This window comes from Erpetoichthys calabaricus, chromosome 3, assembly GCF_900747795.2.
Source record: "Erpetoichthys calabaricus chromosome 3, fErpCal1.3, whole genome shotgun sequence".
Taxonomy (NCBI): Eukaryota; Metazoa; Chordata; class Cladistia; order Polypteriformes; family Polypteridae; genus Erpetoichthys; species Erpetoichthys calabaricus.
The window spans coordinates 185,138,861-185,210,949 of NC_041396.2; the positions used below are offsets into that span (position 1 = coordinate 185,138,861).

A 72,089-nucleotide genomic window follows, 5' to 3' on the forward strand; every position below is an offset into this window, starting at 1 on the left:
GTATTTTGATAAAAGAATCTGAATAACATATAAGAAGCGTATAAATTATTAAACAGTAAAACATTAACATTTAAGAAGTAAAGATACATTGAGTACTACTGTAGTGCTTTCGGGTATAGTACATTTTTTGTTTGCCCATTACATGCATAAATGTATACATTTTTTGGTGTACCTACCCAAGAACACGCGACATGACCCGGCAGTTAAAAATTTATCGTTCTAGCAATTTTAACTCTGTTACAAAGTCATCTAATATGGTATTGCAAACGGCAGCGGGAGCGTTTCTATAAACTCAATTTAAACTTACTGTTTACACCGTGCTTTGAAGATGCATAGTATGCGACACGTGTTTCGCCGTAATTGTGGGCTCATTAGGAGTACACAGTCACTGCACTCCCTTACGGGAATCGATCCTCGGACGTAGAGGCGAAGCCCCTAACGTTGTGCCACGGCGTGAGGTTCGTTCATTTGACAGCATGTAGATCGGGGTAATTACATTGCAGGCATTCGTAGTCTGATTCACAATCTGATTGTATGGGTGGTTACCTACCAGGTAACGCTTGTGGTTGGTGAGCAAGTCGGCTAACTTCTGCCACGGTGCCCTCTTTCAGTTGGGAGAAGCAGATCATACAATGGTTGAAATAGTTTTATATATATAGCAAAATCACCGTGCTTCGCAGGGGCGAATATGGTATTGCAAACGGCAGCGTTTGTATAAAGTTAAAGTTACGGTTTATACCGTGCCTTGTTTCATATTGTTTTCCTACCTTATCAATTGTGTAATGTGTTTTTTGAACAGGTTTGATTTATGGAAGTGATCACTCCTGCTGCGTTCAGTCACTTCACGTGAGCCACTCTCTTGTGTGATGTTGCGATGTCCACGGGTTTATTTAATGTTAGCTAAGACCCGGCAGTTAAAAGTTTCTCGCTACAGCAATTTTAACTCTGTTACAAAGTGATGCAAACTCTCGTTTATACCTCGTGTCTTCTCATTAAACTTGTATCTCGCGAATATGGCATTGCAAACGGCAGCGGGAGCGTTTCTATAAAGTTAAGGTTACGGTTTACACCGTGCTTTTTTATACCTCGTGTCTTCTCATTAAAGTTGTATCTCGCGAATATGGTATTGCAAACGGCAGCGGGAGCGTTTGTATAAAGTTAATTTAGACTTACGGTTTACACCGTGCTTTTTTATACCTCGTGTCTTATGAAGATGCTTGTATGCGGCACTCACTCGCTTCTTATTGTTTCGCTGCCTTGTCAATTGTGTAATGAATGTTTTCTTCTGCGCTCTTTGGGGCTCCTCCTTCTTTTCTACGTACTGAGTTCACAGTCAGTTCACGTGATTACGTGGGAGGCGTGATGACGCGACACGCAACTCAGTCTCCTACGGCCATCTTGCTGCCTACCATTACAGTATATGGACAAAAAAGAGGTTCCAGTTATGACCATTACGCGTATAATTTTGAAATGAAAACTGCCTAACTTTTGTAAGTAAGCTGTAAGGAATGAGCCTGCCAAATTTCAGCCTTCCACCTACACGGGAAGTTGGAGAATTAGTGATGAGTGAGTCAGTCAGTCAGTGAGTGAGTGAGTCAGTCAGTCAGTGAGGGCTTTGCCTTTTATTATTATAGATTAGATTTGATTTGGGGACAAGAAAACATTTCGCATTAAAAATGTATAATAGAGTAAAGCAGGAAGGAGGTATCAGTGTGGTGCAGTGGTTAAAGGCTTGGACCTCAGCCCCTGAGGTTTTGTGTTCAACTACTACTACTCACACTATGTGACCCTGAGCAAGTCACTTCACCTGCCTTAGATCCAAACGAAAAAAAAAATAATAATGTAACTAATTGTATCTCAAATGTTGTAAGTTGCCTTGGACAAATGGTTGAAAAAATTTTATTTTTTATTTTTTATTGAGGATTTGTTCTGTTCTGTGTATTGTATTGTATTGACCCCCTTCTTTTGACACCCACTGCACGCCCAACCTACCTGGAAAGGGGTCTCTCTTTGAACTGCCTTTCCCAAGGTTTCTTCCATTTTCCCTACTAGGTTTTTTTGGGAGTTTTTCCTTGTCTTCTTAGAGAGTAAAGGCTGGGGGGTTGTCAAGAGGCAGGGCCTGTTAAAGCCCATTGCGGCACTTCCTGTGTGATTTTGGGCTATACAAAAATAAACTGTATAAATGGCATCGGCCAAGTAAGTAAACACAAATCACTGTCTTCAGGTCCCTGAACTTCAGGCTACAGGATTTAATTGGATTTTATACCGTCAGGTAATGGCTATGGCTGTCTGGCTGTCTTTCTCCCTGGATCAATAGGCATTATAGGCCTCGTTTCCATATAAAAATAGGTGCCTGTTGTTTAGCACCCCAGTGCTCAGTGGGCAGGAAGATCATGGTGGAATAGTCATGGAGCATATCATTTATATATAACAACAATAACAACAACATTATGTATTTTAATAGTACATTCACATACATAATAAAAAGCTCACCTTGCTTTACAAGAAGTTCAAAAAGTTAGAAAGTAAAAGGAAAAACAATAAATTAGAACTAAATGAGTATATGAATGAATAAATACCAAAAATTGTAAATAAGTAAAAAATAATACACACATCTCTCTATTATAAAAAAAAATCTTGTGACGGTATGCGACGAGACGTGATCTTTGGAAGAGAGATCTTTTGAGGACAGACAGAGAGACAAGAGAGACACTTTCACGTCCCACGAGACGGACAAGTCACGTCATACTTACAGCCATTGGAAGCAAGTCCCATGATACACATACAGAACAGGTTAGAGATAATGGAGGTAGGAAAATTTGAACGTCTCAAAAAAAATGAGAGTAAAGATCGCAATAGCACAAACAAATGGAAAATATTACTTGGTGAAATAAAGGAATAGCTAAAAGAGATCACATAGTGTTTGAGGATGTCTGGGGGACAAGAGAGACAAGGCAGTGAAATAAAAGGACTGCTGCTGTACAGGCTTTTAAACGTTCGAAGAGCCGCACGAAATGCAGATCACATGGCACAGCAGCAGCAGCAAGCCAGGAGCTGATCGAGCAAAGAGGAGGTAAAAAAAACCAACTGTTTTTTGTTTCCCATTGTATCACCGTTTAAGAGGGGTTTCGGAGGAGCGACCACGTCTTCTTGGGGTGCATTCAGGCTCCCTTTTCACAACGGCGCGTAGCACTGGTGGGGGATAAATGGGTTGGCGAGCGAAGTGAGCAGTGGGCAAAGCCTCCTAATACATAATAAAGATAAAGAAGTCATAGGTAAAGTAGATTTTTTTAATTATTGATTATTTTGCTGAATTCACTTTTTTTAAATCTCCAATGATTGTAATGTTCAGATGGCCAAAGAGGACAGAAATACTGTACAAAAAACTCCAGCTGGTGAGATGCTCAGGAAAATGAAAGGGAAGAGGTTCAAAGCCAAAAGACCACCCAGATCCCAGTGGTCATTCTACCTCACATTAATGCGCTAAAGTCATTCCTTATTATTTTTTAAGCATCGCCCTAGAAGATTCTGTGCAGTGTGTCTTATTTTCCAACATCCCAGAGGTGGCTGCAGAGAACTTTAATCAGGTTGTGGTGGTGCAAAACGCCGCCGCCAAAAACAGAGAATAATAAACATTAACAATCATTGCAAATCAAGCCTGTGCCTACCTTTACATCGGTGATTTTTACTTTTACTGGAAATCTGAATATACACTTCAAGGGATATTATAATATTTCCAACCTTTTGTCCACAATTGCTGATAATTATCAGGGAAGACACTCTATCTCCTCTACTGTGCCTACACTTAATTTTCCTAACATATCCTAACCAGACAAAACAGTAAATCAAAGAATTAGTTACATGAATACCAGATGAGCTTTAACAGCAAGAGTTCACATTAGAGCACATCAAGTCAAAAGATTTTTTTTTCTTCCTCTTATAACATGCCTTTTGTGATCGATTATTAAAAAATCCACTAGACGTGATCACCTGGTAGCACAGATTACCATTTCTTTTTTGTGCATTAATCATTTAGAAATTAAAAGTCATTTGTATTATGATACAGACCTCTGATGTACAATGTGAAATGATTTTATATACACTGTATTTTTTACAAATTCCCAAATAAATGAATATAGGATTCGTCAGCTTTTGGTTTTTACAGCATTATGGATGCTATGTTTTGAGAAATTGCAGTGACTTCACCTTTATAAATAGTGACATCATTCTCGACAGAATCAGAAGGTCAGACGGCCATTTTTGTCTTCATAGATTTCCGAATTTGGACTTAACTGAGTTGAGCTTGGATAAACTTTGTTCAGTGGTTGCTGTTGATACTGGCAATGTGACAATGAATTTTAGCAATCGGAAACACTAAATCAGCATCAGGCTCTTTAAATATATTCAGTAGTGCTTGGGCACTGTTCATTGGATAGGTGTATGCAGAATTAAATACTCAACTCTCTCATTTAACCCGAAATCTGAAACCCAAAATTGGTCCCTCGGAGACACACTTTCACAATGCCTACAGTTTTACAATGTTTTGCTTTGTTCCAATGTGCTTGGGCTAACTAGGTAGAAAATGTTGCGAGAAACAGTTAATTTATAAATCTCAAATACTTTCTGAAACTGGGTAGAGGTTGATAATCATAACAAGTTAACTAGAAAAGCTGATGTTATTAACAAAATGAATGTGCACTGACTTGACAGCTACCTTCCACGTCAAAACATCATACAAAACATGACTGGCACTCACATATGTATTATACTTTCTGTGGAATAAATGGAAATAATTATCACTGACCATACTTTATTTCCATATGTGATAGTAATCAGTAACTTCCTTAACTTTAACAAGATCCAAGGTCAGTAGCGATCAATTTGTTTCTAACAGGACAAACGGCACCTGGGCCAATGAGGGGAAAGGGGCAGGGGCTGGAGCCACCGTAGACACCCCATTGCGCACATCCCTGGTCCTTAAGAGCCGTCACAAGGATGTGTGACAAGAGCAGTGTGTTTCTGCACGTATTGCTTTTATGCAGATACAAAGCCTTGGGGATGACAGGTAAGTGGGATTGAAAGGCTCTAAAATTAATGTTCCTGTTTCGATTGATAAGATGATGTGATCATTAGGTTGAAACTTTTTCAGACACTTTTAAAATACACTTACAACTCATATGTCGAGTGTGTCACTTCATTACTTGAACAAATGTGCTGGTCCAAAGAAAATATGAGATGCAGCTAATTGCTGTAAACAATGAGAGATGAACATGGACTGTGGCAGTTTTAGTGAGTAAGACTTTTGAATTCCAATGAAGGTATGAATGACCATGTTCTGGCTCTTACTGATAATGAAGATGACTCTGATGAACTTTGATTGATGATGGGGATATGACAGCATTTGCACCTGGGACGGCCACCACTAGACAGCCACACTGAGAGGCTATCTTTTCCTCCAATTCACTGTGGTCAAGGAACAAACCCCAAAGTGAAATGAATTTACACAAACATTTCTAATTCAGAAATAACACAATATGATTGCAGAGCAGCTCGGAATGATCATTTATTGAATGCTTTTAAAAAATCCCAATTTTGTTGGGGAGGAAATAAAAAAAAAAATGAGCAGGTTTCAATATAATAGAAAGGGATATACATTGTGAATTTGTTTAGAATTTGATTCAGCATGACTATGGTTATAAGTTTTTAAAAGGAATTAGAAGCTCAGCAGCTCACTGGAAAAAAACAAAAAAGTGTATTGGTTGTAATCAGACAATATGGTCTCCTTACTCTTGTTTTAACCTTCTTAGCGGCCAGTGACAAAGTGGCCAGGAATTCTTGCAAAAGCCATCAACAAGAAAGATCTATCACTGGATGAAGCACCTAATATGGGATACATGAAAAACCTTTGTCTGATAAGACAGGACCCTGTCTCTTGTGCTCTGTACATTAACTACCGTTTCTACCAACTCATGAAAATGTGGAAAGGCAAAAATGGGCCCTTTGGAAGTTTAATTGTCCTATTATTATTAACAAACTGGAAAAGATGACTCAGTATGGAAGTGAAAACAGTATGATTTGAAGTAATGTTTATGAATATATAGAACAAATGTAACTGATGAAGCTTGATCTGGTCGACCATCAACATCACACACACAAGCCCTTATCGACATGGTGAATGACTTCATTAGAGATGTGTGACAGATTATATTGTCTGATATTGCTGCACATATGGATGTCACCTATTGATCTGCACTTTCCATAGTGCATGACAACTTGGGGTAACGAAAATTTGCGCAACATGGGTACCCAAACAGCTTACTGATCTGTACAAACCAGCAGCCTTCGGTGAATTTCAGCAGGCTTCACTCCCTCTGCCCAAAGAAATCTCACTACGGTGCGTTGTTCAATAATGGTACAATCCTGCAGCGTAATGCTTCTGTTAATGTGATTTTGGCCTCAACCAGACAAATGGTAGGGTGCTGTGCTGTGTGTGTTTGAATTACCCACAAGCCATTGCAAATGTGTTGTATTGCATCTGCTTTTATCCAATGCAGTTGCCATGTGTCACACACGTGAGAGTAGGAGTCAACTAAAGGGCCTGAATAATGACAATTCCACATCCATCCAGGGGGCACTGGGGTGCACTAACTGTCTTTCTCGATTCCTTGTTGACCATTCTCGGGAAATACCACAGGGTTCCGGCGCCTCTGGCGCAGTTGATGCCATCACTTCCAGTCTGGCCTCTGATGACATCATTTCCACTTCCAGCCCCGATGACGTCACTTCCTACACTGGCCTTTAAAGCCGCCATCTTGAATCAATATTGGAGTTGTGTTTTGGACTCAGTTGAGTGAACAACTCACAACCTTTAAAAATACCTTTTTTGCAGCCAAGGCACATTATACGGGTACTGCCCCAAACCTGTATGATGTCTAAGTGTCTTTCTTGTCACACATGTAATTTTCAAATTGCCTTTAATTTTTGATTTACCTTTGTATTATCACAATTTAAAGGCAGTTATAATAGATGAAATTTCTAATGCACAACAATTTATGAAAATGAATAGAAGGCTACAACAAATGTTTAGAACAAAAAGTGATTTTGGTGAAGTATGTTTCTGTAAAAAGATTTCCGACAATTACCACCAGTTGGTGCTAGATATATTTTTCAAGTTTCATCATCTAATCCTATTGGGGAACAAGCTGGGCCAAGACTTTTACCTACATGAGTTAGTGGAAATTATGAGCTAGAAGGGGGTATTTCTTTTACATCTGTCTTAACTCATATGGTAGACGGAATTATGCATATGAATGAAATCAGTCAATGTGCACTGGACATGAAAACAGTCGTCCAACGGATGCTCACCATACTGCAAAACGTACATCTATGGAAGAAGAGATGTGCACAGTGAACTGTTTTGGAAATGGACTTTAATAATCCAAACAGGCAGCATCTGCAAAATCTTTAAAGGACATGTTTGGTCTACAGAACTCAATACTTTGACAAACAACGTAGACAAAAATGATAGAGTACTCAATGATGCTTTGTAAAACTGAGAACACTAAACTTAATAATAATCAGGAAATTAAGCCATATATGCTATGGATTTGAAGACTACCAGACTGGAACAATAGCCTATCTATCACAAGTTCTTGACACATATGCAGAAAAATAATATATCACCTTAATTAGCACCTATTGTTTTAATTTGTACTATTGGCATGAGGAAGGCAAGCAACCTTCAAGTTCATCAAAAGCAGTTTATCATTATTCCAGCAGAGGGTAGTACGACAATCCACAAATCTCAAGGAGATACTTGAAACAAAGCTGTTTTCTACCTAAAACCCCAAATATTCAGATCACGAGTGTACGTCACTTGCTCAAAGGTGATGTCTGCTTCTGGGTTATTTATCAGTGACAATTCAAACCCCCCACCTCTACCTAACGTTAATGATTCATTTATGAAAGGCTGCAAGAAACCCTGTGCATCACCAAATTTAACCTCCTCGGAGAATCAAGAACAGCAATACAGATCATTTCCCACAACATTCAGAAGTTAAAACCGCATCATCTTGAAATTTTTATAGCAAATGATGTTGTTTTATTAGCTGAGACATGGATTTTACAGAAGGACTCCATTCAAATTCCTCAATTGGATGAAGTAATTTGTACAAATTGCTCCACAAAACATAAGCCTTCAAGTGAAAAAGCAAATACGCCCTATGGAAATTGTTGACTTTTTAAACATATTTGAACAGGCAAACATTAAAACTTAATGCAAACGTTGCCTCCAGTAAAGGTGATATACTTAAACAAATGGCATATAAAACTGACATGGTTGTATCCATTTTCATAATCTAAATTAACAGAAATGCAGATTTGTCACATCAAAAAAGTAAGTTCTCCCCTACATGTATCATCACTTCAAATCTATGAAAATTAGAATCAACTGTTCCAGATTAGGTGCCAATGATTAGAACCTCCTTAGGGAGTATGCACATGGAACCTGATTTATTTAAACCGCAGATATCTAGGGGCTGGTATTCTATTTGCAGTTGACACGTGTGGTATCATCATGCCAAGATCAAAAGAACTTTCTAAAGCTCTTCAGAAAGAAGGTTATGAATGTCTGAGAGTCTAGTAAGGGCTATAAAAAGATCACCAAATTATTTGCAATCAGTAATTCCACTATAAGAAAATCATCTACAAGTGGCGTAGATTTCAAACGAATGTTAATTTGTCTAGGACTGGCCAGACCAGAAAATTCAGCCCAGGAGCTGACCGTTTCATACTAAACATGCAAGCATCTACAATCGGAAAGGGGCTGCACAAAAATGACCGGTGTGTGAAGTGTGCCAGGAAAAAGCCTTTTCTGTCCAAAAAAGTATCAGAGCAGGAATACAGTTTACCATTGAAAAAATAGGAAAAGACCAAACTTCAACAACAATATGCTCTGGATAGATTTTGTGCCCACAGTAACAGTAGACCTATTTGGTGCAAACTAAACACAGCATTTCAGAAGAATACCCTCTTATCAACTATGAAGCATGGAGGAGGGAAATGTTATGGTTAGGGGGTCATTGAGTCAACTACGAATTCTGCATCAGGTCAAAGTGCACTTAAGAAGAATGTGAGGCCATCTGTCCGAAAGCAGAAGTTGAACTGGAAATGGACCTTTCAACGCGATAATAATCTGAAGCCCACTAGCAAATCCACCAAGAGATGTTTAAAAAAAGAAGAAATGTAAGGTAATGGACTGACCTAATCAAAGTTCTAATTTGAATCCTATTGACATGTGTGTGTTTGGACTTTGAAACAGGCAGTATGTGCAAGAAAACCCACAAACATCTTGCAACTGAAGGAATTTTGCATGGAGTAAGTGGTCAAAACGTTCACTGTCAGTGACTGGTGGGCAGTCATGCAAAACACTTACAAGAAATCACTTCTACTAAAGGGGCAATAACAACTCCTGAGGCCAAGGGTGCACTTACTTTTTCCCTCAGTAGACCATTGCATCTATTGGTATTTGTGTTGAATAACATGATTGAAAGTGCAAGTTGTTCTTGGTATTTTATTTGAAGTATATCCCCTTTATCTGTAAGCACTGTTTGCATGAAGATCTGCTACATGCTTGTTTAGAATATGTTGTATATGTTGTGAATTTCCCATTGGGATTAATAAAGTATCTATCTATCTATCTATCTATCTATATACTTACCTTGTCACAGGATTGATGATCCTAAACATCAAACGACGAATAACAGTACATGATAGATCATTCAGATCGCTTGAGTCCGATGCTGGTATCTAGTTTAGTCACGAGTCTATTTAGGCTTGTTTTTTAACTACAAGATTTTGACGAATGCCATTAAAAAACTTGTATTTTATGTATCTATTACATATAATTACATTCTCTCATTACTACTATTTTTGAATATAACAAATTGTTAGAAAATTATTTAATTAACAAATGCTTCTCTTTCTCAGAAGATATAAACAAAAATTAAAAATGCTCCACCGCTTAAACCAGTTAATGAAGTTCTAAACACATCTGACTGCTATGCCAGGCGTATATTTTCTAACTTGTTGGTGCGCCTCCCCTGTGGAGCTTCCATGTTCTTCATGAGTTCCCAAATCCACTGGGAACTCGTAACTGGCCCACTCAGGACTGCTTCCTGATTTACTTTGCCTAAAAAGATTCTAAAAACAGATGCTAGCTGGGTGGAAAAACATATACATTTAAGAACTGAAAGGCAATTAAAACTTCTCTATGCCAACTTAAGGCCTGTTGGTTACATCGCAGAGTCAAATACAGATCCAGAACTACAGTACTGAAAAATAATAAGCAGAATACAGAAACTGATTTACTGAAATTCATTTTGAAAGAACTTTTTCCCAGCCAAAGTTCATTAAGACGTTCCAGATTTAGAACCTCTGAACTCAGCAGGATGAAGCCACAAGATTTTATGAGCTTTAACTGGGTGCTTTACACTTTGAACACAGGAAAATGTGATCCAGGCGCCATCCAGTGTCCAGATGAGGCACTGTTAACATCTCATTTAAGATAATCCTGACCAAATTTAATGTGTAGAAGATGACTATAAAGCAAGAACTGAGAGGAAACATTGAACGAGGTCAGAGATGGCTGAGACTTACCTGGCACAGAGATCTGTGACTCTGTTAATCATGTTAACCGGAATTTCTTCCAATAATAAAAAAAAAAAATGTAAATCTAAAGTCTCCCAGTGTGCATGTGTAGCTGGAGGTGAAGGATGAAGTGAAAGTGGATAATGTTGTATGCTACGTGGTAGGATTTACACTCGTTATACCAAACATAATTCTCTGTTTAGTGGATGAAAATCACAAGGAAATATAAAGACTCTTTAAAATACAATTTGAATATTATGATAGAAGAATAGGCTGCTGCCTCAGAGTAAGGAGACCTGAGTTCGCTTCCCGGGTCCTCCCTATGTGGAGTTTGCATGTTCTTCCGTGTCTGCATGGGTTTCCTCCCACAGTCCAAAGACATGCAGGTTAGGTGCATTGGTGACCCTAAATTGTCCCTAGTGTGTGCTTGGTGTGTGTGCCCTGCAGTGGGCTGGTTCTCTGCCCTGGATTTGTTCCTGCCTTGTGCCCTGTGTTGGCTGGGATTGGCTCCAGCAGACCCCCGTGACCCTCTGTTAGGATATAGCGGGTTGGATAATGGATGGATGGATGATGGAAGAAGTCAAATGATGTTAAAAGATAGTCTTGCCCCAATCATAAATTAGCTGGGAGAATTACAATGGCCTAACTAAATATCCTTCCAAAGCTAGTTCTTATTTCCAGGGCATCCCTATCCACATCAACAAAGCTTTTTTTTTTTTTTAAAGAAATTAGACATAATTGTAACCTTATTATTAGGAACCCAAAATGGCTACAGATCAAAAAGATGACCCCACAGAGAGATATCTAAGGCAGAAAGTGGCATGGCATTACGTAACTTTGTTTTATTCCTGGCTGCAAATTAACATTCTGAAAATGACAGAAATCTAAGAATCTACAGTAAGTACACTGGCTTGGTTTGTAATGGAAAAGAAATGCTGTTCTTAATTTTCTAAATGCGCTCTGTTCTGCCTGCCAGAGAACATTAAATAGGGTTAATTTATTAGAAACCTAAACATCCATTAATTACTAAAAATATGGAATGAATGTAGGACATATTTTACAAGGTAGAGAAGTTCTAATCTGTTGCCCCTATACATGATCATCACTTAATTCTACCTTCTGCAAGCTATGCTGTGCTCAATGTACAGAAGATACTTGGGGCTGAAACACTCTGAGATTGCCATATTGAAAATACGGTTGTGTTCAACAAAATAGCAGTGCATTAAAAAGTGAATAAAATGAAATACTTTGCAATAGCTTTTATTTCCATATTTCAGATGTAGTGGAAATATTACACATTCAATTCTAAATCAAAGCATTAACCAATTTTATCAAGTCTGTGTTATTCATTTACAGGAAGCAAAGAAAATGAATATTAATCTTTTTTTTTTTTTAAACAAACAACAAACAGTGTCGATGTTTTTCTCTTCAAATTCAAGTTCTCTTCAAGTTCCTATGTATTTTTGGGTTTTGCTTCAGAAACTGCATTTTTAATGTCACGCCACATGTTTTTAATGGGCTTGAGGTCAGGCAATTGAGCTGGCCACTCCATTACCTCAATCCTTTTAGTCAGGAAGCAAGAAGTTGCTCGCTTTCTTGCACGTTTGGGGTCATTGTCTTGTTGAAACACCCATCTCAGGGGCATTTCAGCAACATAATCTCCAAGTATTTTGATGTATTCAAACTGATCCATTATCCCAGGTGTACAATAAATACACCCAGTACCGTAGTATAAAAAACATCCCCATAATATGATTTCTGCGCCACCATGCTTCACTGTCTTCACAGTGTACTGTGGCTTGGTCATCTGACATACTGTTGATGACCACTAGACCCCAAAATGAACAATTTTACTTTCATCGGTCCACAGAATATTATGTCATTTCTCTTTAGGCCAATCGATTTGATTTGTTCCTCGGCAAATTCTAACCGATTCTGCACATGCCGTTTCTTCAGCAATGCTGCTTTACAGGGGCTTCTTGCTTATAGCTAAGCTTTGATCAAACATCTTCTGACAGTAACAGTACTTAATTTACTAATTAATTTACTTGTAATTTACTAATTTTAGATCATCTTTGATCTTTCTGCAGGTGATGTTGGGCTGAATCTTTGTTATTCAGACTATTCTTCAATCCATTTTAATAGTAGTTGCTAGTTTTCTTCCATGTGTTTGATTTTTTTTGACATTTTAAAGCATTTGAGATTATTTTAGCTGTGTATCCTGTAATTTGCTGCACTTCTTTAAAAAGTTGATTGGAGAGGGAAAACATATAATCAATTTATGTTGTTCCACCGAATTCTGTCTGGAATGGTCCATATTACTCAGTAATTCAGAAGGAAATCTATTTTATAACAATGTGGGAAAAGTTGCTTCCCTTCTTCTTTCTAAAAGGACAATTAATGACACCCATGTGTTTCACAGAATGAATGAATTCACTAATTAAACTTCACACTGCTATTATTTTGAACACAATGAATGAGTCAATTACTCAAAACAATGTCATGACAGCTGGGTCTGTTGTTTTTCTGTTACTCTACTACATCAACAAGTAAATTATTTGCCATGCAGAAATGTCACTACTACTAATAACGGTGGTTTATCTGATTAAAAAAAATAGCAGTGCCACATCAGTAAACAATTGTATTTTTGCATCTTTTGAACAATTACTCTCCAAATTTAATCTTGCATCTTTGCACATTTTTCTTACGTATAAAAAGTTTGTTCAAAGTAGCCTACCCAATTTCCTTCACCTCTCACCCGTATTTATCCCCGAGGCCATACTGGCTAATGTGGGTGAAGATTCTGACAACATCTCCTGAATATATATTATATACATAAAAAAAAAACCCTTTAATGGGACACAATGGGAAAGGGAGTTCTCAACTGGAATTTCGGAAACAGAAGGAACTCAATCATTCACAGAGCACATTCTAATTTAATTAACTAAAAACACTTCCTCATTCACAAATATTTTGTTAAATTGTCTTAAGTCCCAACAAAGATCATATGTTTTGGGAATGCCTTACGCTTAAATCACTACGGGCAAAACGTTTTTGCTTATTTCTTGTACAGGCATTGCTTTAAAATAAGTCCTAATCCAAATAATGCTGTCAAAGTATTAACACCAGATGGGATTAAAGTGCGCTATAAGAAATTGCTTGTATTATCCTCTATCACACTTCTAGCATGTAGACTTATTTAACTCAACTAAAAGAATCCTAATCCACCATCTATAACTCAGTGGGAAAGAAATGTACTATATTATAACAAATTAGAAAAAATCAATTTCTCTTTAAGAGGATTTGTTCAGAACTTTTTCAAAATATGGCAAGAACTCATTAATGCAAGTCTAAAATAAGCTCACCCGGCCTTTCCTTAATGTTCTTACTCCACTTGCTGTTTTGTTATAAATTTTAGGCAGGGCTTTCTAATTGTATTGTTCTGTGTTTTCATTTTGGTGGGGGTTGAATGCTGTGTACTATTCTTTGGATTAATTTTGAAACATACTGTTGTATTTGGTATGTTAATTGTGTTTGTTTGATTCGGTTGTATTCTGTTGTAATGCTGTTTTCAAATTGGGAGGGCCTCCACTATCTTGCCCAGCCACTTTTCTCATTCCCAGTACATTGGCCATTGGCACTCTCACCTTTAGATTCAGGTCAGCACACATTTGGATTAAAACATAAAACTTGTATTAAAATATGGAAATTCTTTACTATACTGCTAAAAAGTTAAATCTTTGGCTATCATGCAGCAGCCATACTTGATTCTATGATTCTGATAGATGTATTTTGAGCTACAATATGTTTATCTTTAGTACTGTGTATCCCATACAAAGAAATACAAAGTTAGAACCACTGTTCGGCTGCATGTTATATACTGCACTTTAATATTAAAAATGCTTCAAGTTCTAGCTCCAGTGAATCATATACTTGAAGGTGTCAGTGAAAATAAAGGGGCTATGTATTTAAGATGAAAGGTAGGAAGCATTTCTTCACACAAATAATTCTGAGAATCGAAAAAATGATGTGGGCACCTCAAACTGTAAGGTACTCCAACACCTCGGCTAACAACAATCAAACAAGTCTTTCATACGTTTTCTATTCTGATGGTGGCATAAATTCATCTGTTTGCAAAAACAAATAGAAAGTGGCACTATTTCTTCAGAAGTTTCAAGTTAAAAAGATGCATTAGGCATTAAAGAACAACAATTAAGGTAGGAAAACTAACAGAAAAACAGCAATAGTGACACCATACATAATATGTTGGTATAAAATACAAATTTGCCCTATACATGTGTACTTTATTCTTAACCAGAATTATTTAAAACATGTGCTTTAGCACTATGGATGTTAAAGGCAAAATTATTAGATACATGTGCCAATGAATGGGAGAATGCCAGATGATAGAAAAGAACAAAACAAAGATTAAGATGGCTGTTTAAATTGTCTATGGGTACATAATGTTATCTAATATGTTTTATTAGACAGACTTTCAGAGCATGCACCAATACAGCCCATTTAATTAGGTCACATAAAATTACAGTGTCCTACCATTAGTTAAGAGGAGAAACTAATATTTATTTAAAGAAAAAGAATTAGACAAAATAAAATAAATTGTTTATTTTCTTTCAGATTAGGATTCTAGAAAATAGCATTTGTTGGTTGTTTTTACATATCAGCGTAAAGCATCATCATAGACACGCCATAATCAAAACAGATGGGAGAAGCACATTTTTGTTGGCTGTGATCTAAGCCGTTTTGATCCTCTTTTTGTCACCATTCACTGGCAGGCAAAAAAAGTACTGCTCGTCAATAAAGTCCCATTAAAGTAACAGTTTTTAGTCTGATTTTGCCTTTTTTGGTGAGCCATGCTCTTCTTCTGTGACTTCTCCACGACGTTTTCTTAATCCTTTCATTTTTCTTGTTTGTAATTTGCTCAGATCCTGTTTCTGCATGTGTAACCGTCCATATTTTGTTCCAAAGGCATCATGGGAAATATTCTTCTTCTTCTTTGGCTAAAAAGTCCAAAAAACACCATTAGATTAGGTAAAGTGAAAACCTGAATGATGTTAATACTTCTAACCTAACACTTTATTGACCTTTATTTTTCAAGAAAAAAACAAATTTATTTGTCTATTTGGTCGCCATTTTTTGTTTTATTAAATTAATACCATCTTATTATTTTTATTGGAAATTTATATCCTGACAATCTAAATGAATACAGGAAATACAGATAAAACTAAATTTGTTAGTGTTAAAAGCAAAAATCAAAGCTTACATAATTAAAACAACTAAGGTATTTAACATGCAAAGGCATTTCTACTGTAGGTTTATTTTGTGGCATTTTGCTCTTTAGTTCTGCCGCTTTCAAAAACTGATCTTTGTAGTAATAAATACATTTTTAAATCAAAGTAAAAAAAAAAAAATCTTCAAAATAGTTTGTATCGATCATTAGGGGTGGGAATTTCAAGGAAATTAAAACTATAAAATGACATTAAAAACTCAAAATTAATGTCTCCATGATGGGACAGTTAACTTTGTGAGCTGGAATGTTAAAGGCCTGAATCATGAATTAAAGAGAAAGAAAGTATGCTCTCACCTAACAGGCTTAAACACTAAAATAGTATTTTTACAGGAGACCCACTTACTAACCAAAGATCAGTTCAGACTACAAAAAGACTGGATTGGCCAAATGTTCCATTCTAGCTTTATAAAGAAAACTAGAGGGGTGGGAATTCTCATACATAGAACAGTTCCATTTGTAGCATCAGATGTAGTATCGGACCCTGAAGGGAGATATGTGATGGTCATGGGCAACTTATATAACAGTAAAATGATTTTGATAAATGCTTATGCACCCAATGTTGATGATAAGGAATTCATGCAAAATCTATTTGCATCCATTCCCAATGTGAACACTCATAAAATTATAATGGCTGGGGACTTTAATTGTGTTTTAAATCCACTCTTAGATAGGACTCCTGTGACAGGGGGGACGACATCTAATACTGCAAAGATAATTACAGTGTTTTTAAATGACCACAACTTATCAGACCCCTGGAGGTTTCTTAACCCAAACTCAAGAACATATTCGTTCTACTCACCAGTGCATTATAGCTACTCAAGAATTGATTATTTTTTTATAGATAATAATTTCCTGCCTACAATTAAATCATGCAAATATGACACAATTGTTATCTCTGACCATGCCCCTCTAGTCTTGGAGCTAAAATCATTAAGCCCCTCACACTCACAGCGTAGATGGCGTCTTAACCCTCTTTTATTGGCAGACGAGAACTGCACAGAATTTATACCCAAACAAATCAGCTTCTTCCTAGAGACAAACACGTCCACAGAGGTTTCTGCAGGAACACTCTGGGAAACTCTAAAGGCCTTCTTAAGAGGACAGATTATTTCATATCTTTCCCACAGAAATAAATTAGAAACCAAGAAAGTGTCAGAGCTAAGAAGTGAAATTACTAGAATAGATGAAGAACAAGCCAGGCATCCAAATGAAGTTCTCCACAGGAAAAGGCAGGCCCTGCATACAGAACTTAACATCTTAACAACTAAAGAAACTGAACAACTTATTTATAAGTCTAGACAGCATTACTATGAACACTGAGAAAAAGCTAATAAGCTTTTAGCTCAACAAATTCACAAACAAGAAGTTCACAATGCAATACCAGTAATCACCAACAAGAATGGAGAAGAAATAATTGACTATAAAAATAAAATGCACACATTTAGAGATTATTATAAGTCTTTATATTCTACTGAGTCCAAAGAAGACAACACACAATCTAATGCATTTCTGGATACATCACAGATACCACAAATAGATGCTTTAAGTGCTGAGGAACTGGATAAACCTCTAATGCTAACAGAATTACTAGACGCTATAAAGTCACTACAAAGCGGGAAATCATCAGGCTCTGATGGTTACCCTGCAGAATTTTATAAGAAATTCTCCACTCAGCTAGCTCCCCTCTTATTGGCAACATTTACAGAAGCTAGAGACAACCAAATACTACCTCCAACATTTCGACAAGCATTAATCACCGTCTTTCCTAAACAAAATAAGGACTTGTTACAATGTGCATCATACAGACCAATTTCACTCCTGAATAATGATGTTAAGATACTCTCAAAAATTCTAGCTAAAAGGATAGAGAAAGTGCTGCCCTCGGTAATATCACAGGATCAAACTGGATTTATTAAAGGCCGACACCTATCTTCAAATCTCCGACGCTTGTTTAATGTTATATATTCACCAGCAAAATCAAACACCCCAGAGATATTACTATCATTAGACGCAGAAAAAGCATTTGATATGATTGAATGGAATTACCTTTTCACTGCATTGGAGAAATTTGGGTTTGGCCCGAATATTTGTGCATGGATCAAACTACTGTATACCAATCCAGAAGCTTCAGTTTGTATTAATAACATTTGTTCAGACTACTTTAAACTAGAACGTGGTACCAGACAAGGATGTCCCTTGTCGCCACTGTTGTTTGCAATCGCTATTGAACCATTGGCGGTTCACTGCCGAAATTCTTATCAGATAAAGGGGATTGTCAGAGAAGGACTGGAACAGAAAATTTCTCTATATGCAGATGATATGGTCTTATATATATCAGACCCAGAAAACACTGTCCCTGCTGTTTTAACAGCACTAACAGAATTTCAAAAGATATCTGGTCTTAGAATTAATCTGAATAAAAGTATACTCTTTCCAGTGCATTCACAAGCATATAATATTAGATTAGACACCCTACCTTTTACCATAGCAGATCAGTTTAAATACCTAGGGGTAAATATCACAAGTAAACATAAAGCTCTTTATCAACAAAATTTTGGCGTCTGTATGGAAAAAATTAAGCAAGACTTGCATAGATGGTCAACCCTTCATCTCACTCTAGCCGGAAGAATTAACATTGTTAAGATGAATATCCTTCCTAAACTTCTCTTTTTATTTCAAAACATTCCAATATATATCAATAAATCGTTTTTTAAACAGGTAGATTCAACAATAACCTCATTCATTTGGAACTCAAAACACCCACGTATCTGAAGAGCGACCCTACAAAGACCTCAGGCAGAAGGTGGCATGGCTTTACCTAATTTTCAGTTTTATTACTGGGCAGCAAACATACAAGCCATAAAAATATAGACACAAATAAATGAACATACACAGGCTTGGTCCGCAATAGAAGTAAAATCCTGTAGTACTTCTTTATATTCCCTGCTCTGCTCTCCAATAAATGCAAGTTATCGCAAATATACTAATAACCCAATTGTGCTTTACTCACTCAGAATATGGAACCAAATTAGAAAGCATTTTAAGATGGAAAATCTTTTATCAGTGGCACCTCTGCAAGAGAACCACCTCTTTCAACCTTCGCAAGTATATCCAGTTTTTAATACCTGGAAAAGTTTTGGGATTAAAATGCTCAGAGACCTTTATATAGATAACATATTTACATCTTTTGAACAATTACGTTCAAAATTCAACCTCCCAGCTACACATTTCTTTTACTATCTTCAAATTAGAAATTTTGTTAAACAGAAATTGCCTGATTTCCCCCACCTTGCACCCTCCACAATGCTGGAAAAAATACTGCTGAATTTCGAGGAATTAAACACTATTTCCGCAATATATAAAATCTTATTAGAGTCCCTACCTTTCAAAGATCCAAGAGGACATTGGGAAGAAGATCTCTTAATCAATATATCAGAAAAGGAGTGGAAGGTAGCAAAGCAGAGAATTCACTCGAGTTCTATATGCGCAAAGCATAGAATTATTCAACTAAAAATTATATATCGAGCTCATCTGTCTCGCTTAAAACTGTCCAAAATGTTTCCAGGGCGGGCGGCATGGTGGCGCAGTGGGTAGCGCTGCTGCCTCGCAGTTGGGAGACCTGGGTTCGCTTCCTGGGTCCTCCCTGCGTGGAGTTTGCATGTTCTCCCCGTGTCTGCGTGGGTTTCCTCTGGGCACTCCAGTTTCCTCCCACAGTCCAAAGACATGCAGGTTAGGTGGATTGGTGATTCTAAATTGGCCCTAGTGTGTGCTTGGTGTGTGGGTGTGTTTGTGTGTGTCCTGCGGTGGGTTGGCACCCTGCCCGGGATTGGTTCCTGCCTTGTGCCCTGTGTTGGCTGGGATTGGCTCCAGCAGACCCCCGTGACCCTGTGTTCGGATTCAGCGGGTTGGAACATGGATGGATGGATGGATGGATGTTTCCAGGGCAGGATCCAACCTGCGAACGCTGCAACCAAGCTCCTGCCTCACTGGGTCATATGTTCTGGGCCTGCACTAAACTAACATCATTTTGGACAAAAATTTTTAAGTGCCTTTCAGGCAGCCTTGGTATCACAATCCCTCCTAACCCATTAACAGCTGTGTTCGGTGTTCTTCCAGATGGACTTGAATTGGAGAAGGACAAGCAAACGGTGATTGCATTCACTACACTTTTGGCACGCAGACTTATTTTGTTAAATTGGAAGAATCCTAATTCTCCTCTTATAAGTCAGTGGGAAACCGATGTTTTATATTATTTGAAATTGGAAAAAAAATCAAATTCTCAGTTAGAGGATCTGTACAAAATTTTTTCAAAACCTGGCAGGATTTAATCAATATTATTTTAGAATAAGAGAAATAACTATTACCGCATTTAACTCCCTTCTCCATCTCTTATTTACATATATATTTACTTCTCCCTTTCCTTTGTTTAATGTTGCCTTATTAAAAAGCCTTAAGCAATTTTCCTTTAGCTAAGCTCTCCTTCTCAGGGGTGGGGTTTGATTTGTCTTCAATTTTGTTGGGTTATAAATTGATCTATTTGTATGGAATGATTGCAATGAAAATTAATAAAATAAAGATATATAAAAAAAAAAAAAAAAAAAAAAAAAAGAAATTTGGGATAATTATATTTTTGATGATATACACAAAGAAAAAGATATTGTCACCTAATAAAGTTGACATCAAATTTGTAAACAAACAGCAGTTATCCAAACAAACAAACATTCAGTCAAAATGTCAACACTCACTGCTTATAAAAATAACAGTGGCCTTGCATCTTTTTTTTTTTTTTTGGATTGTCATCAAATAAGGTAGAATATCAGTGCTAGAACTGTTGCATTGCCTCTAATTTCTTGTGTAAACATAAAATGGATATAATGAAATGAGGTAAGTTAGAATGTCACTGCTGGATCTGTACAAGTAAACACTTTTAAGAGTTAACTAGCCATCCTTGTCAAAATTTCACAATAAACTATTCACAATCTTATAGGCTTCATTCAGTACATCTATTAGGGTTTATGGGCCCACACACACACACCTACTCAAACACACGCACACAAAAGGTGATGAAGAACAACGGTGCCTCCAATTAACATAACATAATTTTATATTTATATGTGTAGCGGCAAAAAAGTGAAACTGCCTATGTGTGCTAAGTTTTTTATGTTCAGTTAATTTGAAGATATGTTAAATCATAGTTTTAAGATTAGTTAATGCATTAAGAACAGGGGTATATAATGATTCAGTTTTACTGGAGTATCATTTCTGTAAGAAAGGGTGCTGGGTTGCAGGGGTTATTGGGAACTATGAAGTATTGAAAGTGTGTGTGTGGATTGGTAAAACAGTTGAAACATGTGATTATTTTATCGGGTCTGTCTCAACTTTCATTTTGTAACTGTGGAAATATGTAATGTGGAAAATAAACGTCTGATTTACACAACAACGGAGTGGATAAATGTGACATGCCAAGGACTAGACACGCATAAGTTACCTACATAGCCAGACATTGTTTCACACCTATGCTGCCCCTTCACTCTCTTCTAAGCAAAAAAAAGTAAGAAAAATCGGATATCCACAAAAGTAACACTGAGTGTTGAAAAACCTGAACAACTCATACGGAAGTGCTCAGGAATACCTTTGTCATTGGAGGAAACCCAGCACTTTCTCTTTCGTGACGCACCAAGTGTGGTCTGGTCTCTCTCTCTCTAACGCATCCCAAATGGCAGCTCACCGGCATGCTAAGACCTCTCGCCAACAGTAGTAGCTGCTATGCTACTGAATATAATACTAGCAGTCATACACACCACTTACCTTTGTAGTTTATACTTGGCTGAAATCTCTGAACTAGTGCTTTTATGACTGTGAACAATGAAAAGAGCCCAAAGAATGCAACTGACATTACAGAACTGAGGTAGTGGATGAGTCAGAATATTCAAATAACTATGACTTCACACTAACTAGTAAGTTCCCAGCATATACTGTATGTGTATATATAAAGGTCGACAGTACCATCTGTTAGCTACAGGGCAGTTGCATCAGATTACTTCCACAGCAAGGATATGCACTCCAGTGTGGCCTAATGACAATCATGTAAAAAACACATGGATGGGTCTACCTTTACTGAATTTAGTGAAAAAACAAATTAAAGATATGTAATGTTACATTTGAGTATTAAAAACCAACAGCAATGATGTGTCACAGAAATGTAAAACACAAGATGGGTTGACAAATGTCAAATGAATGAGGTGACTTTACTATAATGTAACATTCAGAGGGTGCAATGGCTATCACACAAATGTGGTTATCAAGTATGTATAGTTTATAAGCGTTATTGATGATTTCCAGCCACATTGTGATTACCAAAACAAGTAAAAATAGTAATGATTTACTGGAACAGACAAATTGTTAATTAACTAGTTTGTAAAGTAAGTTTTGACTCTTCTATGTTTAGTACAATAATCAAAAAGGTTACTTTAAACAATTGTGCTAACCAGATATTGGAGTACACAGTTAAGGCTTTCCTGCTTTCTGTTTATTTTTTCAAATATTCTTGTCCTTGTATTTTCAATACAATTATTTTTTAACATTGTTTACAATGTTTACATATCTAGATAGCATGAATTCAGAAGTTTCAATGTGAAGTATAAAACACACAAAAAAATATTAATAAGTATATGTTTGTAAATGTTACAGGGCGAGAACTACACCATGAGGCCGAATGTGACAGGTGCCTAATGATCGCATTCACATACAGAGTTTTAATCAGAGTACATTTTGGAGATAGTATATTGAAATAAATGTGTGGAACATCTGGAGTAGAACTAGACCATGTTTTGATTGATAAGTGCAATTTATTGATAGCAGATTTCCTTTTGTCACCTTTCGTAAGCTGCAAGGTTGAGCTGCCGATTGGGCTTCTTGCTTCAACACATCCTAAAGATGTTTGACTGGATTGTCATTTGGGTAGTTTGGAGGCCAGGGCAACACCTTAAGTTCTTTGTGCTCCTCAAACCATTTTCAAACAATTCTTATATAGTATGGCAGAGTAACTGATCTTGCTGAAAGATGCCATCTCTATTGGAGAATACCATTGCAATGATGTGGTGTATCTAGTCTGTAACAATGTTTAGGTAGGTGGTATACATCAAATTAACATCCACATGAATACCCAGATTCAGGGTTTCTCAGCAAAATGTTGCCCAAAGGATCACACTCCCTCTACTGGCTTGTCCTCTTCCTAGAGTATCCTGGTGCGATCTATTCCCACAGTAACCGATGCACACATACCTGTCCATCTATATGACACACCAGAAAATGGGATTCACAGAACCAGACAACCTTTTTCCATTGATCCAGGGTCCAGTTCCAACCGTGGATAAGGGTTAGCATGGTTCATGACACATTACACCCGTAACTATCTGCCTATTTGTGCCACAGTACCCATTCTGTTGGTTCACACCTGACAGGATAACCTATATTGACCTCTTGCATTGCCAAGTCTTTGCTGCTGTTTATGGCTTTTCCCCTCTCAGAACACTGTCAGTATGTACTCGCCACAACTGACCATGTGTAACCCTTGGAAATGCACTTACCCAGTTGTCTGGCCACAACTATTTGGCCATAATAAAAGTCACTCAGGTCTTTACACCTACCCATATCTTTTGCATTCAACACAATAACTATGAGTACCTAATATCAGCTTACCGTCTAATATTTTTCTGACACAGATGTACATCATCGTTACGAAACACTTCACTTCGTTTGTTTCGTATGAGACTGGTCATAATATTTTGCATCATCAATGTAAATGGAAATGTTGAGTATATACCAGCAATGTAGTGCACTATACCATTTGTATAAAGAGATAATCTTTTCGAATCTTTCCCTAACAATTTCTTAAACTTCTGGATGTTTAAGCAAACCTAATGAGTTTAATAGCAAAATAAAAGTAGTGACAAGGGGCAGCCCTGGTTTCATGTTCTAAATTGAAATACTTAAAGTTTACCCAGTTTAATCTTGCAAAAACTTTGTAAGAACATGTTGACTCAGAATCTAACCTTCAATGTTAAGCAAAGAACATCTCCCCAATTTTAATTTAACAAAATACTGCACCGGTCAATTTCAAAGAGCCATTTCAAAAAAGTAAATGCATTATAGAGGCCTACAAGAACACCCCTCACATTTAGTAATGCAAATTGGCATTTTCACTTCTATTACTAATGAAGTGGCATGGATATACAACAATTACAATTTATACACTGTATGTAGTTTATTTTCGCTCTATTTTTTTATTCATTTTAAAAGGAAAAAAAAAACTGCAGGTTATACAATGGAACTGTGTGGTCATGAACTAGTAGCAGGTATGGCTAAAAACATGCAAATCATATGGTGTGTCTGTTTAACTAATGAAAGAGAGGAAATGGAACACCTGACCAGCCAGTATCCCCTGATGGTTGTAGTTAAGAGTTAAGTAGGTGAAAATAATCTATTGTGTATTCTAAGTAATTGAACATCACAAAGAGGCTTAAATGTGTATCACAAAGCACTGCTGTGTCACACAACTATAAAAATATCTACATCTTTGTGTGTGTGTGTGTGTGTGTCTCTCTCTCTCTCCCTTAAGGTACAGCACATCTGTTTTGAAGAACCACACATTCATATCTGGTAGATTTTTTTTTTACCCATAGTAACTCTAGAAGTAAACATATATAGTAACACAAGAGACCATTAAGTGTTTAAAATAGGTCTTAGAAAGTTAACATGTTCATTTTGACAATAAATGTGGCAGTTTAATGTGTTAAAAAAATATTGTCGCATCCAGGACAGGCAGTGAGGCGATCACCTCATACTGGTGTTCATATTCTTCATTTACACATACTGACATAGGTGCAGGGAAGTGGGAGGAAAGGGGAGAGGAAGAGGGGTTTATGGCAGTCCTGATGCAATGCTAGAGAAAAGTCCCAAATATATATAAATATAGTGCTCTTTTTTCTCCATTTCATGTTTCTGTAATAAGATTGACTCAATGCCATACCATATAAGCACAAAATAATCTCTGAGTGGCACCAAAACCAAAATAAGTTTGTAGTACCTCTGTATTTAACTTGCCAGTCTGCCAGGTAGCTCACAGTGCTGACTGACCTAATATAACAAACTTTTACAAAAACAGAAGTGTAATGATTATCCCTACCCATTATTCCAGTTTGCAATATCTTTGCTAATTTATGCAAATAACCACTCAAGTAATGCAAACTATTTCTATGGAAATCTTTTTTAGCCTACCAGGAGCAAATATGCAGGTAGAGCAGTGTTTTCCAACTTTTTTTCTGTGGTGGCACATTTTGTGTAACCCGAAAATTCCCAAGGCACACCACAAATCTACTAAGTACAAAAGCATTAAATCGATACACTTACTAAATTGTCCAAAGGGGAGGGACTATCACAAACAACAGCATAAAAAAAGAAGCAGCTTGGAAGGTGGCATTCACAGCACTTAGGACATATTTTTCCCCACCTGTTTTGTCCCTTTGCCTGCTCATACAGGCGATCCTATATGGCACAACTGGCTAGTTCTCATTGTGTACCACTTGAAAAACACTTGTTTAGAGTATAATTATAAAGTCGCTGATGGTAAACAATTAAGGATGGTATCTGTGGAGTTTTAACACAAGTTTTACTCCATGCCCATTTAACAGATGCTTATTTCAAGTATGCCAGCCTTTAGCAGTGCATTTAAAAAGTCTGCAGTTGTTTCAATCGCTTAATTTTACTTTGAAACGTCTGTGTCTCATATGCCATACCAATCTGACTATTAATACGTTGGCCTCGTTTCTTTTAATGCCCTCTTTTTAACTTGCCTTTTAGGAAGGCATTCAAATTTAGGTTGTACTTGCTCAAGTAGTATTTTGTTAAAAGGTCAGGTTTCAGATCATTGTTTAAGTTTAAACTATGCCAAAACATTTTTTTAAAATTCCTTTGGGTTGATACTACATTCAATGTTGTGATTCAGTGTATATTACCTTCATGATTGATGTGCTTATTTTATGATTACATGTTTTAATGATAGATGCGATTAATCATACTTAATTCCATACAATGATGAGACTAATTAATTTTTTTTCAAATCGATTCCAGGCCCTAGTTTAAAACAAAACCTAACACTACCCTGAAGATGGAAGTATAGCTTCAGAACTGCACAAATCCCATCTCTTACTTACAGGAAATCTGAAACTCAGTATGAAGTTATTCAGCTTAGTTAAATTATAAAATGTTCTAATTAAGGAATAATTAAAGAACCACACACCTACTTTTGAGACGTCAATGTAGCACACTATTATGCTTGAGAAACAATTAGCTATGCATAACTACAAAAGCATTCATTCATCCATTTTCTGAACCTGCTTATTTAGTGTTTAATAAACCACACCATGCTCTGGAAGCACAAGCTGCAAGATAGGTATCAATTAAAGATACGTATATCACACAACACTTGGGTGCTCAGATTGAGTCAGTTTAGGATCACCACGCTACCTAACCTGAATATGATTAGAATGTCAGAGGATAATGGGAATAACTGGAGCAAAACCCATGCAGACAATGTAAAGAACATACAAACACCACACAGTAACTGAGCTGGGAGTTTGTAAGGCAGCAAAGATAACCACTATATTTCCCTATGTTTCTACAAAAACACACTTTTTAAAAACCAGCACCGATATTTACAAGTTAGTACTGGAATTACAGGTTAGTATAATACCAAGACAAAGAACTAATAACATAGGCAACATAAAATTATGCATTTAAATATTTTCTTTATCACTGTGTGACAGGTGGCCACGGCCATTACCCGGACGGGATGCCAGCTGGATGGAAGAACCGGGGTAGGAAGCATCTGGGACCGCATTACCTCCCCTGGGACGCTAGAGGGCAGCCCTCCTGGGTTTCTGTGACACCACGAATTCCTGCAGGGCACGTTGGGAGTTGGAGTTTGGTGCAGCCCTGTTGGGTTGTGTGGGGGCCGCCAGGGGGAGCAGCAGAGCCTTACCTTGAACTTCCATCATACCTGGGAGTGATTCCAGGTAATGCTAATAAGCCACCAGGAGCAAAAAAGGGACCACCTCACTCCACTGAAGGAGCCAGAGTCAGGAGGAGGTGGATGAAGCTTGCTGGGAGAGGAGTGAAGGCGGAGGAATTCAATGACAAAGAGAAGAGAAGGACTGTGCTTTGGTGCTTATTTGTAGTGTTCTGCTGTGGGGAGCAAGAGAAAAGCACTTCCCCATATAAATAAAAGTGTGTTGTGTGCTGCACTTGTGTCTCTGCCCGTCTTTGATGGGTTAGAGTGGCTGTACGTGCCCTGGTTGTCCACATGGACAAACATGCAAGTACGAATTACATCATACTCTGCATATGAGAACACTACTCACTGCTAAACACTGTGTGCTAATCCATATTACTAACCGAGAATGGTAAACCGGATATGACGCAGGGACCTGCCCGTGGACGCAGGAGACATAGTGCGCAGGCGCCACACAAAGCCCCCCTCCCCAGAGTGAAACGGGAGAGATTACGAAGGTGCGCAGGCGCCACACACGGGGGCAAAGCAGGCACGGGTTCAAACCGAACGAGCTCGACTGACAGATATACGCCTACAACGCGCGTCTCAAACCGCAGAAGCAGGGCAAGCAAAGGGTTCAAAACAACGCAAGCTCCTACAACGCACGTCTGAAACTACGGCTGCCCAGCGGGCACGGGTTCAAAACGCCGGGGGTAGGCAAGCGAAGCGAGCAGGGGGCGAAGCCCCCTTGTTGTTTATATTAATAATTCAGAATCACCTATCACACTACTATCAGTAGAATAACACTGGTAGCACTGCTCATTGATGTAAACAACTTAATCAAGCAAGACTTAAATAAATAAGTAGGTTTAGACTGCCCAGAGGCATGATGGGTGTAAATATCCAAAAATAATTCCCAGATGACCAATAATTACAGAAAAAGCAACACCTTACCTTCAGCTGTTTAGGTTGTTTGTGTGCCTTCTTATATAAATCATCTGATGCTAAATGAACACGACGTAAACTGAAGTCAAATGATGGGCCAATTTCTTCAAGCTCTATCCTTGGTGTACGACATCCTGATTTCTTTAACAAAACCCTTCAAAAATAAAAATTATAGGAATAAATATTCTTAAGTGGGTCCATAGTACTTGCAGCCTGTATTACAACACATGGCATTGTACAAATGCATTCAAACATTGTAGCCATTTAAAAACATGACAGTAGTCTTTCTGCAGTTCACAGGTCTAATATAACACTACTCCACTACCCTTCCAGTTGTGGAAGCTTTCAAGCCAAAATTGGGGCCTACTAAAATATGCAAAATAAGTACTGGTACTCAAGAAGAGGACACTATATTTGAAGAATAAAACTTTGGATATGTGAAAGTGTTACAAAAATAGGACAAAAAAAACAAAACATTAGATTCCTGTCGTTTTATGGTTAAGGTCAGGGCTGGGTTTGGGTTATTTGTTAAAATTATAATCTTTCATTAACCTCACGTTGTTCCAGTGTGCTGCTGAGGTGTCACCCGTTTGCACTTGGATCCCAATCCAGGTGGTTTGGTGGGTGCGTCAAAGTGCTTAATTTTTTGCAGAAACAATGTAATTGAATCTTCTAGATAAAATACATAGGATTGAAACATTCGTACTAAATGCACTGATTTTTTTAAACCACCATCTGCCTGAAGGCTGTCAAGTGAAGAATTTTATAAACAGTAGCAATTAAACCAACCTAGAACATATTTTACACTGTTATTAGAATCAAGAGTTTTCTAGTGCTACAAACACAAATATATATACAGTACTGTGCAAAAGTTTTAGGCAGGTGAGAAAAAATGCTGTAAACAAAGAATGCTTTCAGAAATATAAATAATGATTGCTTATTGTAATCAATTTACAAAATGCAAAGTGAGCGAACAAAAGAAAAATCTAAATCAAATCAATATTTGGTGTTACTACCTTTTGCCTTCAAACCAGCATCAATTCTTATAGGTACACTTACACAAAGTCAAGGATTTTGTAGGATTCTAGTGGTGTATGATCAACCAATGATACCAAACAAGTGCTAATGATCATCAATGTCACATGTAGGTTGAAACACAGTCATTAACTGAAACAGAAACAGCTGTGTAGGAGGCTTAAAACTGGGTGAGGAGCAGCCAAATTCTGCTACCAAGGTGAGGTTGTGGAAGACAGTTTCATGTCATGGCAAGATTGAGCACAGCAACAAGACACAAAGTAGTTCTACTGCATCAGCCAGGTCTCTCCCAGACAAAGATTTCAAAGCAGACTGGGGTTTCAAGATGTGCTGTTCAAGCTCTTTTGAAGAAGCACAAAGAAACGGGCAACGTTGAGGATCGTAGACGCAGTGGGCAGCCAAGGAAACTTGGTGCAGCAGATGAAAGACACATCAAGCTTATAACCCTTCAAAATCGGAAGATGTCCAGCAGTGCCATCAGCTCAGAACTGGCTGAAACCAGTGGGACCGAGGTACACCCATCTACTGTCCAGAGAAGTCTGGCCAGAAGTGGTCTTCATGGAAGAGTTGCAGCCAAAAAGCCATACCTCCGACGTGGAAACAAGGCCAAGCGACTCAAGTATGCATGAAAACATAGGAACTGGGGTGCAGAAAAATGGCAGCAGGTGTTCTGGACTGATGAGTCAAAATTTGAAATATTTGGCTGTAGCAGAAGGCAGTTTGTTCGTCGAAGGGCTAGACGGCGGTATAATAATGAGTGTCTGCAGGCAACAGTGAAGCATGGTGGAGGTTCCTTGAACGTTTGGGGCTGCATTTCTGCAAATGGAGTTGGTGTTTTGGTCAGGATTAATGGTGTTCTCAATGCTGAGAAATATAGGCAGATACTTATCCATCATGCAATACCATCAGGGAGGCGTATGATTGGCCCCAAATTTATTCTGCAGCAGGACAACGACCCCAAACATACAGCCAAAGTCATTAAGAACTATCTTCAGCGTAAAGAAGAACAAGAAGTCCTGGAAGTGATGGTATGGCCCCCACAGAGCCCTGATCTCAACATCATCAAGTGTGTCTGGGATTACATGAAGAGACAGAAGGATGTGAGGAAGCCTACATCCACAGAAGATCTGTGGTTAGTTCTCCAAGATATTTGGAACAACCTACCAGCCGAGTTCCTTCAAAAACTGTGTGCAAGTGTACCTAGAAGAATTGATGCTGTTTTGAAGGCAAAGGGTGGTCACACCAAATATCGATTTGATGTAGATTTCTCTTTTGTTCATTCACTGCATTTTGTTGATTGATGAAAATAAATGATTAACACTTCCACTTTTGAAAGCATTCTTTGTTTACAGCATTTTTTCACACCTGCCTAAAACTTTTGCACAGTACTGTAGTTTGTTTATATATAAACATAACATGACTGATAGCTACTTAATATATAATAAATATGGTGAAATATAAGTACATAAACAATAGGAAATACCAACATGTATAATAGATTTGGATCTTGGAAAGCTAATGTTAGTTGAACCCATATTTGCTTAAAAAAAAAAGTAATTAATGGTGTTAAAAAATTTAAATTAAATTCATTGTTATATGCTAAAAATACCATATAGAAATAAAGTTACTAATAAAATCCAAAATATGACATTAACTGTACAACTTTATAACTGTATAACTTTGAAATAAAAAAGAGTAAATTTGTGACATTTCAAGCTGCAGCTACACATGGATATGTCTATATAACATTTATATATATTCTCTTTACAGAGGGTATAATCTGATTAGGTTATATTGTTATATATGAGATAGACCTGAAAGTTTTATGTTGGGGGCTTAGGGATGTGGATAAAAGTAGGTCAGGTGTTTATAAAGTGGGGCTCACATGCATTTGTATAACATATGTCTAGCAAATCAAACATTGCATCATTTAATTTTGCATAAAGTAGTGTCAATGCCTTCTGTTTTTGGCCTCACACATAAAGGTCATAAATTGTAGCAATATTACTGACAAGTCTGATGTTGTCAGCATAAAGATTTACATCTGGATTTAAGAACCAGCTTGTGATACAAGAAAAAAAAAAAACACTTGCACCCATAATGCATTTGGCATTTTCAAATTCTATATAGACATTTTAAAAAAGCAATGTATTTTCTCAGCTTACCAAGAATGCAACAAGAAAATACAGCAATTAACTTCAAATTCTTCTCACGTAGTACTACAGATGATGAAGAGTTCAGAGTTTTCACTCAGTCAAAAGTCTCAGCCTAATATAGTCACATACCTATAACTTCTTAAAAAGATTTTTCCATCCAGTGCTGTAAAGTGCAAAACGTGCTCCAGTCCAGACAAACGAACACAAGGCACTGTTGGTCCTCTGAAGAAATCTGAAATATAAAATGTTATCCATACAAATAACTAAATGAAACAGTATACATTTAATTACAGAAAACTTTTAAAAAATGTAAAGCTGCAAACTGTTAGCTGCTTCAGATTCTCCAAGGTACATATATAAAAAAGCTGGGTTGATACCATAACAATGAGGTCATAGTTTCAAAAAATAAAGAGAAAACTCCAACTTTTGATTGTTGAAAGCACCAATTGGTGCCATTACAGTGGGTATGGCAACATAACAATACAATGATGAAAGATTATCCAAAAGGTCATTACATTTGCACAGGAAGATCAGAAGAGGTATTGCCTCAATGATCCTCTCCCCCAGTCCTTTCATTCCACTGTCGTCCGGGCCAGGTGACGGCCGTGGCTGCCTTCTCACAATGCTATTATATATATATATATATATATTATATATATATATATATATATATAAGCAGCTGGAGATCCACGAAAGAAGAAAAATGAATCGCGTATCATAAAGTAGTTTTTATTCCTGAGCTTTCAGCCCCTACCAGGAACCTTCATCAGAGGATTATGCTTAGACTTACAAGAATCAAAGGCAATATATAGCACAATTCGCATACAGGAACATTGCAACGTCGTTAGAAGGAAGGACTCACAATCACAGATCTATACGCGAACAAAATCAACAGGACATACGTTTAACTGAGACAATGTACAAGTAAGGTTTATGGCCAGTACTAAAAGTGCCAGAGAACTGGCTGAATCTTGGCTATCAGACAAAAACGCCATTAACAGACATTTGGACATAAACCCAGCATATGCAAACTTAAGTAAAACATGTTCATAATAAATAAAACGTTGTGACCTGTACCCAAAAAACGAATTGTGCTATGTATTGCCTTTGATTCTTGTAAGTCTAAGCATTATCCTGGACTGGGGCCCTTATTAAAGTTGAGGGTGGGATGAATTCAACCCAATATCAACAAATTCTTCAGGATAATGTCCAAGCATCAGTTACAAAGTTGAAGTTATGCAGGGGTTGAATATTCCAACAAGACAATGACCCAAAACACAGTTCGAAATCTACAAAAAATCCAAAGAATTAAGAGTGGTTCCCAGACTTTTTGATATGGCTGTATACAGTGCATCCAGAAAGTATTCACAGCGCATCACTTTTTCCACATTTCGTTATGTTACAGCCTTATTCCAAAATGGATTAAATTCAAATTCTACACCCAACACCCCATAATGACAATGTAAAAAAAGTTTACTTGAGGTTTTTGCAAATTTATTAAAAATAAAAAAAATGAGAAATCACATGTACATAAGTATTTACAGCCTTTGCTCAATACTTTGAATATGATGCCACAAGCTTGGCACACCTATCCTTGGCCAGTTTCGCCCATTCCTCTTTGCAGCACCTCTCAAGCTCCATCAGGTTGGATGGGAAGTGTCGGTGCACAGCCATTTTAAGATCTCTTCAGAGATGTTCAATCGGATTCAAGTCTGGGCTCTGGCACGGCCACTCAAGTACATTCACAGAGTTGTTCTGAAGCCTAAGTGCTATGTTTGAGAACACCAACTTCCAAGCTGCTTTTTTTTTTTTTTGCCGCAGTTTTTGACTGTCCTGCCTCTTTAGACAGTTTAGGAAGTGTATATAGATTAAATGCTTTTATCGTTGACAGAATCATGGTGTGCCTTGGGATTTTTTGGGTTACACAAAGTGGGCCACCACAGAGAAACGTTTGGAAAACACTGCTCTACCTCCACCTTTGCCACTGGCATGCTAAAAAAAAAAAAAAAAAAAAAAAAAAAAATCCCCATAGCTGCTATCTCACTTAAAATCTGACACCACACATTACTTAGGTGATTATGTTGGGTTCTTTGCATACATTAGGAAAGATACTGCAAACTGGAATAACACGTAGGGATAATCATTACACTTCTATCTTGTGGAATTTTGTCATATTAGGGCAGTGAACTACCTAGCAGACTGGCAAGTTAAATACAGAGGTACTAGAGACTTATTTTGGTTTTAGTGCTACTCAAAGAAGACATATTTTGCAAGTATGTGATATGACATTGAATCAATCACCTTACAGAAAATTGACATGAAAAAAGAGAGCATAATTTTAACCTTTTCTACTTTACTTTAGTATTACTTCAGGACTACCATAAACTCTCCTTCCTTCCCCTCCTTTGCACCTTAGTATGTTGGTATATATTAATCAATCAATTAATCATACCAGTACCATGCACTGACATGTGGCAAGGCATTGTGAAACATGTAATTTGAAATTTCTAAGTAAAATTTTATTTCTCAAAATTTTTAAAGGTAGTATACAAATATGGTACTGGACCTATATATAATTCTGAACGTTTTGCATTATTGTTTTATAATGTAAAAAAAATAAAATAAATAATACATGGAAATGCCACCCTGACCAAAGCACTGCCTAATCATTTGTTGCCGGCCCTGGATGTGACAATATTTATTAATGTGTTAAACAGGCCACGTTAATTGAAAAAATTAATATGTTAACTTTCCCAGGCCTAATATATTTATATGAAGCAATATGAGCATGAATTATTAAACATAAAGAAAGGGACTGAAGGTAACTGAAGGGTTAACTAAATGGATCTTAAAGTTTAAGCACGTGAGGTCTGCCTAATCTCAGACAAAACACCAACTTCATTTTCCAAGGTAAGAATGAGGTAAATAAGTAGCGAATACTCCTTTAGAAAGAGGATGCATTGATTGGAAAGCCACAACACCCCTCCTATGAAGCAGTGTTAAGATCATTAAGAGAATCCGCAGAGCTCCCCTATCAGCAAGGCGGCATTCAGAATAATGGGAGAAACGACAACAGTCAGATATTACTTCTTGTTTTATTTGATTGGATAAAAGTGATAAAGTCCTGCATATTAAGAGTCAGATGATGCGAGGTAATAGATGAGGTAATGATAATAGAAAAGTATAATTGAGGACGTATTGTTTTACTAACAATATGATGGGCAGGCAATCCTCCGGAGAATAACTCATGTTACGATATGCAAAATACAAGAGGTTGATGTGCTACGGGTAAAAATATAAGTATGAGCAAATTATGTTGTTTTGGAGAAACTAAGGAAGCTCTGCTACTTAAGCCGATTACACATTATACAACTTCTATAAGGGGAAGGATGTTGCCTTCCATTAGGTATAAGGCAGCACAACAAAAGAACTATGTTAAGCTGACTGCATTTGCTAATCTTGTTGCCTTAGCATGTCAGATAACGACTAGAAATTGCACTGTATGTCAAATCAGACAAGTTCATAATGAATTTCCAGCACAGTTTCACATTTCCAAAGTATCACAAGCTTGTCCCCTTTTCTGATAGCCAATAAAGTGCCGCCTGACAGAGATGGTCCCTGTGCAAATACTTGTTTCTTTTTTTTTTTTTCCATACTGTCATATTAAGTAAAACAAGCAACATCTCAAATTAGACAGATGAGTAACTCTTTAGTTTGTCAGGCCAAAACACCTGTGTTCCTTATTCCTCACCGTATAATGTGCATTCTACTTCCGGGTAAGCTGTCATTGGTTGTTCAGTCCTGCACATGCAGTCCCTACAATTTAAGAAAAATCAACCTGTTTGATTCTGTTGGGTCAAGCTGCAGACTGCTAGGTATTTCAAAATACATGATTGAGAGAATGGGAGCAATGTAAATGAAGTCTGCAATTGAAAATCAATCTGCAATTGAAAATCAATCTAAAAGTTGTGCAATGGGACAAGGCCTTTATGTTTTATATTAAGTGCAGATGGAGGTGTAGGCACAGTAGTCATAGAGAGGGTGAGAAATGCATGAGAAGAATAACCATGGAAAAGTCCCCATTCTGATTTCTAAAGGAAAGTTAATGAAAATTGTGCAAGGAGTAGTATGCTTTATGGGAGTGACACATGACCAATAAATGGCATGATTTTTCTGGCTCTTCGTCATGCATCAGCCTTTACAGAAGCTCTCTTTACCTTTTTTATTTAGAATTAAATGTTTTAATGTAATTAATTAATGTTAAGATTTAGTATCTGACTTGTTACTACAAGGTAATACCATACATTTTTGAATTGATTTTTAAAACTAAACTGAAGAGATGCAGCAGCACGATGGTGCAGTGGTAGTATGCTGCCTCACAGGAAAGAGGCTGGGGTTTGCAACCCAGGTCCTCCCTGCATGGAGTCTGCAAGTTCTCCCCATGTCTGCATAGGTTTTTTTATGGGTGCTCTGGCTTCCTCCCACAGTCTATAAAGACATGCAGGTTAGATGTATTGGCGATCCTGAATTGGCCCTAATATGTAATTGGGGTTTGTGTGTGTGTGTGTGCATATGGTGGCGTTTGCTTTTAATGATTTTTTTTTTTTGGGGGAGAGCTTCTCAAAATTGGAGGTGGTGGCACATGACATGAGAAGAATGGGTCTAACCCCAAAGAATGCCCAGTACAACAGAGAGTGAAGGGAAGAGTTTTGTGAACAACCAGGAAAACTTGGTAAACCCTGAATATATTTGTTAAACCAGTGATGATGATTATGGTTATTACCTACTAGCAGACTTTTTAATCTTCTGTGCTCATTGTCAGTATCAAATAGATCTCCTGCAAATATCAGCATTGGCTTTGTTCCTTCAGGAAATTTAGCATTCTGCAAGGAAGGAGTAAAAAATGTAACTGAAAAGATCATACACATGTCAGATTTACACCATTCTAAGAATATTTATACTAAGACATACTTTTCCTTTCTAGATAAAAAGTTAATCTTTAATGTGCAAATGCTAGTCAGTATTAAATGTATATGTTGTGCAAATTTACAACAGATATGCTGTACATGTGGATTTCCTGGTGACAAGAAGTAATTAAAAATGAGCACTGGCCCAATGCAAGTGCTCTAAAATTAAAAAGAGAATACAGTGAAGTTTTCATTCTTCTGTTTTTATCAGATTCTGTCAGCTAAACAACCCCTTAAACAATCTTTAATTGACATCATGACATACTGCATATGTAGAAACACTGTCCTATTATGTATAAACAAAGTATTTTTGAGATACTATAGAAAGTGGAGCCCTGGAATTTCCCATAGAATTTGAAAAACCTTTCAAATACTTGTGTTACACTGATGAAACGTTCTTGAGCAGTCATAAAATATTTGATGACAATATCTGCCTACAGTGATATTTTTCATAATTGAAATGCAGGATTATATTAAATCCAAGTATTATAGCCCAGCAATATTTCAAACATTAACGCAATATATTCCAGTATAATGCTTATTTAAACAAATTAATACCAAGAGACATAATTTTTTCAGAATACCTTACAAGAACAGTTTATCTTAAACGTTAACAATAATTAAAAAGCAATAAAGTGTTAATATAGTGCTGTATGTTATTGTAAGTAAAATATGAAGACATCTAACTTTAACTTTGATTTGTTTGAAGATTTAAGTCAGATCAATAAATAAAGGCAAAGCAATGAAGCTTGAGAGCAGAACAGCTTTTCTATAAATATAAATTTGCACACTCTGAATACATACAGTGCAGTACTGAAACTACAGAAGAGATCAGAAGGCAACAAAAATGTAATGTTTGTTTATCTTTGGGAAGGAGACTGTTTAAACTCCTGTCTATGCACTTTGCTTTATTATTCATCCATTAAATCCTTTTTACTAATTTAATAGTAGTCCACTTGCAGATCCCTTATTTAAAATATGTGTTGTTCCCTGATAAAGGCCCAATTGTAATATTCTCGTATTTTCCTTTTTTTCACTTTTTGCTAATCTGAACTTTAAATTTGACCCTTTGGTAATTTATTGCTTACCTTTTCACTATTTTAGGTCACTCCTTGCATTTCAACGGATTACATTTGAAGAAAAAGTGTTCTAAAACATTTAACCGGTAGTGTAATTTCAGATTTTACTAAAATGGAATAAAGCCTTCTATAGACAAAGCATTTATAATAGTATATATGATACATGTGCATGTGAAAAAGTTAAGTACACACTTGGTTCTAATTGCTGCTATTGCCTGATTTGGCAGAAACAACCTCAAGTAGGTGGTTCCTAGAACTGTCTTCCACTCTCTAACACTGAATGGCCACCGCAGCAGTGTGAAAGCACATATAACTAAAGCTTAACTGACCTTGAAGTCTTCCAAAGAGAGATAGTTTTCAATTCCCAACTCAAACATGTCAAGAACGTGGAAATCAAACATACGACCTAAAAAATGAAATTATTACATTAATGAATAAACTTTCATTTCAACTTGAATGCTTATAAGAAACAAAAACACATACATACCAAAAACAAGATTGTTCGGCCTTTTCTTGTTGTGGGATCCAAACACAAACAAAGAGCAATCAGACTTCTTTGAAAAGAATTCCTTCAACAGAAAACAAGTATGTTTTAATAAAAATGAAACACAATCATGACAGTCAATCAGCCATTAACAATTAGAAAAAATTAATTTGAATGATATTTAAAGGCTTTACCAATACCAACTTTGTACATCAATTATTAAAGAATGTAATTTGTGGAAAATTAACCTGTTATGTACCACTGCAATGAGTTGTGTTTTATGTGTTGGTGAAGAGTAGTAATGTACCTTGTGGGTCACACAGTGAAGGTGACAAAATGTAGATAATGCAAACGTTTCTGTTTCACAAACTATACAGGACAACGCGAGATTCCATGACGCATATTATTTCATGTTTCCTTAGTGCTCATTAGGGATGCATCAATACCATTCTTCTCAGACCAACTACCGATACTTGTTTTTTTAGTATTTGCCAACACCGTTACTACTGTAGTGAAATTGAAGGCTGGAAAATAGTATTCGTTTATTATGTCCATCAACATCAAATCTAAAATTGATAATGTGGAATAAAATAATTCAAAGTTGAACAAATAACTCAAAGTAGAGTATATTACATGGAATAGATTACAACACCATTTTAAAAATGGCTCAAATTTCAGAGATAAAAACAAATAAAGTATGTAAACCAAACCAACAATGTTTCAAATCTTTCAGCATGGAATGTAATAGTACAACACAGTGTTTGCAGAGGAGATTGAGAGTAAGAGAGAGGTTGAGAGCATGTGTAACACACTGCCACATCCACCACATGACAAACCACCTGGATTGAGACCAGAGTATTTTGTAATACTAGGGGGCTCTGCCCCCTGCTTGCTTCGCTCGCCAACCCCCAGGGGGTATGGGCAACCGGATGTACATTTTAAAGCAATTGATATTTTCATGGGAACTGTTACATATGCATAATAGAACTTACTATTTTACATTACATTACTCCTGTTTGTTTCTGCCATGTGTAATGTTGAGGAATTTGCGCATACGTATATGCTTTTGCATTGACGTCTGTTTTAATAAGTTCAAAATAAGCCAACAATTTTGCATTTTTTGTTTTCTTTTTTGTCTGAATCTGTAAAGCTTCAGCTTTTTCGTCTTCTTTAAATTGAATCATATTCTGACCTGGTAAATGAATTGGTAAGAATTCAGCAGAATGACTTCGATTGTGCACTGGCAATTCCATTAAGTGCTACCCACTTTCCAATGCACTGACGTACCGAGTATCTAAATATGCTTGAACTACGTCCTGAGAGTGTTCTTTGGATAAAGTTACACGTACACTATCGTGCCCTTTATGAATGTACTTGTAGATGTACTTAATACTCATAACTGACGCACAATACTCGACATTAATATGACAATCGAATCGTTTGAGCAAATACGGATTATACGGTATAATCACAGAATTATTGATCATCACAATTTTTCCATCTTTCTTCCCGTGATAAGTGTGTTGTTCGTGACGAATATGTGTCGATAATCAGGAAAGCCAGCCTTAGTTATATCTGTTGAATTTACGAAAGCTTAAGGAAATTCCTTTAAACACTTTTTTCTTTTGAGTTCCAAAATATTGAATCTTTTAAATGAGGTCTGTGAGATGTGTTTTATGCATTAGTGCCACAATTCAGGATAGGGTTGTCTATTTGGAATTTCAGCCCAGACAAACCGATCGACATCATCAGCAGTTAATAATTTATTTTGCAAAGTAACCAATAAATGCATGTGAGGCAAAACCTGTTTTTGAATTTCGATCATGTAAATGTGTGCTCTAATTTGTCCAAATATCGATTAGAGTTCTTTCAATAAAACATTCTACTTACGAAAGGTGGAATATCCAGAGCTGAAGTAGCCGGTGGCTTTGTTTTCATGAATCGATGAATTTCTGGCCACTGTGGATTGCCAGTCATTGTAATAAATAAATCTGGCCGACCGATAGTTTGGGATATTGCCATTACATTATGATATAACTGTTGCAATGCTCTTGGACTACCTTGATATGACAATGGTAATATTACTGCTTTACTTTGAATTTGTCTGAACTATTGATATTTGAACTTTGAACGTGATCAATGAGACCTTGCATATGTTCTGTTCTAAGTTTTGCTTGATTCGATTTAATAAAGAAGAGACGATTAACTTCAACTTTTAGATATGCATTAATAATGTAATGTTGTGATAGACGTTGAGATGATGGAAGTGGGTTAAATACATTGGGACGTATTGCTATTTTTGAACCGAAATAGTGTGTGGGTGTTATTTGTTTTTCAGATTTTGTGCGTTTCATATTATATGAACATCCTGTTTCGCCATCAGGGAAAAGCAAAGGAAAGAGTAAAGGATCTGATTGAGATGAATAATTAAGACAGACATGACGAATCGTGCTGTGCTTTTGGATAAACACGAAAATCAACTCTGTCTTTGATATCTCAGTCTTTCGAAACTATTAACGCTAACAATTCGTCACTTGTTGGTTTATTATAAATGCGATCGTGGTCTTTCAGATTCATCTAGAAATCCAAGAAAACTTGTCTGTGTTTTAGAATGTATTACAATACCGTCCATAAAAGCTTCTTTAAGGATTAAACAGAGGACTTTTCCTAAATGACTAAGAGCTGAGAGCGCAGGAAGTGTGTCTGACAAAAGCATTCACACGAATGAGATGACTGGACCGTGAACGTGGTTGAATATGGTTGTGAGGAGTGCGGGACTTGGAATAATCTCCTAGCAAAAGTCTCGTCTCACAGGACTTGAAATTATCTCTTCGAGAAAGTCTCATCCCAGGATTTCCTTTTATAATAGATACTGTATATGCCAGTTTTATGTCCAATCAATAGACAATATTGATACTTAAAATACATTTATGTAAGCATTTGTTTCAAAATGCTACATATTTATTTTAAGGAATTCTGGCAATTAGGGACTTTTTTAATTAGCCACCCCAGGAAAGTAATTCATAATACATTCTTCAAATTTATTTACACATAGGCATGGTACAGAGTCAGCACATAAATTTGTGAAAATCTATTATTAACACATGATGTTTCCAATGTAGTAGTGAAACAGTGAAACAGGACAAACCTTAAAAATCAAGTTAAAAAAAAAAAATGTAATTCTGGCCAAGCGGCAGGTAGGTACGCTGCAACGTTATACTTCAGCACTGTATCTGATCGTGTTCAGCTCTGACAGGAGAGATAGAAATATGTGATCTTTCTTAAACAAAACCAAAAATAGCATTGCTCCTGTAAAATAATCAATTTGAATGCAGAGCCATTAATATTGATGCAGACACACATACCAATAAAAACAGCATGTAAGTTTTATGTTCAGTGCTTGTTTGCAGTGTTACAGTAAATAGCAAAACTCTACACCAATAATGCTTCACTTTGCACTATGTAGCAATGATGAAGCACAGCTCGGATTCTATTCCGTTGTGGTCTGTCAGAAAACAGATGCATTGGATACTGTGTTTTTCAAAGAAATACAATCTTCATCTCTATACTTGTAATATGATCAGTCAATATTAGTATGTATATTAAGTGACCATTGAGCATTTCATTTCAGTGATTAAAACAAAGTTACAAGCCTTTATTGTGTCTGAAACAAACTCTTCAATTACTAAAAGCTTATAAAGATAAAGTAACATTTCCAAATTAATAAAATACACGTGAAAATACACAGCATTGTTTAAATAGTATTAACATATTAAAAATACATCACTAGTTTTTGAGAACATTCTGTTTAGCTTAAATAAAGCTATTATTACTATTCTTATTTATTTATTTATTTGAATTACTATGATACAACTGCAGTTTTGCTTGTCATTTTGTAAAACCCATTTGCATTGGAATATGGGAGTTTGACATTACATCAAGGAAGAGGTCAAGACTCCTGCTTTAGGAAATTTAATATCTTGTGTTTTCCTATTGCTTTTATATTTTTCCTCTCCTTTTAAAACATTAGATAATGATATAATTATACATGTTATTTAACTTGTTTCATATTCTTATACTTACCTGCCTGTACTTTCAACTATATATTACTTATTTATCTTATATAGAACTTATATTATTTGATACTACATGTTGCCATTTACAACTCCAAATATTTTACTTCTATTGTAACTTATTTTTGCCTCATCTTTAAATCAATGTAAATAAACTTGAGCTGAATCACTTATACAAAAACACAACAGACAAATTATTCCACTGGTATGAAGCATTGTCAGATGATCTAGAAAAGCTCTGCATTTCAAATAAATTGTAATAATATAAAAGTATTTGCAACCTTCAGTTTAACACCTAACAAGAGAAATACAATTGTAATAATTTAACTAGTATTGTTGTAGATATACTGTACTATACTGTTCATAATGGTTGTTCAACATTGCTAGTGACTGAGTTAGGGAACTACAGAAAGACTTGATGAAACAGTCCACAAAAACAGCGTTTACCATAATTTTATCTATAATGTTTACTGCCACTGAGGTAACAACTTGCTGGCTTTCTCCTTGGCAAATAATACAATTTTCAGGTTTTCCTCTAAATTGTATCCAGCACTTTCCAAACTGGTTGCTCTACCAATTCCTCAAAACTATGGACTAAAAATGTAAAATAAATTAAATTCAAAAGATCAGAAAATTGTTCTAATGTTTTAGATCAGCACCAATATTTATACTAAACTTTTGTTCAAAATACAACTATAAATAAAAATTCCAAAGTGCTTGATACAAATGATAAATATGACCTAACTAGATCATATTCATATACATATTCTTCATTCAGAACCAAGAAGCAGATACTGCAGATGTCGAGATGGTGTAGCACATACTAATGAAAATGTGTTACGTTTTCTGTGCATCTTATAATATTGCAGGTACTAACTTCATTGTAAGAAGCTCTTCCCAGACAAGCTCTCAATGAGAAAGAATACTAATAACTCAAAAGAATGTAATGACATAGCTCAAATTAAATTAGTACTTACAAGAGATGTCTGATCTTCAAAGGGCCTAGTTATATTTTTTCTGAAAAATAAGTTTGCATAAATTCAATGAAAGCCATGACTTTTGTTATATTTATTTACTAAAATCATTATGAGTAGTATAGAGCAATGAAAAATATGCAAAACTGCATGGTGTTAAAGAATGACTGGATATTTTAATTCAAATTCCATCTAACTTAAAAAAACAAAAAATGATCAATGAACTCAAACAACTACTATATGTCGGTAATAATAGAATATGTCTGGAAGAAGAGATATAAAATATCAGTTGTCTCAGAAAAAAAATGATTTTATGTTAACGATATCATCAGACTTTTCTACAGAACTAGGAAAGAGTCATTTACAAACAAAAATATAACAAATTAAACTGTAAAATGGAATGACAAAAAAAACAAACCTGTTACCAAACCTGTTAGTACTCTATTAAAAGCAGGTAGCCTGGAAAGCAAATAGTATACGTCAGAGGCCACCCACCAACTATATCTTAGGGACTACCCGCTTTCTCATTAGGACATATGTTAATGACACCAAGGAAACAATATAACCAGCTCAAATATTCTTCCATTTGAACTGCTGTTCTCAAAATAGTTTATTTTATTAGACTGCTAAGTGAACTTAGCTTGTTACCTTCATACTGTGTTTATCACTTTTTATAATGACAACACTGGATTTATTTTAAATTTGCCTCAGAAAAGTATAGTATGGCATGAGTATTTGTGTCCACTGCCACATGCAACTTATTTTGATTGAGAATATATTTGATTGATAACTTTCCATGTTGTGACATTAAAAAACTTAAATGAACAGAAAATTGCTCTGACTATGATGTGACAGATGGTTTTGTAACCAATTCCAAAAATGACAGAAGTCAAACACTTGTTGGTTTTAGGAATATCTTTATAATGGTGGCAAAACTAAGGCATGTGGGACAAAAGCATTCTGACAAATGTGCAGAGGGATAATGCGCACAATGTATGTGTACAGAGCTAGTATACCCTCCTTGATAATAATTTCTCTATTACATATACGGTATACATATAAATAGAATTTCAATTTTTATGTATAAGCTTCTTATGAACTGTGATTTTACCACTTTAAAGTTTTATTTATCTGGAAGAAAATAAGTGGTAAACCAAAACATAACATGAGAAGAAAAACATTACCATGCAGTTTATAGTGCAACTTTAAGTGCAAGTACCGGCAGAAAGTCTAAAAGTTGCACCCTCCATATGTTGGTATTAGCTGTTGCAGGTGGCCATTTACCTTGGCATCTCTTGAATTTATCTGCAAGTTCTTTAAAATCAGGGGACACATTATCAAGGCACAAACCTTAAGCCTAATAACATTTGTAGGTGCATGCAAACCTTTTGTTCATTTCAGTAAGTATCCACTAATTAAATTCCTCCATTTTTCTCCAAAGTAACTGCCTGAGACCTACTAGTCTTGAGGGTATCATTTACCACATCATACCTCTATTTTGGTAACCTGGTTGGTAATCTCAAGTATTTAAACAATTATCCCAAAGCTATCCTTTTACTTGTTCTCCAGATAGGCAATGACTCTTTCACAAATGTTTAAGTGTAATTTTCTCTCTCAGGCTTGCCACTATTTACTACTGTACTAAAAGATCAAAACAGATTTATGGGTAAAACAGTACAATAATATAATAAAGTCAGACAGCAAATATACTTTCACAATACAGTGTTCCAAGTATTAGTAGCTAATTCTTTTCAATTCTTGAACACACAATCGTGATTGTTGGGTGATGATTTTACACGATGGTTGTGCTTTAAAAGAACCTTCTTTATGTATGCTATATTAGTGCTACGGAATTTTATTAGATTCACCATTTCTATAATAGGTTAATTATATAATTATAATTAGCTTGGTGATTACTCATACTGCTGCTCCAGTTTTATTACGACTCCAAAGTTGCTTCCTCAACTTTTATAAGTGATTTAGTTAAAGTCTGAAGGCTTAATACACAAGAACGGATACCATTTTCTGGTTATATATTGATTGATACAGATTTTCTTAAAAAAGAGCCATTATAGACAGCCAATGATCTATTGACATTGGGTTTTCTGAAAATATAATCGTTAGGTTTAGTTTTCACTCTGAAAGAGCAAATAACAGTAAGTTGCATATGTAATACTTACTTTTTGTATAACACTGCATTTGGCTTCTTTAAGGAATGCTGAAAAAATATTAAATTAAAAAAGGAGAACAATTACTTTAAAAGTTAGACAGAGTTCATGACTTGTATACTTACCAAACCAACCAAATGCTGACTTACAAAATCTTTAATTCACACAATGAAAAATATATTCACAATGATATTGAATATTTGCACACTACCTACATTTCCACAAGTTTGAAATTTGTAATATCTCCAATTACTTCCGTTTAGACTATGTCACCTCTTAATCTAGAGCTGGGAGAAGTCACTGACCTGTGTCATCATGTCAAAAATATTGTACACTGGCACTTGTATCAGGCCTACAAGGCCCAAAATACTCGTAATTTCATAATAGCTTCATTAAATGCTTTTAAATAAGTACCCTGCCCTGAATTGAAAATAGCAAAATATTTAATAAAATGGGGTCTGACATAAAATACCAGGTATTATGTGGTAGCTGGAAGCTAATCTAGGAGTATGGAAAGACCAGAAGAGCTGATCATTGAAGAGGTGAGGTATTTTTTTTTTTATTTCTTAAGATAACAGTATACAAGCTCAGAGAGTGTAAGTTACCAGTGCACCAACTACAAAACCTATAGCACATATGACACTAGCAGGCTAGGTTGATTTTTACCCTCTGAGTCTTGGGTTTATGCAGGATTGTTAATTAACAAAATAAAATGTTCTCCTATTCCTACTTCTGTGACTGGAAATCCAGCATCACTCTTCTTTTTTAACAAAAGTGCTTCTACTGGCCTGTATTATTAACAAAATACTTGGCATCTGCAATGGCAGTCAAAAAATGATACCTGTGACACCTCTAATCTACCCCTTATAATATCTAGATATTACCTCACCTACCCTGACATAGAAAGGCTAAAAATTCTGCAAATTTCAATTTTACATTAATTACTGTGACCTTTATGAATGAGCGGGATTGTTTAGTGGGAAAAGATTAACATATTCAGTAAAACACTACAGGGTCACTCGGTTACAAATCAATATGAAATAAACAGTCAGACAGTTTTGGAATGGAAAGCACATAAAATGTCTTATTTTTAAATGAAGACAAAGCAGAGAATAAACCTTGTTGTAGAACATTCAGATACACTTTACTTTTTAAAATGAAGAAAACATAATGGACTTTAAGACAGCATAAGGTTTGTAGTAATTTAATGACAATTATTATTTGTTAAATGCAACTCTTTAATAGAAGAGTTGGAAAAATTAAACAATAGTAATAAAAAAAAAGTTGCAGACGGTCAATCATTTTGAGATACAAAAGGAATTTTTCAGCTTTCCCAAGGTTGAAAAAGAAAGCATCATAGCAAATATGAGGGGGATTGTATTTGCTAAAAATTACTCAGAAAGAGTGTAACAATGAAATCTTGCATCACATTTTAAGGGGCTATTGAAACCTCAAGGTGTATTGTTTGGCTTGCTAGGGAAAATGTAAAACATGTAGTATTATTTACATTTAACACTGAATCCTTGCAGTAAATAAATCTCTATAAAAATTTCAGGAAAACTACTGGAAGCAGTGTACTTTTTGAAACAATGATTGCATAATAAAATAAACTGAAAGTTTACTCACAATGTCTTTTAGGGCCTGAGTCACCACTTGGCTTGTATTTCCTCCCTTAATAAGCATGGCATTTTTAATATTTTCAACAAGCTTTGGCTCTCTGCTTTGGAGAAATCTTTTTGAGCGTTTTGTTTTTGGTTTTCTGTTAAAAAAAGAAAATTTGTATCATTGGTATTAACAAAAAACAAGCAAGCAAGCTGAAATATTACTGTACCTTTATGAACCAGAACCAACTAAAGTTCAGAGCTGACACCAGTACTGTAGTCACCACACTATAGGAAGCACTTGAAAGACCTTGACAGAGTTCAAAAAGCAATGTGACCAATTTCAACTGAGGAGCTAGACTACACTGAAAGGCTAAAAAGCTGAATTTGTACTACCTAGAAAAAAATTTAAAGGAACATCTAATAACAGCAGTTTAACAGAGGTGGTTCACAATCCTAAAAAGTGGAAATGACACTAGTGCTCTAAGGCAGGGGTCCCCAACCCCCGGTCCTCGGCCCACTACCGGTCCGCAGCCGTCTGACAGCCGGGCCGCGAGAGAACTGCCGGCAACGGAGACTCACTCAGACTTTTCAGAACGCTTGGCGGGCGGGGCTTTGCAGCGGCGCAGAAAGAGAGAGACCGAGGTGAGAGACTATTACAACAAAGTATTTTTTGGTCCCGACAGTTTCCCCATATGACACGAGTCTATAGAAATCGCGTTACTACGAAGTACATTCAGCAGATGCTTTCATTACAACGAAGTGACCTTGAAATGCTTGAACGAATCATCCACAGAGCAGTTAGATCTGTGGTCGCAGCTCAGATGTGCACGTTTGCACAACGATCCCCAAACAGAAACATTGTAAAAAAAATCTCTTTCTTCGAACTTTACTCGTAGTTTTTTTTTTTTTTCTGTTTTTGTTGTCTGTGGTTTTCAGTGATTCCTTTTGCTTATTGCTTGTCAACATTTGAAAAACATCCATTGGAATTTAACTCATTTTCACCGTCCTATAGAAACGGCAGACACGAAAAAAAGATAGCAGTGTTAATGTTTGTGATGTGAAATATGTTGGAATGGCAAATGTAAAGCATATGTCTTTGTTATATGCAAAAAAGAAGAAAAATCTCAGACTGCAAACGTATGCGAACTGCTTAATAACTTTAATAACAATAGAAATGTTATGTAAATTGTGTATAAAACTGACCAAACCGGACCGGTCTGTGGAAAAATTTGCATTTAATAAAGTGGTCCTTGCTGTCAAAAAGGTTGGGGACCACTGCTCTAAGGAGACTGGGAGAAGCACAAGAAGCACTCAGAGGAGTTTGAAGAAGACCTTATTCTTGAAAAAATATGCATTAACCTTGCTAATAGTTCTGAAGGTATTATTTTCTCACTCTTTCTTTCACATGTATAATAGCTAAGGCACAAATTATCCTGTACAACACATTCTAGCACTGCAACTTTATGTAATGTGAACTCAAAGCCCACATTCAGTGGCATATTACCCAAGGATGGTTTAGGCCTACTTTTAGTGGAGTGTCAGAACAGCAAAGTTGATTTTTTCACTATTCATGAGACAGGTTTCAACATCCCTGCAGCGCTTACAAAATGGATGCATGAGAACTCCCAGTGGTCAGCGGAATACTCAAACAGTACGCTGAAAATGAATCTTAAGCTGCTACAATTCTGTGCAAACATTGACAGGTTTCTTATTCTTTAAACAAAATGTTTACCAAATTTCTTGGATTTTAACACAAATAATTGATTGTGTGTATCTTAGTAAAGCATCCAGTTTTCATACATTCCAAATATCTCTAGCACTCCGAGCTTAAAAACTACTATTTCAATACCTATTTGTAGTACTAGGGCGTTGTACCGTGTTAGCCATTATGAATGTAGTGATAAGTCAAGCAAAATGACACCTTTTATTGGCTAACTAAAAAGATTACAGTATGCAAGCTTTCGAGGCAACTCAGGCCCCTTCTTCATCTTTCTTTCTTCATTACATTCTTCCCTTCTTCATTACATCTTGCCTGAAGAAGGGGCCCGAGTAGCCTTGAAAGCTTGCATACTATAATCTTTTTAGTTAGCCAATAAAATTTGTCATTTTGCTTGACTTCTCAATACCCATTTATGAAAGCACATTCTGGTATTAAAATTACTAGAAACAACATATGCAGTGGCATGCAGGTGAAGTCTCAAATATAGACATTTCTCAGTTGTCTTACTGCATCTGTAATAAAATAAAAACAAGAAATGATTGTCACACTAAGGAGACTATTGGGGACACTAAGAATGAGGAGTTATAAAGTTCAGGGATTTTCCCCCTTCCACATTTGTCACATTAGAATAAAAGACTGAAACACTGTATGTGAATTCATATATTAATTCAAATGCTCACTGCTATTTACAGTTGTGCTTGAAAGTTACAGTCAAAGTCCTGACCTTAATCCAATCGAAATGCTGTGGAAGGACCTGAAGCGAGTAGTTAATGTGAGGAAACCCACCAACATCCCAAAGTTGAAGTTGTTCTGTACGGAGGAATGGGATAAAATTCCTCCAAGCCGGTGTGCAGGACTGATCAACAGTTATCGGAAACGTTTAGTTGCAGTTATTGCTGCAAAGGGGGGGTCACACCAGATACTGAAAGCAAAGGTTCACATACTTTTGCCACTCACAAATATGTAATATTCAATCATTTTCCTTAATAAATAGATGACCAAGTATAATATTTTGTCTCATTTGTTTAACTGGTTTCTCTTTATCTACTTTTAGGACTTGAGTGAAAATCTGATAATGTTTTAGGTCATATGTATGCAGAAATATAGAAAATTCTAAAGGGTTCACAAACTTTCAAGCACAACTGTAAAACTAAACCCACCAGCACTGCTTAACTCTGTGAACATTTACTTGGTTGTCATTCTTATCACCACTGATGCACATTATTCACACACTCAAGCCTACTTTTTCACTACCAGTAAACAAGAATTTCCCAATCATGCAGTACACCGACATATACAGTTTAGATTTAAATAAACCAATTTCACGGCATCTCAAACATTTCAGAACATATTAAAAAAATAAGGATTTTGAAGACAGAACTGGGCAAGCTAAAATAAACAACGGGAATGTGCACATCCGGTAATCCAAGCATGCTGTTTACAACAAATACATCTGTTCTCTTGAAAATGAAATGATCCACTACAAATATGCTCACTATGGCTTTCACCGCACAAATTAGTCAGAAGAATATTAAACATATGTAAAGATTTCAAGTCAGTTCTATCAACCCAAGCACCATCAGCAAAGTAACTGTTCATTCCATAACAATCAGACCAAGTTACGCCCCCCCCAAAAAAAGCTGTGTATTTATAAGGCAGGAATTTTGCAGTGCATTTCTTAGAATTAGCTAGGTGTTAATAGATTTGCACAGAGCCAATTTAGTTTTTTTTAAATTAAGAACCAATCAGTTTATAACTGCCCAATTTTCTTCCTAATGTTAAAAAAAGTGCATTCACACTATGTTAATTAAATCATTTAGTTGACTAGTTTGACTGGATTCCATAACTTGGGTAAACACATAGATACATGACCACCTGCCAAGTAAAAGATAACATTTTCAAAATGTTAAGCAATTTCTCATCACTTAAAATACTACATGTCAAAAGACTTTAAATGTGAATTTGAGCCTTCATTGTGACCCACCGGGATGAGGTATAGCGTGAAACTGGCAAGCAGTGTATGAAAACTACCTGCAAAGGTGAGGAGAAGTTGATAATGCCACTGTACTCGGTACAGTTACTTCAGCAATACTGCTACTGCTGATAATGACACCATACTTACAAGCTTAAAATGGATTTTCGATATTTAACAAAACACATTTTAGGTTCAAGAATACAAGCTCTCAGAAACGTTTACAATCTCTGTAGTGCGCGGAGAGCAATTTAACGTCCAATAAACAGGCGTCCAGTTCTTGAATGCAAATAAGACGTTCAAGGTTTTAAACAGTATAGTTCAGAAAAAATGCGCACAGCTACTGCATCGGAGTGCTGTTTGCCTAATCTGACTGTAAATTAATACACGCAAATGTTATTTGGATATGTTTGCATTTAAATCCCTAAAAGATTCCGTTTGATAGGCTATTATTTTACGACAGAGGAGAAAATGTAAGGCATCGTACATAAGGAAATACATCAACTGAACGGCACGAGGTAAACCTATGCTTGAACAGAAGAAAATGCCAAACAGCGCGCACTCCTGACATCAGACAACTCCGTCCAGCTCTCGCTTGCGGCTCTGTACTTCTTCGGTGCTGATCAGCCTCCTGTACTTGACAGTAAACAAGTTACTAATCTCATTTCTACTCACACGATCCCGTCCAATTGTGTCATTTTTTCCCCCGGACTACTGTTGTTCTTCTACAGTCTCAACACGTGGATCCACCATTTAGGAAGTTCTTATATTTCTCCTTCCGGGTTATACGCATTATAGAACTAACACAGGTTAAAACACAGCATGGAATTTTGTGTGGTTGTGTTAATCAAAGCGATTACTTTAAACTGGACCAGATTTATTTGAGGAGTACGCTACGGCACTGAATGACGTCTCTTCCTGAGGTGATGTCAGGCTTTTTAAAACAGCGTATGCTTTGCTTTAGTAGAAAACGTTAACATCTTAAGATATGTTCGCTTTATTTCTGTAGGAAATGTTGACAAATTACGTTACGTTTAGACATGAGACATACGCAGAGTTCACTGACGTGTCAAAACAATGTCATCCATTTGTGGTTCTATGTTAATAAAATACGAGGAAAGCAGAAAGAACTAAGTTACGATTTAAAAGTTAAAAAGAAAAGTATAGATTTTACAAAATTTATTCTAAACACGCTGCCATTGTTCTGCCTCTTTATTTAAAGATGGAGCGATTACTTCTAAATAATATTGTATTTCTATTATAAAAATTTGAAAATGAATTTTTCTATCTGTGAATTTATTTGTATGAATGTATGTATGAATTTGAAATTTTCCTAAAAGTGAAAGTTAATTCATGAGGAAGAAGGCAATCACTTCACATTTATAACGCACATATACATATAGAAACCAAAATAATAGAATAATAGAAACCAAAATAACAGTTAAAAAAACCCAGAAAACCCTAATAAAATATACTTAACAATGAAGGTACTGATATCTTTCCAAAGTTTATATGTGTAAGTCCAAAATACATGGAAAATAATTTCTGGATGCAATTTACAGAAAGAATATTTTATGTCAGTGTTACGTCTCTGTTTCTGTAGAAAATTCATAACCGGTAAATCTTAACAAATTATTTTAAAAGGATTGTCTTTTACCTTGGAGCTAATTACAGCCAGAACTCAACAAAATCTTATGTTTTCTCAATTGCTGTATAACCAAAAAAAAACTTAATTAGCTTTGATGCAACGAAGTAAGCGAGTGGCTTCAACAAGATTTTCTAAAGACACAATTTAAATCGCCTTTCAAAGCTTATGCAAGGTACAAAAAGTACCACAACTTCAATTCAGAAAGGAGAGAGATTTTCAATTATCATATAAAAGGCTCAACTTATTTTCTTTCCATGTTTTTTCCACTGCCATCCACAGTTTGTTCCTCCATCAAAAGCACGTGTCATGGATTTGCTTGTAAAGTTGGTGTTTCCGCGTGATTAAATTTCCTTCACTTTTTATTTTTTCAGAGTGTCCTACTATCTCCTTTAACAAAAAAAATCATAAAAGACTAGTATTACATTATTAATACTATTATTTCAAATAATAATATTTTTCCCACAGTATAAGTTATGTAACACAGACGAGTCTGCGGAACTCAATCAAACACCTGTGCTTAGAGCACCATCTTGGACAACAACAACAACATTTATTTCTATAGCACATTTTCATACAAATAATGTAGCTCAAAGTGCTTTACATGATGAAAAAAAGACAAAGAAAGAATTAAAATTAAAAACACTAATTAACATAGAATAAGAGTAAGGTCCGATGGCCAGGGAGGACAGAAAAAACAAAAAAAAACTCCAGATGGCTGGAGAAAAAAAATAAAATCTGCAGGGGTTCCAGACCATGAGACCACCCAGTCCCCTCTGGGCATTCTACCTAACATAAATGAACAGTCCTCTTTGTATTTTAGGGTTCTCATGGAAGGACTTGATGATGATGTTCATGTAGACTTCTGACTTTTAATCCATCAATGTAGGAACATCATGGTGCTTTGATTAGGTGGTGGTGGCGCAGGTCACCACCAGAAAAAAAACGGGAAAAGAAACAGAAGAGAGAGTAGGGGTTAGTACAGATTTTAGAGCCACCATGAATAGTTATGATAATTAATTGAATATACAGAGCATCAGGATTACACTAAATTGAAGTTATGAGAAAGCCATGTTAAAGTAATGTGTTTTTAGTAGTTTTTTAAGTGCTCCACTGTGTTAGCCTGGCGAATTCCTATTGGCAAGCTATTCCAGATTTTAGGTGCATAACAGCTGAAGGCCACCTCACCACTTCTTTTAAGTTTAGCTCTTGGAATTCTAAGCAGACACTCATTTGAGGATCTAAGGTTACGATTTGGAATATAAGGTGTCAGACATTCCGATATATAAAATGGAGCGAGATTATTTAAGGCTTTGCAAACCATAAGCAGTATTTTAAAGTCAATTCTGAATGGCACAGGTAACCAGTGTAGTGACATCAAAACTGGAGAAATGTGCTCGGATTTTCTTTTCCTAGTTAGGATTCTAGCAGCTGCATTCTGCACTAGTTGCAAACGATTTATGTCCTTTTTGGGTAGTCCTGAGAGGAGTGTGTTACAGTAATCTAGTCCACTGAAAACAAAAGCGTGAACTAATTTCTCAGCATCTTTCAATGATATAAGAGGTCTAACTTTTGCTATGTTTCTTAAGTGAAAAAATGCTGTCCTAGTGATCTGATTAATATGCGATTTAAAATTCAGGTTACAGTCAACAGTTACCCCTAAATTCTTTACCTCCGTCTTGACTTTTAATCCTAATGCATCAAGTTTGTTTCTAATAACCTCATTATATCCATTATTGCCAATCACTAAAATTTCTGTTTTCTCTTTATTTAGCATGAGAAAATTACTATTCATTCATTTAGAAACACAAGATATTGTGTTAGTGAAACAACAGAGTCGGGGTCATCAGATGCTATTGACAAATACAGCTGCGTGTCATCAGCATAGCTGTGGTAACTCACGTTATGCCCTGAGATAATCTGACCTAACGGAAGCATGTAGATCGAAAAGAGCAGCGGACCCAGGATACAGCCTTGTGGAACACCATATAGGATATCATGTGTCTTTGAGTTGTAATTACCACAACTAACAAAGAATTTTCTACCTGCCAGGTAGGATTCAAACCAATTTAAGACACTGCCAGAGAGGCCCACCCATTGACTAAGGCGATTTCTAAGAATGTTGTGATCAATGGTGTCAAATGTGGCATTCAGATCTAAGAGGATGAGAACAGATAAATGGCCTCTGTCTGCTTTTACCCACAAGTCATTGACTACTTTAACGAGTGCAGTTTCTGTGCTGTGATTTGTTCTAAAACCCGACTGAAGCTTATCATGAATAGCATGTTTATTGAGGTGGTCATTTAGCTGCATAATGACTGTCTTTAAAATTTTACTTAAGAAAGGCAGGTTAGAAACGGGTCTAAAATTTTCAAAAGCAGAGGTGTCAAGATTATTTTTCTTGAGTAGGGGTTTAACTACAGCAGTCTTAAGACAGTCTGAGAAGACCTTGTATCTAATGACGAGTTTACTATGTCAAGAATATTATCAATTAGCACGCCCGATACTTCTCTGAAAAAACTTGTTGGTATTTGGTCAAGGATGCAGGTGGAGGGTCTCAGTTGAGAAATTATTTTATGTAAATCAGGTAAATCTGTCCTGGTGAAAGAGTTTAATTTGTTTATAATGGAGTACTGGGGCTTAAGAGGATCCTCAGTGTTGGGGAGATATACTATATTATTTCTAATATCATTAATTTTTTGAATGAAAAATACAGCACCTCCCGATCCCTGCCTTGTGTTCTAGGCTGCCAGGATGGGCTCTGGCCCTCATGCACCCAAATTCAAGCAAACAGGCTCTGCAAATGGATGTTATTTGCCTATACCAGGGATTCTCAGACACAGTTCAGGGGTACCACTATTGCTGCAGGTTTTCATTCCAACCTGCTTTACAAATCATTGGGTCAGCCTTACTTCTCAATGATCTAATTGTTTATTTAGCTAGCTTTTATTCTTCTGTTATTTTGTATTCAGACATATTTGTGTGAGTATGCTATTTATATTTAGAAGAAATTCAGAATGTGTGTGTTTTTTACTGTAGCGTTAAATGCTTAACTTTAATTTGCTAAATTCTTTCTAATTCACATTTTTAAGTGGAATTTCTATATCCAAATACTGACAACTAGTGATGAACAGGGTAGACCCCAGGTGCAAATGACAGTGAATGCCAAAGTGGAGTTTCTGTGTCTGTACTTCTTGCCATTACCAAAAAAGAAAGAAAATGGTAAACAATAAGCATTTAAATTTATTACAAAAGATACATACAGTGTTTCTGTATTTCTTCTAAATTTAAAATAGATATAATTTTGACCAAAACAAGCCATTCAGCCCAATAAGCTTGCAATTCCTATTCACTGATTTTAAACAATGTTGACTCAAGATTTGAAAGTGTTTATGGGACTATGTAGCCCTGATAGACAATCTTCCTTTATCCTTCCACTTCACTGTCCTTCCTGGGAAAGGATGCACCAGCCATCCTGGTCAGGGTGTCCACCTATTTAGAGCCTCCATCCACTATACAGAGGGAGGCTGGTCCAATATAGTGACCCCACATAAAGTGGGAATAGCTTAAGAAGAAGAAAAAGAAGAATGCACACTGCATAAAAAGGTGTTAATACTCTAAATAATTTTGTATAAGATGAAAAAGCATATCCAGTGTAATTTAACTGTTGGACTTTCCTAACTTCATCCATCCATCCATCCTCTTCCGCTTATCCGAGGTCGGGTCGCGGGGGCAGCAGCTTGAGCAGAGATGCCCAGACTTCCCTCTCCCCGGCCACTTCTTCTAGCTCTTCTGGGAGAATCCCGAGGCGTTCCCAGGCCAGCCGGGAGACATAGTCCCTCCAGCATGTCCTGGGTCTTCCCCGGGGCCTCCTCCCGGTTGGGTGTGCCCGGAACACCTCACCAGGGAGGCGTCTAGGAGGCATCCTGATCAGATGCCCAAGCCACCCCATCTGACGCCTCTCGATGCGGAGGAGCAGTGGCTCTACTCTGAGCCCCTCCCGGATGACTGAGCTTCTCACCCTATCTTTAAGGGAGAGCCCATGCACCCTGCGGAGGAAACTAATTTCAGCCACTTGTATTTGCAATCTCGTTCTTTTGGTCACTACCCATAGCTCATGACCATAGGTGAGGGTAGGAACATAGATCGACTGATAAATTGAGAGCTTTGCCTTACGGCTCATCTCCTTTTTCACCACGACAGACCGATGCAGAGCCCGCATCACTGCGGACGCCGCACCGATCCGCCTGTCGATCTCACGCTCCATTCTTCCCTCACTCATGAACAAGACCCCGAGATACTTGAACTCCTCCACTTGGGGCAGGATCTCGCTCCCAACCCTGAGAGGGCACTCCACCCTTTTCCGGCTGAGGACCATGGTCTTGGATTTGGAGGTGATGATTCCCATCCCAGCCGCTTCACACTCAGCTGCGAACCGATCCAGAGAGAGCTGAAGATCACGGCCTGATGAAGCAAACAGGACAACATCATCTGCAAAAAGCAGTGACCCAATCCTGAGTCCACCAAACCGGACCCCTTCAACACCCTAGCTGCGCCTAGAAATTCTGTCCATAAAAGTTACGAACAGAATCGGTGACAAAGGGCAGCCCTAGCGGAGTCAACAGACTTTCTATGATGAATAAAAAATTTGGACAGCATTTTCCCTCGCCCGGACGCGGGTCACCGGGGCACCCCTCTGGAGCCAGGCCTGGAAGTGGGGCTCGATGGCGAGTGGCCGGGCTTGCACCCATGGGGCTCGGCCGGGCACAGCCCAAAGAGGCAACGTGGGTACCCCATCCCATGGGCTCACCACCTATGGGAGGGGCCAAGGAGGTCAGGTGCAGTGTGAGTTGGGTGGTGGCCGAAGGCGAGGACCTTGGCGGTCTGATCCTCGGCTACAGAAGCTGGCTCTTGGGACTTTCCTGACTTCTTACACCTTAAATAGTGTGTAAATTTTCACTATTGAATCCACTCATAGTTTTATAAATGAGCCATTTTTACAGTGTGTGACATGAACCCAGGTAGGTCTCTCCTCTAATTCAACACTGTAGTGGTCGCCAGCAAGACCTGGTCATTGCACCTCAGGGCCAGACAGTACTTCCTACTGAAGATTTTTACTAGGACCCAATCACCTGGCTGGAACGAATGTGTGTTAAAAGCGTGATGGGCATCTTTAACCGTTCATGTAATGATCTGAGAGTTTTGCTCATTGTTAGATAATAGATAGATAGATAGATAGATAGATAGATAGATAGATAGATAGATAGATAGATAGATAGATAGATAGATAGATAGATAGATAGATAGATAGATAGATAGATAGATAGATACTTTATTAATCCCAGGGGGAAATTCACATATTCCAGCAGCAAAAATATTAAATTAAAGAGTAATAAAAAAAAAAAAATGCAGATAAAAAAACAGACAATAACTTGAATAATGTTCAACGTTTACCCCCTCTGGTGGAATTGAAGAGTCGCATAGTTTGGGGGAGGAATGATCTTCTCAGTCTGTCAGTGGAGCAGGACAGTGACAGCAGTCTGTCACTGAAACTGCTCCTCTGTCTGGAGATGACACTGTTTAATGGATGTAGTGGATTCTCCATAATTGATAGGAGCCTGCTGAGTGCCCGTTGCTCTGCTACGGATGTCAGACCGTCCAGCTCTATGCCAACAATAGAGCCTGCCTTCCTCACCAGTTTGTCCAGGCGTGAGGCATCCTTCTTCTTAATGCTGCCTCCCCAGCACACCACTGCGTAGAAGAGGGCACTCGCCACAACCATCTGATAGAACATCTGCAGCATCTTACTGCAGATGTTGAAGGATGCCAGTCTTCTAAGGAAGTACAGGCGGCTCTGTCCTTTCTTGCACAGAGAATCAGTATTGGCAGTCCAGTCTAATTTATCGTCCAGCTGCACTCCTAGGTATTTATAGGTCTGCACCCTCTGCACACAGTCACCTCTGATGATCACGGGGTCCATGAGGAGCCTGGGTCTCCTAAAATCCACCACCAGTTCCTTGGTTTTGCTGGTGTTCAGTTGTAGGTGGTTTAAGTCGCACCATTTAACAAAGTCTTTGATGAGGTTTCTATACTCCTCCTCCTGCCCACTCCTGATGCAGCCCACGATAGCAGTGTCGTCAGCAAACTTTTGCACGTGGCAGGACTCTGAGTTATATTGGAAGTCCGATGTATATAGGCTGAATAGGACCGGAGAAAGTACAGTCCCCTGCGACGCTCCTGTGTTGCTGACCACAATGTCAGATCTGCAATTCCCGAGACGCACATACTGAGGTCTGTTTGTAAGATAGTCCACGATCCATGCCACCAGGTATGACTCTACTCCCATCTCTGTCAGCTTGTCCCTAAGGAGCAGAGGTTGGATGGTGTTGAAGGCGCTAGAGAAGTCTAGAAACATAATTCTTACAGCACCACTGCCTCTGTCCAAGTGGGAGAGGGATCGATGTAGCATATAGATGATGGCATCTTCCGCTCCCACCTTCTCCTGGTATGCGAACTGCAGAGGGTCGAGGGCGTGTTGGACCTGTGGCCTCAGGTGGTGAAGCAGCAGCCGCTCCATGGTCTTCATCACATGTGATGTTAGAGCGACAGGCCGGAAGTCATTCAGCTCACCAGGATGTGATACCTTTGGGACTGGGGTGATGCAAGATGTTTTCCAAAGCCTCGGGACTTTCCCCTGTTCCAGGCTCAGGTTGAAGATGCGCTGTAGAGGACCCCCCAGCTCTGATGCACAGACCTTCAGCAGTCGTGGCAATACTCCATCTGGACCTGCTGCTTTGCTGGCACGAAGTTTCCTCAGCTCTCTGCTCACTTACGCTGCTGTAATTGTGGGTGGGGATGTCTCTCCTATGTTGGTATCAGCAGAAGGATGTGTAGAGAGTGCAGTAATCCGAGGTGAGAGTGGGTTAGGGTGGTCAAACCTGTTAAAGAAGATGTTCATTTCGTTTGCTCTCTTCACGTCTCTCTCGATGGTGGCACCCTGCTTCGAGCTGCAGCCAGTGATGATCTTCATCCCATCCCACACTTCCTTCATGCTGTTGTTCTGCAACTTCTGCTCCAGCTTTCTCCTGTACTGCTCCTTCGCCGCCCTGAGCTGGACTCGGAGTTCCTTCTGCACGCGCTTGAGCTCATGCTGATCACCGTCTTTAAAGGCCCTTTTCTTCTGGTTCAAAAGGCCCTTGATGTCACTTGTAATCATGGCTTGTTGTTAGCATAGCAGCGTACTGTTCTTACTGGAACTAAAGTGTCCATACAGAAGTTGATGTAGTCAGTAGTGCAGTCAACAACCTCCTCAATGTTCTCACTATGTGATCCCTGCAGGATATCCCAGTCTGTAGTTCCAAAACATTGTCTCAGAGTATTCTCAGAAGCATGTCAATTATAATGATGCTTAGCATTCCTTATTTCCACAATCGGTGGTCTACCACAAAGGTGGTAGAGAAGCAGATTGTAACTTGGGTCTTACCATGAGGACTTCATGTGGGTAAAAGCCTGTAGTTTTGTTGGGATATGCCTGTTTTACATTAAGGCCAAAAAAGTGCTGATAGCCAATTCAAACTGATTTCTGTATATATTTTAGCAAACTTAGACTTGATTGTGATTAGTTCTCTCTGCCTGTCCAGAACTCTGAGGACGGTACATATAGTGGGCTAACTTTTCTGCTTGAAGACCCTTACAAAGGACCTCTAAAAGGCTGTTGACAAAATGGCTGCTTGATCTAAGGATGTCAATAAAGGAAACCCAAAACCTTGAGTGATTTCCTTCTAAAGAAATTTAGCAACTGTGGTAGCATCTGCTTTGACAAATGGAGTTGCTTCCACCCATTCTGAAAATGTCCATAATGACAAACAGATATTCAAAACGCTTGCATTTTAGCAAATGAGTAAAGTAAATTTGAATGTGAACAAAGGGTCCCTAAAAATGGGAAAGCACCTGATTTAATGGTTTTAAATTCTGATCAGACAGCATAGCCTTTGACCCTTTGTCCATTTTCCAAATGAAAACAAGCTCCATCAATAAACAGAATGATGTTTGCATCCACTCAGGCCTTGATGTAAGGTCCGCCACCAGTGCACATTGGTGACTTTCTCCAAGTGGAGCAGCTAGAAGCTGAGCTGTGTTGAGACTTCCACATTATTGAAGGGTTCCATCTGATTGACATTTATGCTTGCAGTAGGATATATGGTATGACCATTTTTAATTTAGATTCTGCTTGGGCTGCATCTTGGTTAATCTGTTTTGAAGCATAGTTTAGTAGTTTAAGTTTTTTTTTCTCTTCATTTTTGTCTTTTGTTCACACTCTCCACAAATGCTTTGTTAAGAGCTAAATCACTATAATTGTATCTACTTGTGACCTCTGTTCATTTGAAAACCTATCTGTCATAAATGCCTGAAAAAAATTAATCTAAATTAGTTGGCCTCACAACATTTAAACAATTGGCACATACCATAATTGCTACAAAGATGAACTTCACAGTGAACAAATCTTCACTTACTATTTTACTTTTGATACCTGTGCAAAAAGTATATTGTAAAAGACATATATTTAAACCAAGGCAGGAGGGAGAAAGGAGCCATTGGACATCAGTCAAGGAAATCCTTGAGACTGTTCCCATTAACATTATAATCTGATAATTTATAATTTCATAACAGAAAAAGTTCCAGCGGGATAAGCAGAATCAATAGAAAGAGATGACATGGTTTTCATTAGGTTTATAAGACTAAGAGCCATGTTTTATGGAGGTTAAGAAAGTTCTACACTTCTATTGTAAATTACAAATGTATTTATTTATATTTCTCTATATTTGCCATACTCTTTGAAAATGAGAAGTGGCCAATGCACACAAGCACCCTGGCAGTGCAGAATCTAAGAATTAATGTAGCACTATGTCCTCCAGAGAACAGCTCTCATTCAGCAATCAAAGAAACGTCACTAGACCTGTACTGCCATCTAATGTTTAGGGAAGATAAAACTGGCAAAAACATTTAGGCTCCACCTTCCCAACTTCTTTTTACCAATACAGAATGAATGCTGTTTGGGTATATGTGTTAGTTTCCGCCTTGTATGCTTAATCTCAGGATTCAAAACACCTGCATGTCTCATTGACAGTTGCAGCCTGGGTGAAGGAACACCATCTCCAGCTCAAACTGGCAAAGTCAGACCTTCTTGTTATCCCAGCTGTCTGTCTATTCAGCACCCTATCTCTGTTCAGAGTGGTTCATTATGTCTAACACCTGCCAAATCAGTACAAAACCTTGGGGGTGATGATTGATGACCAGCTGTCCTTCAAATACCATGTTGCTATGGCCTCTTGGTTTTGTAGATTCACTCTGTACAACATCTTGCAAGATCAGTCCGTATCTGACAGAGCAAGCAGTAAAACCCCTGGTCCAGGCTCTGGTCCTGTCACAGCTGGACTACTTGAGCCCTCCACTAGCAGGAGCACCGATGTGTGTCACCAAGCCAATGCAGATGATTCAAAATGCAGTGGAATGTCAAGTGTTGAAACAGCTGAAGTTGGCACATGTCACACCTTTCTTCAGGTCACTACACTGCCTTCCTGTAGCAGCACATATTAAGTTCAAATCCTTGGCGCTTGTCTACAGAGTAGTTACCTATAGATATATATGGAGACATTTGTGAGGTCCTACTGTATGCTCCTTCTTGACCACTCAGATCTGCTCATGAACGGTGTCTGGTGACCCCACATCTACATGCTACCAAACCTTAGCCCACACTCTTCATATGCAGCTCCAGGCTGGTGGAACTCCCTCAATGTAGTCAAGAAGTGCTTGAAAACTCTTATGTTTGGTGAATTTCTGTTTAACTGATATTAGCTGTTAGATTGTGTAAATCTGGGAATTGTAACTATCTTATACTTCAATCTGAACACTTCACTTGTGGGAATCAATTTTGTACCCTTTTCCTGTAACACTTGTTCTCAGGCACTCTCCAGAATGATGTTTACTCAGTTGTGTTAACCTTTTTTGTAAGTCACTTTGGACAAAAGCATCTGCTCATCAAATAAATGTAAAATGATAGTTATATTCCAATATATATATATATATATATATATATATATATATATACTGTATATAATTAGCATGTCAATATATAGGAAATATAAACAAAACCCCCCCATTATCCATTTTATTAACACTACTCTTTACTCCAATAATGTAAACACTCAAGATTTTTTTTAATGTTACTTATTAGGCTTGGCTCTTACATACAAAGGATTGTTTTATTTCACATTGAAAATGCACACATTTCTCAAAACATAAATTAAGGATGATAAAAAGAAACCATTTTTACAAATATATGTTGTAAAATAAAAACAAAGAGCACAGATAAAAGTTTGGGGTAGCCACCCCATATACTTGACAAGCAAGTTGGAAAAAATCATGGCCTTTACAGACTGAGTTCAAAACTGAATGCAATAAACAAGATGGTGGTTATATGGTGAGCTGGTTGGTCCTGAGGCACAGGAACCGAAAGAGATGTCAGTGAAACAGGAAGTGATGGCATGGGATTAGCATTCAGTCTGCTGGTCTACAGAGGGAAAAAGAGAGAAAGGATTGGTGGACAGCGCCAACCCCTGGTTTGGAGGGTAAGTACAATTATTCAAACCCATTCAGGTGTCTCCCATGCACACGTGTGTGGCAATGTATTTCTTATAATTTTCAGTTTATCTGTCCATTTTATTAGTGAACCAGAGAGACATAGTTTTGTAAATAATAATCCATTTGTTAAGCTAACTAATATAAGCTGTATCACTGAAGTCCAAAATCTTCACTGATATTCTCAAGACAGGAGTGTTGAGCATGCTGAATCTGTGGAAAAAGCACAATCTGCAATTTTGTTGTTTTAACCCTTATTCTCTGCTCACTGCATTAAGAGAAAGAGAGAGGTTAGGAACATGCACTGATATAGCACGTTATGTTCATAAAAAATAACCACAATGTAAATTTACCAGCCCAAGTATACCTTTTATAAAGACATGGGAAATTTAGCTTATAAACAGTTTCTAACTAATCTGGAGCTGGAGTCAATCCCAGCAGAAACAATACTGGGACGGGATGCCAGTTTATCACTGAGTGGACACACACTCACTAATGTCAATTTAGCAACACCAATACACCTCACCTGTGTTTCTTTGGACCATGGAAAGAAACCAGAGCATCTGGAAAAATACATACACAGGCATGGGGAGAACATGCAAAGTCCAGGCTGGGACTCTGTCTCCTTGTTGCAGAGCTGTACCTTACCTATGTACCATTCATCCCAAAGCTTATGTACAGAAATTGTTAAAAGGATTGCTGTAATAAAAATGTATCTAGTCATTATTTAGCAAATTACTTTTCTTCTTGTTTTAATTATCTACTCTATATATATAAAGTCCTAAGCCTAAAAGTTCAACGATTTTGTGCAACGATTTTATGTGACGTTTTTATATCAAGTTTTTTACCACGCTTTAAATTGGGCTTATTTTAAAACCTACATATATATGTTTGGTATCATTCTTTTCAGAATTTATTGAACTTTAATGTAATGTTGTTAGATTTTCAGATTCTTGTTCTGTTTTTAAATTATAAACTAAAAAATATCAAGAACTCACGTCCCATGAGACAAGTCTTTGTGCCAACAGATTTAACCACACCCAGTGCCAGAAATAAAAGACAAAGAGTAGGACAGCTACTGTACAGGCTTTTAAATGTTTGAAGCACTGCACGAGGTTCAGATCATGCGGCATGGCAGCAGCAGCAAGCCAGCAGCTGATCGAGCAAAGAGGAGGTAAAAAAAACAAAAAAACTGTATTTGTTTCCCATTGTATAACCGTTTAAGAGGGGGTTTCAGAGGAGCGACCGCATCTCCTTGGGGTGTGTTCATACTGTACTAATTATAATATTTTACCCAATTTCAATTTCACTATTGATGGTTCTTATTTTGTGCACAAAATATACTTACTAGTTTTCAGCAACTGCTTTATCACTTTTAAATTATCCACCAAGGAAATGTTAATATGAAAGGAGTAAAGCAATCATTTCGTAGACCAGAAGATCTCCAGACACACTCATCTTTCTTTTTACCCAGTTACTTTCTCAAAGTCTGCAAGTCAGTCAAACGTCACTTCTCTGACATTCCATAATTCACTATGACCTTCAATTTTTGCTAAAGAACAGTCTTTCTCTTTGCATTTGAACTACACTTCCCAGAGATCTCCACATTCCTTTTACTCTCAGTACTCTCAAACACACACCCAGCTCAGTCTAAGCACACACACAACAAATTCCTCTGAACCATAAACTGCCTTCCTTCAGACTGCACAGCATCTAATTGCAAGTTCAACTCAATCCTTTATTGCTTCCAGCTCAGCAACAAATTTTGAATAATTGTCTCCAGAGTTAGGAATGTTCCAAATAACTGCAGTACCTTGCACAGCAGACCAAGGCTTATAGTTAGTTATATACAGCCTGATCTTGCTCATCTTTAAATGCTACAGTTAGAAGAGCTGCATGCATTAATAAGACTCCTACAAATGGAATACTGGGGGAACGTTTTAGATTTATGTCAGAAGCTTACTCCAAATAATTAATGAAAGGGTGTCCTCTCTGGGCTGCAGCATATTTCCCATTGGGATTAATAAAGTATCTATCTATCTATCTATCTATCTATCTATCTATCTATCTATCTATCTATCTATCTATCTATCTATCTATCTATCTATCTATCTATTGTGATTGGGTGGGGTTGAGGCTTCTGCATAGGATGTGACATTTCAACAAACACCACAAGAGGGAGTCATCGGATCAGGATTGCAGGGCAACAGCTGTTGGGTTCTGCCAAGGACAGTTACATCACCTGTTCGCATTAAACCTTTCACTCCTCCCTCAGAAGCAGATAAGTTTTCCACTTGCTTAACACCATCTGCTGTCAGACCATGCCACCTAACATGATACTTATTTGTGTTTCTCTTTTTGCCATATTTAAAACAGCAGGTGAGTCTTGACCAAATTTATCAATTAACTTAATGAAACCCAAGTGAGTTACTCTGCACCTCCTTCAACCTGAAATTTAATAAAGACACTGCTAGCCTCCCCTCCTTCTCTGGCAAATGCATGCCCAGGACACCATTCAGATAACTGCTTACTTCTCACAGCAGGCCCTGTGCACTCTCGAGAGGGGTTCACTTTTTCCAGACAATTCCTGCAGATGTGTGTGTGTGGGAGATGTTCAGTAGGCACAGACTAGCCCTTACGAAGAGTAAAGATGCAGCTGCACTGACAGCAATTGAAATGTCAGATTGTGCAAGTCACAGAGGAACACAAAGCAAGATTAACAGCTACTCCTCCCCTCTTCTCTCTCCGAAAATGAGCAATGGCAGCAATTAAAAATATCAGTCTCTGGAAGCTTGTGCTGCACTTCAAGTTGAATTTAAATCATTTAAATAAGGGGGGGGGGGGGGGGGGGGGGGGGGGGGTTCAGAGACCAAAGCACACAGGCAAATTTCAGATCCAACAAAATGATCTTCTTTTAGACAAGCCCGATCAAAATCAGTGCATTTTAAACTTGTCAGCATTCTTATACAAGTCAGTTACTAGGCAGTGTACAGAATAGCCCATGTATTGTGTTATATTAACACCGATGTTCAGTCCCACCTCTGCCAAGTGCCTGTTTTCACCCTTATAAACTGTCCCACTCAATCAGTAGGAATCTACATACAAATCTAGAAAGAGGTTAAAACTGGCCAAAGCAAGGATGGGAATCGCAGCACCAGAGTTGGAGGAAAAAAATACCAGGTTCAACCTCAGCAATCATACATAAAAAGGTTCTGTAGACTCCAGCAATAAACAAACCTAAGAAATTTATTTGACTTTCGGAGTACCCCTTACAAGATTTGTCACAGTTACATATAAGCACAGGCATGCCGACCATCCTTTGTTAGAAAATTGCTATTATGGTGTATGAATATATAAAAGCATGTTATCATAGACTGTGGTGGGCTGGTGCCCTGCCCGGGATTGGTTCCTGCCTTGCGCCCTGTGTTGGCTGGGATTGGCTCCAGCAGACCCCTGTGACCCTGTGGTTGGGATATAGCGGGTTGGATGGATAATGGATGGATGGATGGATGGATGGATGGATGGATGGATGGATGGATGGATATTATCATAGAGCTGATAACATTCATCCATCCATTTTCCAACCCGCTATATCCCAACCACAGGGTCACAGGGGTCTGCTGGAGCCAATCCCAACCAACACGGGGTGCAAGACAGGAACCAATCCCGGGCAGGGCACCAGCCCACCACAGTCTATGATAACATGTTAATCTAAAATAAATAGGTCCATATATGGGACATTAGATCATCCTGTATTAGGTTACATAGACATGAAACTTCATCTGAAGGTCAGGGGCTATCATACAGTAGTCAGACAAAATAATTTATTTTATTCAAGGCATACAAGGACACCTTACAGCACACATTAATAACAACAGTCACCATATAAAATTCATAGAATATTACAGTACAATAAAACCAGAATAAATATAATAATAAAATTGAACTTAAATGTATCAGTTAAAATTATCAGACAGAATAAGCCAACTTAAAAAGATGTGTTTTAAAATGAGATTTAAAGGTGGGAAGATTGTCAATATTACAAATGTCTTGTGGGAGAGAGTTCCAGAGGCGCGGGGGGCTTGACTGAAAGCTCTAAACCCCATGGGAGTCAAGCAAGCAGGAGGTACAACAAGAGTGATAGAGGAAGAAGATCTAAGGATACGAGAAGGAATGGAGATCTGAAGAAGATCAGAAAGATAAGGATGTGCCAGATTATGAAGGGTCTTGTAAGTAATAAGTTCAAGTTCAAGCACTTTATTGTCATTGTGTAATACAACAAAATTACTTTTTGTGACAGCCCCAAGGTACATTTAAAGAAAAGTCAAATAATTCCAAATATGTCGTATACAGTGTTAAGTGATCAAGTAACCAGAGCAAATTATTATTGCTCAAAGTTCAGCAGCATAAATTGTTATTGCATGTGTTAATGAATAGTACATTACATATTGTATTACATTAGTATATTGCATATTACCAATATAGCTTATTGCACATGTTCAATTAAAAATGATATCAAACTGAGGAGATTCAGAGTTCTGAAAGTTTATGGCAGATGGGAAAAAGCTATTTTTTAGTCTGTTTGTGTGGACACGGATTGACCTAAAGCGTCTGCCTGACTGGAGGAGCTCATACAAAGAATTTCCAGGATGAGTTTTGTCCTTGAGAATGTTTTGGCCCTTCTCACACAGCGAGTCTTATACAATAGTTTGAGTGATGGCAGTTCAGTCCCAATAATAGCCTCTGCTGTTTTTACGACCCGTTGCAGGGCTTCTTTAGCAGCCTTGGTGCAGCTGTTGTACCAGGCCATCATGCAGTTAGTTAAGATGCTCTCTATAGTGCATCTATAGAAATTAACCAGCAGCTTCTGGGGGAAGTCAGCTCTCCTTAGCTTCCTGAGAAAATAGAGGTGTTGTTTGCTTTGCCTATTATAGCCAAATTGTTGTCAGCCCAGGACAGGTCCTCTGAGATGGTGACTCCGAGAAACTTAAAGCTGGAAACTCTCTCCATAGCATCTGAATTGATTGTTATCGGACTGTGATTGGTCTTTTTAGTGGTCCTAAAGTCCAGAATAACTTCTTTGGTCTTTTTGGTATTTAAGACCAGGTTGTTGGTGTTGCACCATTCTGTCAGATTCTGAACCTCTTTTCTATATGCAGCTTCATTGTTGTCCATTACAAGCCCAATGACAGTCGTATCATCCGCAAATTTAACAATAATGTTTGATTGGTGGACGGGTTGACAGTCATGGGTGAAGAGTGCATAGAGAAGGGGACTTAGTACACATCCTTGCGGCACACCAGTGCTCAGGGTAAAGGTGGAGGATGTGTGTTTGCCCATCCTGACAAACTGGGGGCGGTTGGTGAGAAAACCCAGTAACCAGTTGCATATGGATGGATCAGCTGGTTAGGTATGATGGTATTAAATGCAGAGCTGTAGTCAATGAAGAGCATCCTAACATACTGTAGGTGTTGGGCTTTTCCAGGTGCGAGAGGGCAGCATGTAGAGCCACACAGATGGCGTCCTCAGTTGATCTGTTTGACTGACAGGCAAACTGGTGTTGGTCTAGATCAGCTGGGATGGAGGCTTTGATGTGGGTGATTACCAGTTGTTCAAAGCACTTTGCAATGACAGGGGTGAGAGCGACTGGTCGCTCTCTTCTGTTTCCTTTTCCGGTGTCCTGTTGGTGGTGGCATGCGCCACCACCATCTACCCAAAGCACCATGATGTTCCAACAATGATGGATGGATTAAAAGCCAGAAGTCTGTATGACCATCGGCATCAAGTGACTCCGTGAAAAACCCGAACTACAAAGAGGACTATTTCATTTATGTTAGGTAGAATGCCCAGAGGGGACTGGGCGGTCTCGTGGCCTGGAACCCCTACAGATTTTATTTTTTTCTCCAGCCTTCTGGAGTTTTTTTTTTGTTTTTTCTGTCCACCCTGGCCATCGGACCTTACTCCTTTCTATGTTAACTAATGTTGTCTTATTTTAATTTCTTATTTTGTCTTTTATTTTTCTTCTCTTCATTATGTAAAGCACTTTGAGCTACTTTTTGTATGAAAATGTGCTATATAAATAAATGTTGTTGTTGTTGTTGTTGATAGTCATTAAGACAGGTTATCCTCGGTTTTTTGGGAACAGGTACAATGGTTGTGGATTTCAGGCACAAGGGGACTACACCTGAGGAGAGAGAGAGGTTGAATATGTGTGTAAATACCTCCGCTAATTGGTCAGCGCAGAATCTTAAAATCAATGCAGTATTTAATAGGGAGCCAGTGAAGCTGTTGAAGGACAGGAGTAATGTGTTTTATGGAAGAGGTTCTGATAATAATATGAGCTGCAGCATTCTGAACCAATTGGAGTTTGTAAAGGAGTTTGTGAGGGAGACCAGAAAGGATAGAATTACAAAAATCAATACAAGATGTAAGCAGAGCATGAACAAATATAGCAGTGCTGGAAGCTGAAAGAGATAGACGTAAACAGCTGATATTACATTGATGGAAATATGCAGACTGAAAAACATTATTAATATACGCCTCAAATTTTAAGGTACTATCGAGAATATCACTTATGCTCTTAACCTGGGAGGAAGAAGAGAATTATCAATAGTAAATGAAATATTATCACATGTGTCCAAAATAGATTTAGTTCCTACCAGAAGTTAATTTAAGAAAATTACAAGACAGCCATGATTTAATTTCCTGATGAGAGTCAGAGAGGGAAGAGGGTGGAAGAATGGAATCAGGCTTAGTAGACAGATAGAGCTGGGTGTCGTCAGCATAACAGTGAAAATGAAGATTACATTTCCTAAAGATATGACAAAGAGGTAGGAGATAAATAAAAAACAGAAGGGAACCCAAGACAGAGCCCTGGGGAACACCACTAACAACTGGGCAAACTGAAATTTTTTAATTATGCAAACTGTGTATGATCGGAGAGATAAGATTTAAACCAGGCATGTGGAGTGTCAATAATGCCAATCAATTTTAATCTCTCTAGGAGAATATCATGAGAGACTGTGTCAAAGGCAGAGCTCAGATCACGGAGCACAAGTATGGTTAACAGCCCATCACTTGATTTTTACCCACACCAGATTTCTTGAGAATTGGGGTTATTACAGCAGTTTTAAACGCTAAAGGAACAAGACCAGAGATTAGGGGAGAATGTATAATGTTAGTTATTTAGAGAGGAAAGAGAAGACAAACAGAATTTAACCAAAAAAGCAGGAACTGGATCCAGCAGACAGGTAGAGGACTTGGATTTTCTAATAATACCAAATATCACTAAAAAGCTTAATAGACTAAAAGTGTGACATAAAAATATTCCACTACAGTATGAATATATATTAGGGCTGCACATTCATTACAATTTAGTATTTCTTTGACGCATATTTTCTATAAAGCGCACATAACTCAGTTATGTTTTAAAAATCAGTTGCCCATGCAAATTAGAGAATCCATCCATCCATTATCCAACCTGCTCTATCCTAACTACAGGGTCACGGGGGTCTGCTGGAGCCAATCCCAGCCACCACAGGGCACAAGGCAGGAGACAAACCCCGGGCAGGGCGCCAGCCCACCTCAGGAATTGAGAATAACTATTGTCCATCCAACCATCCATTTTCCAACCCGCTGAATCCGAACACAGGGTCACGGGGGTCTGCTGGAGCCAATCCCAGCCAACACAAGGCACAAGGCAGGAACCAACCTTCTGCAGGGTGCCAACCCACCGCAGGACACACACAAACACACCCACACACCAAGCACACACTAGGGCCAATTTAGAATTGCCAATCCACCTAACCTACATGTCTTTGGACTGTGGGAGGAAACTCACACAGACACGGGGAGAACATGCAAACTCCACGCAGGGAGGACCCGGGAAGCGAACCCAGGTCTCCTTACTGCGAGGCAGCAGTGCTACCACTACGCCACCGTGCTGCCCAATAACTATTGTATTTATTAAAATTATTACTTGCCTGTGTATGGTGGTTGGGGTGCTTAGAGGCAGCATTACAGAAAAGGAAAGAATTAAAAAACATTTTTGTGCTTTTACCTGGGGTCCTGGACGACAGCGCCCTCTAGTTTCACAATATATAAAAGGATAGACTAAAAATTCTAAATATGTATCTGATAGTGTAATTTGTTTAGACTTTTTAAATTACACATTCTCGTAGAATATACCATTTTTAAATTATAAAATAAGTCTAACTATCTTAACCTTAAGCCCAAATGGATGTAAATATTAGAATGATCAATGTTGCTCTTATTTTTACCTACTTTTATTGGTTACTGAATTTAGGTATAATGTAGGCTATAGTAGGTAACATACAGTTAATTTAAACAACAACAACATGCCATGTCTGCATTGAGGGACGTGTGACTGAGTTGTAAGGAACTGAGTGATTCCACTCTGTGAACTCTGCTCTTTAGTTGCCCAGACTTGGGAAGCACCTGCACTGTGCTATATATCCTTCCACAGGTGACAGAAAAAGCTCCACGGCAAATGTATTCGCCATCAGGGACAGGGCTGACCCACTAACATTCTGTCTCCTATACCTCGACATCCTTTTTTATGGGCAGGATTGGATTAACAGGCATCATCGTTGGAATGTTTGCACTGTATGCACCATCTTGTTCTGGACTTTACAATACACTGTGAGATGTGACTTTTTATTTTCTTTTTTACTGTCAATATGTGACTCAGTTTAATGGCGAGGATAACACTGACATCAGTCTCACAGTCTTAACCTTCCACCAGCTTCAAATATTCCTTCATACAACTAGAGGTGCCAGAAATCTAAAGATTTTACAAGAATCAAACAAACTAGTAAAACTGTTTATCATTTTTACTGAGAAGGTTTACATTTATTTTGAGTGAACTAACTGCAGTGAACTAACTCACTGAAATGTTTTCCATTGTAACTGAAGATGTGGCCCTGTATTATCAAGCAGAATGAAGTATACAGTGAGTGGATTGCTGTTATGTCAGGTTTTTTGTTTTTAGTGTTTTCATAGAAAGAAAATTAAGAAATCATCTCCAGTTTAAAGTTGACACCCTGGTTATATCTACAGATGAATTATAACTGAATAAACTAAACACTAAAGAACCCCCTGCTCTGTCTCACATTCCATCTTTTGTGATGTTAAATATGCAATTAATTATTGTTCTTCAATAAATTAAAACAAGTATCCTTCACTTACCTTGATGAAGGTCCAACAGCCAGAAATCTGCAGAGGCCTTACCAAAATGTTTAATTAATTATTATCATTGCCAAAAGAAAAGATGGAAATTAATTTGTTGACTTCACTCAATCAGTCCATTCCTGTTCCCACCTATTTTAAGTTGACTAGCAGATTTGCTTTCATTATACTGTTTAAGCTCAGTTAGGTTCGGTTTATTTTTAAAATCTACTCCCAGTACATTGGTATGGAGGTTAGCTCTGCTGCTTCACAGCCCATTGGCACCAGAGTTTTATTACATAAATAACTCTGGTTAAAGTAAACATCTAGAACTCACCAAACATTGAAAAAGCAGGTTGGTCTGCCCACTTTCAGCTTTTCCTTGGGCAAACAATGGTGAAAAAGCTGTTAAGAGGAATTCCAGTATTTGTGTTGCTA

The 72,089-nt window shown here is 37.5% G+C and overlaps 1 protein-coding gene across 1 annotated transcript; it reads right to left on the minus strand.

Annotated features, from left to right (window-relative positions):
• Positions 1–15,255: 15,255 nt before the first annotated feature.
• On the minus strand, positions 15,256–50,988 carry rpf2 (ribosome production factor 2 homolog). The gene is made up of 10 exons (XM_028791587.2): positions 50,858–50,988; positions 46,513–46,645; positions 44,899–44,936; positions 42,722–42,761; positions 37,675–37,756; positions 37,517–37,593; positions 35,925–36,024; positions 31,271–31,373; positions 27,960–28,104; positions 15,256–15,665 (listed from the first exon to the last, which is right to left on the minus strand). The coding sequence occupies exons 1-10, from the start codon at positions 50,878–50,880 to the stop codon at positions 15,489–15,491; spliced, it is 918 nt and encodes a 305-aa protein (XP_028647420.1). The 5' UTR covers positions 50,881–50,988; the 3' UTR covers positions 15,256–15,488.
• Positions 50,989–72,089: the final 21,101 nt, after the last annotated feature.

What these genes read in the sequence shown, in the direction of transcription:
- rpf2 (XM_028791587.2), bottom strand. Translation starts at nt 50,880, where the DNA reads ATGACACAATTGGACGGGATCGT. An exon ending in AATGCAGTGTTATACAAAAA is followed by an intron (nt 42,762 to 44,898) that starts GTAAGTATTACA and finishes CTTATTTTTCAG; the next exon opens with AAAAAATATAACTAGGCCCT. An exon ending in ATTAAAAAGTCTGCTAGTAG is followed by an intron (nt 31,374 to 35,924) that starts GTAATAACCATA and finishes TTTATATTTCAG; the next exon opens with ATTTCTTCAGAGGACCAACA.